Source organism: Phragmites australis, chromosome 7 (assembly GCF_958298935.1).
Source record: "Phragmites australis chromosome 7, lpPhrAust1.1, whole genome shotgun sequence".
Taxonomy (NCBI): Eukaryota; Viridiplantae; Streptophyta; class Magnoliopsida; order Poales; family Poaceae; genus Phragmites; species Phragmites australis.
Window position 1 is genome coordinate 28,541,797 of NC_084927.1, and position 72,089 is coordinate 28,613,885.

Below are 72,089 nucleotides of genomic sequence, written 5' to 3' on the forward strand. Positions count from 1 at the left end.
AGGAGGCTGAGAGCAACGAGCAGCCAAGGGTCCATCTGTCCCGCTGTTTGGAGGTTTTAGGGACCGTCTTAGGCTTATAAAGGGATACTTACCTTCGGAACATGCAGCTCTAGGACTTAGCGTGTCTCGTGGAAAAGCCCGGTAGGAAAGGTGTTTGGAGAGTCTCAGTATGATTCGCTCCAGAGTGTAAATCTATTTGAATAGTCGTGTCAACGGTAATGGACATGCGAAGGCAGAACCTTTTTGACTAGACTTCGGGAGCATGTGTCTTGATGAGTGAGTGTGTGGACTAGATGTCCGTGTGATAAGGTTCCTAACTCGATCCGCCAGAAGCTGTATGATACTAGAGGTACACCGGATGTGATTAGAAGGGACTGCGGAGTGAGGTGTAGCCCCTCCCAGGACCAAGGAACCCCAATTATAGCTCGTCACTGGTTTTTGAACTACTTAAAATGTTTTGAAGTCAATCATAACTCATACAATTGGATATCTGCATAAACTGCTTTACGCTTAAATCTAAACTGTAAAGCTTATCCTTGAATGGACCATTTATGCATCTATCAACACCTTAAAATAGTATAGGGCTTGCTGAGTACCTTTCGTACTCACTCTTGCTGTCATTCAGATGAAGAACCCAATGCCAACTTCGCCGGAGGTGAAGCTGGGGATGAAGAATAGTCTCTGAAGTCACGTTCACACCCTCGCTGCTTGTGGCTTGGGCTTTTGCTTCCGTGGTGTGTTTTGATGGCCGTTAGGACAGGCTTGTAATATTCGGTATGGATTGTAAGCCTTTGGTATCCAGACCCTTACTATTTACATACAAAATTTTACTGTGATACTACAACTGTTATACTGCGCGTATCAGCTACGTAATCTAGGGACTGATACAGGAGGCACAGGAGATCCCGGTAATGGGAGTCTTACAAATAGCAACGTGAAGCCTTTTCGCCCTAAGTACAATCCGAGCATCATATGCCCAAGGAGATAGTTGCAGCTATCTTCACTAAGCTCAGCGAACTCCTTTGTTCGTGATGTCAGCCATCTACATATTTAAATGACGCAAGTATTACTACTAGTAAAGTTGCATCATGTTGTTAACTCATATTACTGCAATTTTTTTGACATTTTCTATGTTGTTATTTGAATTTTACTAAATTTAAATGCATAACAGGTAATTTAAATAGTAACAATAATAATTAATAACATAGAAATAATAATAATAGAATTAAATATTGCATAATTGCTAAAATAGATGTAAAATTCGAATTCTAGATGTCCTTTTATGCAAGAAAAGTGTTTTTTGGGTTTCTATAAAGTCTGAGGGTTTATACGCAAAATTCTACGATTCACATAATTTCCAAAAACCACGGGGTCTAAATTGCAAAATTTCTATATACACCTTTTTTTTCTATTTTGGCCCATTATTATTCTTTCTAGCTGGCTCACCTATCTTCTCCCTTTTTTCTCCCTTCTCTTATTCCGGTTGGTCAGCCCAGCCTAAAACTCCTAGTTGGGCCGATTTGGACTGGCCCGATCCACCATCATCTCATGTCCCCTACTAGGGATTCAAATCTTGCCTGCCTCTATTGACCGAGAGGAGAAGTCGACGGCTCACAAACGCATGCGACCACCAGGGTGATGTCGGCGCGTGACTCCATCGTTGCGATAGGCGGAGCGCTCACCAGTGCTGCGGCTAACAAGGGGGTGACGCGAGGCCATATGGTGGTCCCTGCAGCGGATCAGGACGAGGTGAGATGGATGCGAGCCCGCTCTCATAGTGGTGACGATGGCGTTTGATGCCATGGCTGGCAAGGAAGAAGGACATTATCGCAGCCATGTCGTTCGGTGGCAAGTATGAGAGGATGGGGCTGCACTACTTCCTGCTGGCGTGGTTGTCGGTGCAGTAAACATCGACAGTGGCTCGTGCGGGAGACACGTGTAGAAGACGGAGACGTCCTCGCAGTGTTACAGGCGACCAATGTGGCATGCGGTGGCGCCGCTTCGGGCGATGCAGAGGTGATGGCACCGGTGGCCCCGTGGCGTGTGGAAGCTAGAAGGGTACCGTTTTCCATGCTGGCAGTGCCCCCCCCATCGACTTTTTTTCCTTTTGTTTTTTCTATTATGTGTGGCTGCCGACCATGAACAGGCTACTATTTTTTTTATCTATCCTATGCTATGCAATAGATTTGATGTCGTGGTAGCAACAACATACCGTAGCCTTAATGTTGTGGCGAAATTCATGCCGCATGGGGCATATAGGCTAGGCCATTGACTACCTACTTGACGATGATGTCAACGCAGTGTCGTTCGGTCGCAGACAGATTCTTTCCGTTAGCTTGGTCTCTGGCAAAGCTTCATGCTAATAACGTGTTGAGGAACCACTGATATCGGTGTAGTCCAGAGATCTCTCAAGAAAATAATCATACAAAGGAGACACAGAGTTTTCTCTTCTTTTATCCATCTATATTTTACAAGAGGGGTTTCTAAAAGAAAGAATCAAATCTTTCAAGAGATCAAGACGAGCCTGTATTATGTTGTAACTCTAGGTTTCCTAACAACAATGACTCTAAAAAGAAGAGTTTGGTTGTTTTCATGGGCGGATGCAATAATTCTGCACATGCGGATACAGTGACTATGTGAAGTTATTTGGTTACCTGCATGAGCAGATGCAGTGATCATACACCTAAGATTAATGAGTGATCCCGTTGCAGCACTGTAGTAGATGCAATGTATACACCGGATCAGGCTCCATAGAAAAGCTTGATTCAGACGTATCCACCGAGACATACTCCAACCGTATAATTGCATCCACAGATACAGAAAAGAACAATATATACAAGCAACCAAACGACCTTTTTCGGTAGAAATATACATACGGTAGAGCTAGGACAACCCTAATAGTGGCAACCTGCCCTTTTTCGCTCCCGATTGTTAGCTTCGTGCCGTACTCTTTGCCCGCACAAATTTCGTGCTTTCGCTGTATACCTGCAGTAGTGGGCGGCGGCCTTTCCTGTAGGTTGCCAAGTCTTTGTCAGCCTGTATATGCCTGCTGAATATAAAAAAAAAGGGTTTATGTACGTATGGGTATTCGTATGGCATAGGATATCCATGAGATCCATCGTGCTCGACAGCACCCCTTTGTATCATTATCAATGGACGTCATTAAGCAAGCAAAGCAAAAAGGTTAGGTTGTGTTAAAGCTGCATGTATTATCATTTTTTCAGCAATTCAGACTGTCTAGCATTTGAGTTCTTTTTAGAAACAACAGTACAACTCACAGATATACACTCTCAAACTACCACACTAAAACATCACTTGTTAAAGATTGAAGATACAAAACTTGAAAATTGATAAGTCATTATAGGCACCTTGTTGTCCATAGAAACATTATCTACCACCAAAAAAAACATTATTAAGATATACACAAAGAAAATACAAGATTTAATCCCTGACAGACAGAAAGTCAATCACATCTACTAACCACCTAAGCCTAAGCGTGGTTCGCAGCAGTTCTGTTAAGACCAAGCTAAAAGAAACTGATGCTTAGCTTCAGCGGCAACGAGGCGTGCCACATCGTTCAGCTGGATCTTTAACTATTTCTGAGTTCCAGCTGTAGTCTCCGCTGTAAGCAATATGGACTCGCCGGGTACTACACGTAGGCTGGACCATCCCCGATTTATGAAGAAATCAACGAACCCATTCATGCCATGCTCGTGCCGAGTACAGCTACAGCATAGACCGGAAGAAGGAAAATCCACACACAAGCTGTGTTTACACTCCAAGCTCTGATCGTTGGAATACTTCAACAGTTGCAGCTTGCAAACAACATATAGATGCCATTCAGACCTGACTCCTGATGTTACAGTTGTACACTGCAGATGATACATGTTATCAGGGTATACCGAACGACAAAATTGGAAGAATTGGAGCAAGTAGATTGCAGGGGTGGTTCCACGTTGAAGAAAAATAATGGCCCTCTCCAGAGTCCAGAGTATGCTGCTCTTGCCTGGAATCATGGGCATCCACCACGAGCTGCTCATTTGGTGTATCCTGAAAGCACGAAAGGGAAATGAGTGCAATCATGTTACTTTTCATGACAAAAAGACGCGTTTGCTTCAAAAGACTTTTAGCAAAAGCACGTCTTTCAAGCGCAATGATAGGTGCAGTTCACACCAGTTGCCACTCTAGTGATGATCCCAACTCCACAGCTTGGAAACGCTAACTTCAAGTGCCCTTGAGCCATAACGTGGTTTACACTGAGAGCTACATGGGGTCATGGGGATACAATGTGGGTGTGTCATAATGATGGTCTCAACTAGATTCAGTAATCCAAAATTTAATTTTAGTCGTAAAATACAGGCCATACATGCAAAATTTAACATTTTGTCAAATTTGCGGCAATGAAAATGTGCTGATTCATACAAGTATATCGGAAGGATAAACATCGTAATTTTGTCACGCCAAATCTGTGACCTTGTACATACCAGTGCTGCAGTCAAACAATGGAAAATCTAAGACACATGGCCAAATAGAATTTACTGATGATGTTAGACATCACATGGAAGTACAACAATAAGTAGCTAAAAAAGAGAACAATAAGTTGGACCTAACCCTGAAATTGCACAGACTGCCAAGTTTTCTAGTTGATGATTTGCTTTTCTGTTTGTTGGGTCATTGCAATCAAGTGGCGCTAGTTATTCTTGCCATATTCTTAAGTGGCGCTAGAAAGGTTGATGAACTAGACTTGTCCAATAAAAGTGATAAGATGGCTTTTTAGTCATTCTTGCCACATTCTTAAATTCTGTTATATCATACCTTGTTTCCTGGTACATATACATATGGTACTAACAAGGATGTCTGAAATAAGTCAAGAATCATGTTTAAGTATACAAGTATGTTGCTGTTACAATTAACAAGTGTTGGACAGCCAGGCGCTAGCTCAAGCGTACATGAATTGGTTGAAACTGAATGAATGACATTAGTATACGGGACAAAACCAAACATTTTAATCACCTTACTAAACCAATTGTTTTGTTAAGAGCTAATATGACAGAAGAAAAGAGGCATGTAAGGAAGGAAACATACAGAATTCCCCCCAAAAAAAAGGATTGTAAGAATATGCATTAAGCTGATCAGAAGAGGTAACAGCATACAAGAGATCATGATTCAGCAAAGATAGCTGCAGGGTGCTCACTCGCTCAAATGGTTGCAAGTATAACTGTTGGTGCTACATTCAATACAATGCAATTGAAGTAACCGGTATTGTTCAGTATGAACCATTGTCAAGGTGGACATTAAGGTTTGGATGATTAACTAACTTAAACATACTTGCGCCCATAACCTTCTTTAATTCTTTATACCGGGGGGGGGGGGGGGATTAGGAAACCCTGATACAATGATGAAAACATAATTTACCCATAATTCAGGGAATGGGGCATACCCAAGCTGGAAGGCTAACAGAAGCTACAGAACAACAAAAGGCATCTGAATCAGTAGAAAAACTGCAGTTACAGGGGCAACACATTCAACAAGCTGAATTTTATATGATGGTGAATCAGCCATTGCGCCAGGACACATAATGATGACAAATCAGTTAGTAAGTTTACCTTAATATGTCCAAAGAGTCAAGACATATAGTGATGCTATGGTGTTTTGATGGCTCAAAATTTTCACTCAAATGTGCAATAAATACTATCCTTGTAGCTCCACTCTGTCCAGTTCTTAAAAAGGGACAAACTGAGACAGGCTCACTGTGCAAAGAACCAATTAACCAGGATTAATAAACTACAAACAACCTTCTATTCCGCCTGGTAGTCCACTAAAATTTCAAAAACAATCAAATAGCTCATATCCTTGAAATAGTGGAAAATACTTAAATTGTCAAGGCTCCTTTCCATCAATTGCCCACATCCAATACAGAGCGCATGCAGTAGGAACTCATTTCATGAACATAAGATAGTCCCAAATTGCTATTAAATCACCAAAAGTCCTCACAGGAACAATTTCCATCCTTAAAATGGTGGAAACGGTTTGCGTCACGCACAACAATCTCCCTTTCAGCCATCTTTGAAACAAATTTAGTTACTGTGTGGCAGTCAACACAAACTCGAAGATTCTTCATCACATGAATTGTTGTGCCAGCAGGTGTGCTTATAATACCCAACACTATTGCAAGTTTCTCACTGTGACCACATAACACATATCTCTTCTGCTCTTCTTCAATATCCTGGAAAACATCCTCTGTATTGGGTACATATCCTTGGAGTGCCATCTGCTCTGAGAAAACATTCAGTGCACCAATAATCCTGTCATACCAAGGATGTGACCTATCATGAGCTACAAACACATGCAATTTGTTCTTCACTTCAATCCAACTGCAAGCTAGTTCCTTCTTCACACCCTTATTTCTCATAGATTTCCACAGGTGTGCTGCTTCATTCCATCTCCCAGAAGCTGAGTACATGTTTGACAAAATAACATGAGATCCCATGCTACTAGGTTCAAGCTCCAAACTTTTCTTGGCTACTTCCTCAGCTAACATGGTATGTTTATGGACCCTGCAAGCCCTTAACAAGGTGGACCAGACACTTGCAGTTGACTTTATTTGCATCTTAGATATAAAATTATATGCTTCATCTAACTCCCTTGCACAGCCAAGAATATCTGCAAGTGCTGCACAATGCTCAAGAGAAGGAACAATTCCATAATGATCTGACATATTGTTGAAATACTTCCACCCCTTGTCCACCAATCCAGCATGACTACATGCAGTCAGAGCTGCTAAGAAGGTGATATAATTAGGCTTTGCATTTCTCAACTCCATTCTGTCAAATAGCACAAGAGCCTCTCTTGCTGGACCGTGCAATGCATACCCTATGATCATCACAGTCCATGATACAATGTCCGGTGACTGCATCCCATCAAATATGTGACGAGCGATGCTAATATTCCCACATTTGCAATACATGTCAATAAGCGAGCTAGATATGAAAAATTGAAAATAATATCTTCAAACCCACCACGGATCACATAGGCGTGCAGCTGCTTCCCATGACGCAATGAGGCCAAATTACCACAAACAGGTATGAGGCTCAAGAAAGTCACGGGCACAGGTCTAACTCCAGCCTGCAGCATCCAGCGAAATATTCTAAGAGCCTCATCAACTGACCCATTTTGTGCACACCTTGCAAGCATCGAGTTCCACAGAATTGTGTCTCGTCTCGGGAGGTTATCAAACACCTTGACCAAGTAATCCGTCCAAGTGAAGTTGGAGTACATATCAATCAGGCTGCTGCCAACAAAAACATCATTGTCAGACCCATTCCTGATCGCAAATCCATGCGCTTTCATGCCTCTCTTGACATTGGTGGATTCCGCAAAGATTGGCAGCACACTCGACAAGGTAAACGAGTCAGGCCTGAACCCAACCCTCCACATCTTCCTGACCAAGCCCACAGCTTCCTGGTGTCTCCCGTCCTCCGCGCACCCCAGCACCAATGTGATCCAGGACACCACGTCCCTGTCGGGCATTTCGTCGAACACCTTCCGCAGGCTCGCCAACGAGTTGATCCGACGCCTCCACCGCTGGAAGGCGAGCCTGTCCCTAGGGGGTGATGATACGAATCCGGGAGCTTGCAGTAGAGGTTAAGGAGGGCGTTGGCGGTGAAGCGGTCGGCGAATGCGCCGGAACGGATGGCTAGCGCGTGGAGGGAGGCGCCGAGGGCGCGGAGGCAGAGGGCAGCGCAGGACTTGAGCGCGGCAGGGAGGGAGGCCGGGACGGACGAGCGGGAAGCCGCGGAGGCGCGCATTCGAAGGAAGAGGGAGACGGCATTGAGAAACTGGCCCTGGGAGGCGGCCACGTGAATCTGATAGGCCCATCAGGGTGGTGGCGGCCGCGGCGAGGGGCATGACGGCAACAGCTGCTGTGTCTTAGGACGTACCAGCCGCGTCTGAGAGGCGGGGCGCGGTTCCGCCGGTGGGAGAGTTCACGGTCGCTTGGGAAGCTGGGACTTTTTTTCCGGAAAATTTACTACATCACACAATACAAGTGTGACAGTACACGTTTTTTTTTAATATTTACTGTAGAACTCTACTAAAATATAATTATTTACTGAAACACCCCGAGCCTATTAAAATATAATATTTTGTGAGAAATTTTTTTAAAATGCCTTTAGTACCCTTCCGCATTACCGAGGCGGAGCTTCCTTGTGACCAAAGGTGGCCATGGCCCTACTCTCCGACTATTCTGTCCAGGTATGATGCTTGCCGGCCGGCCGCGCAATCAACATATGCATGCTTGCCCCCCTCCCCTCCCTCCCACAACCTTTTTACTTAGCTTGGCACCCCTGCAATCCTCGTCAAACTCTGCCACTGCGCATTACTAGGCTCATGCATCATCCTATCTCTCTCGTTCCATTTTCCTTTCTTCTTCCGCCACCTTCTGCTCTCTCCTCTTTGTTCCGTCACTACAGCTGGCTAACCGATGAGAACACGCGGCGTCATGGATGAGCTCGCCGTCTTGGTCACCTCCCTGCCTTCTCCACCATTGGGAACCAAAGGAGCAGGTCACGGCGAGCTTGTCCACCACCTCCCCGAACCCCCTCACCGATTGGAGCCAGCTATGCACTGCCTTCTTCTCCAACACTAGCTGCCGAGCTCCCCCTCCATCAATCGCTCTGCTCCGGCTGTCCCTCATACAGGGTGACCCTGCCACAAGGTCACCCGCGAGCCGGTGAGTCTCCAACGCCCCTTTTCTCCCTCCTCCCTTCATCGTAGCTCGCCACCACCAGAGCTCAATGACCGTCATCCTCCATGGCCGCCGTCGGCCATGCTCTCGCCGCCGCATGTCGTCATCTCCACTCCAAACGGACTCCCCCTCGCCCCTGGTGCCGTCCTCCTGGGCAAGACCCTCCATGCCGCAGAGGATGCGTGGGAGGGCAGTGACTTCCACTGCTGCTCAGGAGGGCTGCGACCCACCTCCTCCATTGCCAGATGGGTCCCCCTCGGCCCGCGCCACGTTGCTCGCTCACGCCTTTTTGGCTGGCCACCTCCCCACCCTGGCTCCTCTCTCCTCCATGGTGCGTCCTCACCTCCCTCTCTCTTCCTCCCTCCGGTCTCTCTCTATCTCTCCTTTCTCCATGAGCCACATGAACAGAAGCCGTCATCCTTATCTTTTGGCACCCCCTCCTCACACTGCCATGCGGGATCATAGAACGGCAAAGGAGAGGAAGAAAAACTGATTTGTGGGTCCCACCTTAACCAAGGGCAAAAAAATAGACTTTTCACACCCTTTCTCTCTTCTCACAAGCAAGAAATGGCTATTTTAATGGTTAGAATGTGTTCCGATAAATAACTATATTTTAGTAGTGTACGACAGCATACATTAAAAAAAATCATATCATATAACAAAAACCACACTTCTATTATGTGCGGTAGGAAATTTCCTTTTTTTTAGCCTGGGAAGTTGGGACTTTGGGAGGACTCACGATTACGATTCAAGCGGCTCCGTGAAGGTTGGAGAAGACGCATGAGGGTCACTTGTCAGCGTCCATTTGTGACGTTCGATTTATTAGTTCCACTTGTCAGTGTCATGTTTCAAAATAGTTTATAAGTAGTGGACCCACTTCTCAGCAACTCAGCATTTCAAATCTGTTGCGATGAAGAGTTTGAATCGGTGTCTGATTTGAGTCCTTCCTCTTTGCTTTCGTAAAAGTTATGAGATACATACAAATGTAAGTAGATGTTTAGAAAGGAAAGATATGCATATATGCATGTGAAAATTTTTGTAATTTAATTAACTATCAAAGCTATAGGGTGTGTTTGGTTGAACGGATATTTTTAGATGGATGGCGATCTTCTATTTTTTTAGGTGTTTGGTTGGACGGCAAGTTGGATGGGATGGTCGTCTAGAGGAAATATCCTTCTTAGATGATAGATGAGTTATCCACTACTATAAAAATGATTTAGTGGGATGTCTATGTTCCGACGGTTTATAAAGCTGTCTGTGTAAAGATTATAACAGACGACTCAAAAAACTGTCTATAATGACGACGAGGCGCCATTATGTTGGACCAAACATGGTAAAGAGCAGAATGTGTTACATGAAGATGTTGGTATTGTTGAAAAACTTGAAGTCGACGTAAGAAGAGAAGATGACGAGAAATTTGGTGCAAACGATACTAATTGTGGTGGTGCAGACGATGAGATAGGTTGAATTAGATGTTGTGCGATGCAGATGTGAACTTGAGTACTCAGAGAGACTTTAACAAATTCATATGCTTGATTGAGGACTAGAGAAACCGTTGTTAAAGAAGTAACACATCTTGGTGATTGTGTCTTGGAGATAGATCGGTTGGATATTTTGGATTGCAACAGGAAGCATTTGTGTCATCAACACATGGAAATCATAGGACTTCATGCTAACTAATTTCAAATATTGCATTGAAACAAGTTTCGAGATGTTGGTAGAGTAACCGGACAGAAGTTTCACATCATGCAAGTACCGGCATAGTTTGGTTCTCTCGGTCTTTTTCTGATTATAGCAGGCAGGAGAAAACCTCGTTCTACCTTTTTTGGAAGGCTCAGGTGCTAACTCGGGCCTGATCTTTATATCAACCAAGTCAAGCCTTGCGTTGAGATCGTTCTTCGTCTTGCCAGGAATATTAGGTAAAAGACCAATCAAGCATTCGCACACGATCTTCTCTACATGCATGACGTTAATGCAATGGCAAACTTCAAGGTACTTCCAATATGGTAGCTCTCACAATATCGATCTCTTCTTCCACATACCACTAGTATCCTTAGATTTTTTACTCTCCTTTCCAAACACAACATCAATATCTTTAACCATATTGTGTACTTCTTGACCATTGTAGTGCCTTTGATATAAATCTCTCTCCCTTGTTACATCGAATTGTTCCTTCATATTGCGGTTCGAGACATACCTCTTAAGGAACCTACGGTGGCGCATGAACACTGTTTTGAGCGAGTGAGGTAGCCACATACTCACGGCACCTTCTAAGCAATGAGGGCATGCCGTATTTACTTGTTTACTCTAGCCTAGAAGGTTATATAGTGCAAGCAAATCATTGATCGTGCAGAACAAGAAGGCCCATAGCGTGAAATTCTCTCTTTTGTACGCATCCTATACTTGTGCCCCTCGCTACAATGCCACCATCCCTTTTTCTCCTCAATTTCTTTTCTTTTTCGGCTAAAATGGAGCATGGATGGACTGCTTTGCCCCTGGCTGAATCGGGGAGGGGGATCTCGTCGGGGAGGAACGTCAGAACTGCTATAGTGGAGGAATGGTGCCTACGTGCCAACGGAGAGAAAAGAAATTGAGGAGAAAAAGGAATGGTGGCATTGTAACGGGGTGGGCATCGGTGAGAGTGGTATTTTAACGTAGTCGTGTTAACCGATGGTATTTTAGCGAGGGCCAACGACACGAGTGGCAAAATCCCAAATTCCCGCCCGTTGAATCGCTGGCAGAATTGCGCCAGCGCTGCCTGCTGAGCTCGGCTGTGCCTGAGCCAACGCTGTCAAGCTTGCTGCTGCTGCCGCTGGCTACGCGGTCGCTGCCGTGAGACCGCTGGATCCATTCGCAAGTCGCCCTCGTCCTGATGCATATTCGACATGTTCAAGTTAACGCGCCTGCTTCCTACATCCTATGATTGCATATACAAAAAATTGATGCATCACGTTATCAACCTGCTACAGATTGCGTAGTCTGTCAAACAAATTAACCTCGCGCGTATTGCTGAATGAGGCCCATAGCTTCACTGTCAAAAGTCTATTCTTCTTTGATGTTTCAACAAAGAATCTACTATTCTTCTTTGATGTTTCAACAAAGAATCTACGATCTACGAGTGCAATGGTGCGAAACTTCAAACTCTTATCAATTCAGATGTATCCCACAGTTCGATTAATTGAATCACTGCGGTGGCCAGTCCCTGTTGACTGTCGTCATTGGGGGTGCAGGTTTTATCCACACAGTTTGATGAATTCAGCAAGAATTTGCTAGATAGCATCAAATTTACATCCGTGCATAATTTCGAAAGCACAACAGGGGAACAAAAATTACAAGGACAAACCACGACAACTCACGGTAACTATCGCTCATACAATCCAGACAATTTTCGGATAAAGTTCAGATCAAAGACTGGCTTACTAAATTAGATTTATAAGATTTCAGTGCAATTTATCATTTGAATGCTATTTATTGCTTTCTCCCCTTCGTTGGCAAGGAGCGTTCAAAATTCCATTACGTGAAGGCAGCACATGGAAAGGAGGATGATAACAGCCAACATGCAGCCACAGAAGGGCAAGCCAACAACAGAAATGCAGCAAGAACAATAAAATCGTAGAAACGAAGCATCAGCATATTACTATTTTAGATTCTCAATAGGATTCCGGCAAAATCTCTAAAACAAGGCATGTTTAAAATTAAAATTTTGCAAGCTCCCATAAGCAATACGCACAATACAGGATTTCAGGACATCCGAACATTGCTGATCAAAATCTCAACAGGTCAACCACCAAAGTAATCTAAGCAGCAGCAACCTCCTTCTTAAGCTTAGCGAGCTCTTGCCTGATAGCACCGCCTCTCTGTTTACATGACAATCATAACATTTGATGAGCGCATAAGCATTACACAGTACAGAAATTAACTACTCGAGTGAATGAGTATCAAACCTTGATCTTCGCCAACATGACCTTGAACCTGTCAAAGTCATTGAGTGCTGCTCTCCTCTTCTGGACAATCAGCTTCTTGCCCCAAGAGCTATTCTCCCACTTGCTTTTCACATCTGCAATCCAGATATTATAAATTTAAACAGTTATCCTGAAACAAATATGTATAAATTCGAAGTGATTGAAGGAATGATTAATCACCAGCTTCCTCCATGGCCTTAATCAATGTAGTCTTCTTTGGGACACGCTTAATATCAATCTTGATGTCAGTCAGGGAAAGCCGCTTGAAGTTTATCTGGCAACGGACCATATCAGGGGCATCCACAAGTGCCTAATATCAGACAGAAAAGACAGTTCACACTTCCATCACCAAACAGAAAGCAAATTAATGATGATGATCATAAAGCACGTAGCCAATCATAGTTAATTTACTTAGGTATGTGGTGGGCTGACTGGTAAAAAACAATCCATCAATATGATCATCAGTAAACTAACAAACAAAACATGTCATGACAGTTCTCAAAAGCTCGCATGTTGCAAGTGATAACTTCAACAACATTAATGAGTAGGTACAACATTCAATGCTACTTCAGTCACAACAAGCAGAGCCCTTTTAAAAAAACAACAGGTCCAAACACTAAAAATACCCATCAACATCACATTTTGCAAAGCATGATTTTCTGGCTATACCAAAAGGCAATGTTTGAAATAACCAGGCTAATCAAGTGAGAAAATAAGGCAAGACAGCTAGGTTGTGCATACTGCTGAAATGCATAGACCATCTTTATAATCATTAAAGAACAATAGATACTAGTACAAACAGAATACCGGTTTTTATTATATTTACTAGGAAAAGACTAATCAATATCTAATTATCTATCAACAATGCTATATATCGATATTAGCAGAGGATAAGGCTGGACGTTGGTTTGTTGCTGCTAATGGGACATAAGACATCTTTGCAGAAAGCATATTTCGGTGAACCCATAAAAAAGAACTCCACTAACAGCATGTATCGCTGGATCATACACAAAACACACAAAAAAATACAGCATAAAAAGGAATCTACTGACATTGCGGGAAACAATTTATTTCACTCACAAGAACCAGGCAGATTTACATGTTATATGCAGTGATAAACATGCTCAAGTTTCAAGACCATAACAATCAGTAAAAAAGGTAAGCCACTTCAGAGTAGCCGAGCACATGAAAAAGATACTGCACTTGCCAACTGTACTTTGAAGAGCGTAAATACATTATCAGACAGAATGTCGCGATGAATTCAGTGAAATGGCTGAAAATCAAGTGCAGGTGCTAACTGTCAAATGTAATACAAGTGCAGTTGCTACTAGACTACCAGTGTAGAAACAAAAAAAAAAAAAAAAATACAACATCCCACGAGCCAATTCACCCAGAAAGGCTATATATCTACTGCAACCAAGCAGATGCGTTATGGCCCGATCGCATGAATTGGTAGTAAGCAACAACCTAAGGCGCATGACAAAGAAAAAGGCTACAGTTGTACATGAAACCATCGTACGATCCCAACTCCTACATCTGTAACCACACCGCAGACCAAGCAATTCAACAACGACCTGAGGGGGAGGAGAGAGATCCGACTCACCCTGTTCTGGTCGACGACATCGACGATGACGACGAGGCGGCCGTAGTCCTTGCCGTAGTTCACCAGGGCCACCCGCCCGATCTCCACGAACCTCTTGAACGGCTGCACAACCACCACAACAGCAACAGGGCACGCATCATTAGCCAACACCACCGAGGTGAAACGAACCGCAAAACCGTCGCGGCACGATGGGATCCCGCGGGGTCACCCTACCATTTTTGGCGACGGCGGCGGCGCCGCGAAGCGGGAGCGAGCGAGCTAGACGGCGAGGCGGGGTTCGGCTGGAGAAGAGGGTGGGTTTACACGCGGCAGATCTATATAACCGAGGGGCATGGTGCTGGGTGAGCCGGTGGATACTGGGGTGTTGGCTCCTGGCCGTCCGATCTAGGTTAGAGCGGCTGGAGCTTTTTGGTGTGGTGGTTTGGGCTTTGGAATGAATCGTTCCATACTTGCATGCAGAATGGGCCTCGTTTCGTGGGCCGGGCCATCATATGGCTGAACGTGGATTTATCCTTATAATAGATGGCATATTAGGAATTATTAATCAGTATTTGATAGCATATCGTCAGACGAGACGAAAGCAGTTTCAGAGTTCAGACTTAATCCACACCCAATTTGCAGGTGTGTACTCTCATACTTCAAAAACCAAGCAAATTCTCATAGCCGTGGTGTGCAAAAGTGCAAACCGTGTGCAACAAATTTTTATTTTTACAGATTTACAGCACACGACACCGTTCTCAGTTCCAAGCTAGGCACCTATACAGCAGTGGAATGATTTCTCTCCCCTACAAACGTTGCGTACGATGCAGAACCACAGCTTTGCCATTGCGGCATCCCTTTACGAACCCCTCTTGAATTGGCGAGACAAAAGGGCAGGCCACTAGTGCATTTGTTTTTAACATCGGATCCTCTTCCTCCAGGTTTTTATTAGAGACTTCTTAATGGGGCGTGCGAGACCGGGGTTTAAACCCCCGACTGACTCCTGTCGCCCTTAGAGGTTTGCCGCTAGTGTATCTTGCCGAGGCCTTTACACTCACGGTGCGCTCTCAATCCTCTGGCGTGACGGTGCGGCTAAGTCAGAGGAAATATGACAGTTGATGTCTGAAGATTCTACGTGATTACCATCTTCTTTCCCTGTGCACACCTTCCTTAACAAGCACAACAATCCATGCATTTGCAAAAGGTAAAAAGATTAGACGGCTGCAAACATGCATTAGAAATTTGCGTATTTTTAGCAACTGATCAAGTGCCCAATGTTAATCCCCAGACATTCCAGGTGACTATTAATTGCAATTCTCTGTCATTCTTAATCCACAGGTATTCCAGGTGGCTACTAATTGCATTTCTCTGTCATTCCTCGCGCAACAAGCTGGCCTATATCCCACAACCATTGATACTTCCCCAATTGTTTAATTCCTTGCCAACTTTGTTGCGAGCCGGCGAGTATATAAATCCCCTCCGCCTTTGCTTTCCAAAGCACCAGGCCAGAGGTAGGCAGAGGTAGGCACCTCGATTGGCAAGTGCTGGAGAGATCGCTTTGTTTACGGTTTTCTGGGCGAGGCGAGATGGAGGGCGAGAAGACGGTGGCCGCCATGGAGGAGGGGGAGAAGAAGGAGGTGGTCGGCGTTGATGTGAGCCTCAAGGAGCTGTCCAAGAAGCTCGATGACTTCGCCAAGGAGAGGGACTGGGAGCAGTACCATAGCCCAAGGAACCTTCTGCTTGCCATGGTTTGCATCTTTATCTCTTCCCTTCCTTCTGATCATCTGTTCTTCTTGTTTTTAACCAACATGTACTTCTTCGGGAAAGTTAAGATTGAAAACTTTATTCTCTGTGTTTCTCCTTCGCCTTTTTTTGGGCGAGAGAATTCTGCTTTTCCTTCCTTGATTAGAAGCTCAAGAATTACGCCCGAATCTTATGTCTGAGAAATATCTTGTTTATGCCTGTCGAAGTAGGAAGATGTCAGTGGAGGCTTAGTTTTCATTGCAGCATCAGATGACCATTGGTTTCAAGAATAATCTATGGTTTTTTTTAAAAAAAAAACAATAGGACAGATGGAGAAAGACAGCATTAAAGTGTTTGCATGTAGTAGTACTGCCTGTACATCTGAAGCCTCTTTAACTGTCAGACGTGACCATGCGTCCATGCCCATGATCTTCTTTTGTAAGACTATACATGTATAATTGACAATTGTCAGCATAAGAAGAACGGCACGTCTTCGTTTGTTTTTGCAGGTAACGCCTACAGATTTGCATCGCTTGTTTCGAAAAAAAAATTAATTGCCTTTGTGCATCCTTATTGTTGGTTTTCCTGGTAACTCAAGTAAGCATTATAATAAATTCAGGCCTTAGATAGCACTCACTACTGTTGCAGTTAAATATTTGGTTAGCGCAGCACACCTATCAAGAGAGACCAGTACTTATTATTTAATATTCAGCATCTTCAGGACATCATGTGCACATAAACAATGTCTCCATCAGTTAAAAAGAAGTGAACTAGGTTGTAGTTAACAATAAAGCCACCCGTGAAAGGATATTTTAAAAATTCATCATTCCAACGCTAGTAGCATCTTTCTGTTAATTATGCTGTGTAGACTAAATTACCACAATATGCTGCGTTCTCTTTTGACCAACGGTTCGATAAGATTCTTCTCTTCATTAGTTATTTGTTCATGGTCGTGCGACTAGATTCTTGAGATCTATCCAGTTTATTATTTCCATGATCATGCACTTCTTTTTTCTAAATATTTTCATCCAATAATTAACAACTGCACACTAGCTGCCGAAATCTATGTGTATCCCAAAGCGATGCCAATCCATCTAATACTGAAAATTCTGAAGTTTTATTTCTTAGCAAATAGTACAAATGCTTCATAACCACATTGAAAAGGACATCCGCTATTATCCATCCTGTTCACTTCAAAAGGTTTTGCCCCCTGATATTTTTGGACCCTTTTAGCGTGCTGCACCTGAAAAATCATGCAGTCCAGGTGTTGGTTCATGAGAGCAACACGTGACAAGTAACTAATTTCCTCATTACCGTGGCCTGAACCGACAACTGGAATGCAGCTTTCATGCGTCCCATCTTGGATGCTACGTGCTGCAGCTCGCCCCATGTGCAACAAATATCCCGCGTCACCGTCGAAACTACGCGGGTTGCTGGAGTCCGACGTGTTTATACTGGTTCTTCAGGCTCAGTGCTGAGGGGATCACTGTCAACTTGTGACTGAATTTTCTGAACCTTTAGGGAATGCGATTCACTCACCATTTTCCAATTTGGAAAAAGCATGCACCATTTTATCATTGGCATAAAGAAGATCGAAACATGCATAGAAGATTTTTTTCCTTCTCTTTGTTGACGTGTGAGTCTATTTGTGCTTGACAGATAGCTGAAGTTGGGGAGCTGTCAGAGCTGTTCATGTGGAAAGGGGAGGTGCCGAATGGGCTGCCAGGGTGGGAGCAGGCCGAGAAGGAGCACCTCGGCGAGGAGCTATCCGACGTGCTACTCTACCTGATCCGCCTCTCCGACATGTGCGGCGTCGACCTCGGCGACGCTGCCACCAGGAAGATCGTGAAGAACGCCGTCAAGTACCCAGCACCGTCAAGAGCAGCTTGACGAGCAGTGCCGGCTGGATGCGTTTTCTGTACTTCTTTGCTGTTTCGTGATGACTGGTGCCTGATTGCTAGAACTAGTGAGGTTATCAGAGCATTGAACCTTTGTCATTGGCTGGATGTGCTATGGCTAATACGGTAATACCTACATGATGCTTGAAGCTTTTCGATGGTTCGGTGAAAAAAATAGATGCTATTTTTAAGGTGACTGAAAATTTACATAATTGCAGTCGATCATTCCTAGCCATTGGATTCTTTATTCATCCATCCAATACCAACAGTTATTGTGCATCCTCTTCCTCCCGTCTGTTCTTCTTCATGCCGCCGGCCCGGCTCTGGTGTCACAGAGCCACTTTATTACCTCCCCGTGGCCAGTACTGTCAACCGGATGTCCTCTATAGCTGTGCTATGGTGGAGTCGGAGCTATTGCATTAGGACGTCCGATGAGCTTTGCAACGATAACACATAGTGGTCGTAGATGGGGATATGAGAACATCTTGACAGAGGCTATGGTCTTTTTCAGGAAGTCAGAACGGCTTATATCCGTCGTTGTATGTGATGAGTTTGACAACGATAACCTATTGGCGGACTCTGTGTTTGTTGTTTTTGAAGTATTGTGCTATTTGCCTTTTGTTTATCCTGTCGTCGGGTTTTTTTTGTCGGTTGGCCCTCAATGAACCAGCTAGTTGTTAATGTTTTTAGCCTAATTTTCTTCATAAATATGATTAACTCTTTTGTTTTATAATAATATCAGTATCACTGGTGCCATCTTTTTTAAGAAAAAAAATCTGGCATGAGATATGGTTTGTGGGATCCACCTTTTCAGTCTTTGGATGAAAGGTGGCGAGTGCTATTACTTCTAAGAAAGCTTCCACTCCATTATATAATACTAAATCAGTTGGCTAGAGTCTGAGCGTCGTGCTAATAACACGAAGGTCCCAGGCTTTAACCTGCATGAGCCAATCGCCTCTCTTTTCTTTTTGTAGATTTTTCTTTTGAAATAGAAAATTACCTTCTAGGTCCTACGGCTAACATCTCTGCTGTTTCTCTTGCATGGAGCTGCAACAGGTGTGAGTGTGATGTGTTTTTTAAGATCCAGCCAAAAGCTGGCTTTACCATATAAGTTGAAGAGAAGAATTGAATTATAACACCACAAAAGAGAAAGAGCAGTGGTGGGTCCAAGATTTTTGACTTAGGTATACATACATGTCGTGCTCGTGTTAGCGCCCCATGGTGGCTCGCCTCACTAGTGCCCGTGCCACCGCCGCCTCATGGCTCGCATCTGCACCGTGCCCCATAGCCCCCGCCTCACTCGCGCCTGCGCTACCACCACCCTCCATCTCACGGTCGACGGGTTGAGTTCAGTACAAGGCAGGCCGTCAGGTCATAGGCCGCCACGCATGCGGTCATCACACAATCAAGCACACGTTCTCAGCCTATTAGGAACCGACGCACTCACGCATGCTGTCGTCACTTGTGCCTCAAGGGCACCTGGACCGTTATGTGTGGATCATGGGTCATGAGTTGTGCCCGTGTCAACGCCCATCAAGTCGTGGTAAGATGGGCTTGGGCTGTCGTGGACCATAATCACCAAGCACACCTATAATCATGACATATAGAAAAAAATTGCACACAATTTTGGATGTACATATGTATACCCATGTCTTTTGAGTAGGCCCACCCTGAGAATTTGCCTCGTTGGGACCCATGAAACTAATCTAAGCACCAAAAGAAAATAACACTATCTACCATGATAACATCCAACTATCAACAGAAACCGCCGCATATCATCGTTGCTGCAACACCCTGTGTTTAGTATTTATACGATAGCTAAAATTCACTTCCTTTTTTAATTTTTTTATAAATTAATATCAAACTAAAATCAATGCTTATAAAGGTATATATATACATATGCATACACACGCACCCTGTGTTTCTATTTAACTCCCAGCTCGTGAAATAAGTATTCAACATGACATCCACTTCCGCAACTAGAAAAAGCACCCTCGCAACTGGAAAGATATTAGACTCTAATCCATCTAGCCTTTAAATAGCGGTTGTTCCTTCTCTCCCTTCTAATCCCTAATAAACCATCATAGATCTCTAGATCCGGATTTGTAGCTAGTGCTGGTGGGGGTGATTTGAGAGGATCGTGAATCTCTCTGTCTTACTGCACTCACTCCCTGATATTCACCGATGAGCTGAGACATCGTCCATCGGTGCAAGCGTGGTTTTACACACGAAATTTTCATCGACACCTTTGTCCATTGCTCACACCTCTCAAGTCTCCACCGTCAACCTAATCAACTTATTCAGCGGTGATGGTGTGGTGGCTGCGTGTGCTACTCGGTCATGTTTGCACTCCTGGACCTTGGCGAGCATTGCCGTGGTGGTACCACCCACGGTTCTTGTGGTTCTTGCCGGGCACCGAGGTCCATCATCAGTACAAGCGACAACACGGTGGTCATCATCCCCTCAAATTAGCTAGAGATTATTTTCATTGATTAGTTGAAGATCATTTCCCTAATTATGTGATTAGTTTCCTTGATTAGCTGGAGATTGTTTCCCTGATTACATGATTGACTTCCTTGTTCAGAGAGGAATTCTTGCAAGCTATTATTCTTTTCCTTGATTAGTTGGAGATGATTTGCTTGATCACATCATTAGTTTATTTGTTTATAGAGGAAATATCGTAGATTGTTATTCCTCTATACTTCATATATGATGCTACTATCAAATGAATCAACTAGTGTGTATTTTTGGTTTCCTTCTTTGTATGCATTTTTTTTTGTTTTTGTTTTCATAATCATGGGTGTGGCTCAACAGTTACAGAATGTGGGAGAAAATCACGGACGTCTCCCATAACAAGTCATGAAGACACAACCAATCCGAAAACACATTTTATAGTCACGCCAAGCTATGTTTTTTCGGTCACACAACATACATTTTTCAGTCACGCCGATATATGTTTTCCAGTCACACAAGCTATGTTTCTGGACACGCCAACATGTGCTTTCCGGTCATGCAACAAATATTTTTCGATCAAGGAATAGGGATTTTTCGGTTTTAGAATAGTTGTTTTCTAGCCATTAAATAGGGATTTTCTAGTTGCATGTTTTCCGATAAAGGAATATGAATTTTCTGGTTGTGGACTGATTCGATGAGGTTAGATTTCCCAACGTGTTAAATACTTATTTAAGATGCAACATATGAAATTTGAAGAAGGCAAGTCCTAATTCTTTGACCATGTTGGGCCTAAGTTTCATAAATTAAAACATCGAAATTGAAACATGGTAAACTCAAGCATGCTTTATACTAACTTAAATTCAAATACTTGTATTAGTTATGATCTATCTTGCTATATCATGCCTTGAGTACTTGTCTACCATGTTCCATGATAACCTTAGTCTAGTTCCATCATTAATTATAATAATGTTGGATGATGCCTTCGCAACTAGTATGATTAAGAGGGTTACTTCTCTCTTCGGAGGTGATACACTTAACCAATATATGTATTCTCTCATGAAATTGAAAATGTGTGGAATGAGGTGTGGTTTTCTGATCTAACCAGAGAACCACCTAGAGGGCTGAGAGCAATGTGAGACTAGCTAGAAGAAAACTCAAGTGACCTATGTGGTGCTAAGGTCCAGCTGGAGACTACTATGAGTTGAATAAAAGCCATGAGCCCCTAGGGTGTCCCGTATGTGGGAATCTGGTGAAGAATGTTATGTGTTGAGACTTGTTATGTTCACTTCACCACTCGTAACGGTTGGAGGCTGAGCATATTATATGGTTAATGTTGTACACCTCTGCAGAGTGTGAATCTATTTGAAGAGTCGTGTTCGTGGTCATTTATATGCAAGGCTTGGTCATGCCTTGGTTAGACTTGAGCGTGAATAATCCTTAATGGGTGAGTGTATGAGTTGTGTTCCTGTGCTTCAATAAAATGTGATTGTGAGCCGTGATCTGGTTGGTATTGTGTGTCTTCTAGCATAAAATATGTTATCTGCGAAGAATGGAGTGTCTTCTCCCAAAGCCAAAAACATTTAATTATGATAATACACTTAATCAACTAAGTCAAAATTTGCTTTATGCTCAAAGCTATTCCTTATAGCCTTAATCCTTGTTAATTCGTTAAGCATCTATCAACTCAAGTGGTATTTGAGCTTATTGAGTACATTCTATACTCACTATTTCTTGCTGATCATATGAGGAGTCGGAATATAACTTCGCTATTGTTCGCTTGGCCGATAGGCCATAGATGTAATGAATCATATGGATTAAGACCCTTGTATTGGCAACCTTTTATATTGTAATCTTAATCGAAAAATGACCGTGATAATATTCTGTTGTAACCTATGAGTATCACACTACGTAAAAAACAGACAAATAAGACACAGAATTAGTGACGGGTCGTAATATAACCTGTCACTTCTGTTAAAAGTGACAGGTCGTAGTTATGACCCGTCGTCACTTATGACTCGTCATCTGTGACGAGTCATTCTAAGCTAGTCATAAGTAACAGGTCAAGTTGTAACCCATCACTTATGATTCTTCATCAGTGACAGGTCATCCTAGGCCAGTCATAAATGATGGGTCAAGTTGTGATCCGTCACTAATGACTAACCATCAGTGACGGGTCATCCAAGAGAGTCATTAGTGACGAGTCAAATTTTTGCCCGTCACTAATGACAAGTTTTGATCCGTGGGAACAGATGAAGGAATCTTAATTATTCAATCACTAGATGTATTAGTCAATCAGTTTGATGAAATATTAGATGTATTAGCCCATCAAATTTTTAGTTTTTTTCGTCATTGTGACATGTCTAATATATCCTTCATAATATATAAGTTATAAATCTAGCTATTATCAATTAAAAATAATAAGTATACAATATCATGTATCCAATAGTAAAATTTGCATTGATTTGCAAACTATAAAATGTGTAGTAAAATGGTAAAAGCAAATATTATTTTTCTAAAGCAATTTGATTTATGGTAGTGTATTCACAAATATTTTTTATTTTTATCTTATTTTTCTCACCTCACAAACATTAGAACAAGAACCATTGTATATTTTTGCTCAAGTTTGATGTAAGGGATGTCACCTATGGATACAAACGCATGTTTCAAAAATAGTGCGGAAACTTTCGTTGGCGAGAACTCAATCTTCGAAGCCATTTTTTACCTTAAAAATTTACTGAACCTGACAAAGTGGAGAGAAACGGATGTAATTTTTTCTGAAGATATCTGTAGAATAAAAAAACGTTAAATTCAGAGTCCATATGTAAAAATTATACCTATTTAACCGAAGACACTTCAAATCAACTGATTTATATGTCTATTATATAAAGCTCAAAAGTGACGGGTCACAACTGTGACCCGTAACTTACTACAAGTCAAAAGTGACATGTCATAACTATGACCTTCGGCAAAAAGGTTAAAAAGATAAAAATATCCTGCTCCCTTCTGAACGCAAGCGAGTGTGAAGTGGTAAGGTGGAGACGCGCGCAAGGGTTGGTCGTGAGTTCGATTACCACGGTACGCATATGCTGAAAATAACTTAAAAAATAGTATGAAACACGTGACGAGTGGTGATGACTCTAAGTTGGGTTGGCTCGGTGAAAAATATTTTTTTTGATTTTTTTCGTATAAAAAAACGTAAAAATCGTTCATCAGTTATAAGTGATCGGTGATAACTGTGATCCGTCACTTTATGACTTGTAATAAGTGACGGTAACCCGTCACTTATGAAGGTTATAAGTAATGATTTAAGTTTCGATCCATCACCAATAATTTTATCAGTAACACATTCGAAGTAATAGATATATAACTCGTCATCCATAACAATTATGATCTATCACTTTTAAGCTTTTTTTTATGTAGTGTCAGTTGCTAATCCATGAGTTGATACACATGGCATAGGGGAATTCAAGATAGGACACAACAGTTGTTAAACTTGTTGCACCAGTGATATAAGTAGCTCCAACTTCACCACGGTGGATTTGAGCATTTGCCTTAATATTGCTTCTCCCACGTGCATTGTCCTCACCGAACGAAGCTAGATCTAGATTTTCAAACAAAAAAAAAAACCCCTTTAAGAGTTGGGCAAAATAGGGACACCTCAGCAAAGTCTGTAAGGATGGGAACGACATCCAATAGCATCATCGTTACCGGCGTCGGTGGAAAGCTGAGTAAGATTTTCGCTCGGAGCCTCAGCACTCACCACCAAACATGATGCACCCGTGCTAGACACGGGCATGATCACTGTAAACCTGCATGGACAGAGGGAGAAAACTATGGAATGTCGTCGTCGAACCACCACACCAATGGACGCTCCACCAACAGGACACACACCGCATGCCCTGACCTGGCATGGACCAGCGGACGCGACGCGGGACGACCAGATTCGAAGCACCAACGCTGGCAGACAAACCTGAGGCCGCAGTATCGCAACAGGAGCCGGACAGGCACCACGGAAGGATAGCTAGGACAGATACGCACCACCATGTCGATTCCTAAGCAAGTGAGGGCAGCCACCACTCCGACGCGTGTCTGTCAAACACGACAGCAACGGTGGCGGCGTCGCCAGCCCATGGAGCAGGAGCGTCGAGTAGGCGTTGTCGCGAGTTTTCTTACATTTCCTAATATTAATATTTAAATAAATAGATTTTTAATAAAAAAATGTCTATCATCTTTTGAAAGAGCTAATAAGTTATTTTAAGGACGGTTAATATGTTATGATAGTACGGGTATTTTTTACCATCCTTCTTAGAGGATGTTTAGATTCCACCTTGAGCGTAAAATCCGTGCCGCTCCTACCCGCCTATTTAAAGGGTGGGTAGACCCAGCGTCCCCTTACCACTTTCTAAGAGGGTAGTTTTCTGAGAGGACGGTTAGGGCCCTTGCCGTCTTCTCAGGAGCAACAAACCTGTCGGAGGATGAACTCCTGTCGCAGGGATCCCGAGAGACCCCTTTTTAAAGATTCAATCGGGGGGATGATCCTGAACGAGCTCGTCGGGGAAATAAATGGAAACGGAAAGAAATGCAACGGCCGGTGGTGGGGGATGATCGTCCTAGTGCAAAAAAGAGATAAATGCACCGGGGTTTAGACAGGTTCGGGCCGCACGGAGGCGTAATACCCTACTCCTGTGTGAGTGCAATATCTTTCCTTGAAGGGAATTCTTCAAGGATGTGTCTGGTTACAAGGGTGTATTGTCTACAGAGAGCTTGAGGCTCCCGTGCTCTAGCTCTGCTCGAGCTTGCTTGTGATGTTCTTCGTCTCTTGTGGTCTCTTCTCTTATCTCGTCTTGTCTGGCTTAGTTGTTTCTTGGCTTCGCTGCCTTCATGTGTTCTCCATCCTTTCCTTTTATACACACGCCGACCTCGACTTATCCCGAATGGGAAAGAGGGGGCGCGAGTGCCAAGGCGCTACGGAGAAAGGCGTCATCATTCCGTCTGGGCGAAGTGACAGGGGCGATGGAAAAATGCGGCGCGCATCCGACCACCCGCCACTGTGGTCGTCCTCCGGCGCCGTTGAGAGGGCCCATCGGGCGGCCATAGAGGCGCCCGATGCGCCCACCCTGTCTTGTTCTTCTGTCAGGGCAGGGTGGCAGGCGGAACGCTTTGATCCTGGCAACGTTATCCCGAGGTACCCCGGATGATACGGGACGGGACCCGTGCAATTAATGGACCCACGCCCCCCTGCCAAAGCATGGCAGGGACTGACACCATGGTATGGGCAGTTGAGAATGTCAGGATGTCAGGATGTCAAGCCGCGCGTGCCCATTAAATGCGGCATTGGACCTTTGACTGGCTGACACCCCGCCGGCGGGTTCCTTCGGGTCGTCGGGGCGTCGGGCGATCTTGCGCGAACCTTCGGGGAACCGAGTGCTCGGGGACTACCACGTGCAGCCCCGAGCACTCTCTCCCGAGCATTCCTGTAGGACCCTTTGGGGAACCGAGTCCTCGGGGGCTGCCACGTGCAGCCCCGAGCACTCCTTTAGACCCTTCGGGGAACCGAGTCCTCGGGGACTGCCACGTGCAGCCCCGATCACTCTCTCCTGAGCACTTGTTCGTTCGGCCCATCGAGGGACTGTGGTACTTGGGGGCGAGGGGGAACCCTTCCGAGCACTTTCTTCCCGGTACTTGGACTCTATGGGTCATCGGGGAACTGAGGTGCTCGGGAACCAGAGGCTGTGGCCCCGAGCACCTTCTCCCGGAACTTAGATTTTCCTCATCCTGCAGGGGGGAACCTCGCGGGATGGTGACACGTGGCGGACCGCCGGCCTGGTCTCGGGACTCAGGGGCCCCTGGTTCCCGATACACCGACAAAACCCCTACTACGTATCTCTCCTCACCTAACATACTATAAATAGGTTAAAAATTAGTCAAAATAAGTATTTAAATCCAGAAAAAAGAAAGAGAGTGGAATGAGAGGAGAGGGAGGCAGCGTGACGAAGTTCTACTATTTTTGATATGTGGATTTAGGATCTCGGTTTTCGATAATTTTTCTAGACTTATGTTTTTATTAGTAATTAAAATACCACTAGATCTAGGGTTCAACGATATAATAGTAGTTATATTATATAAGATCTAATGTTTAGTAAGGTAATCAGAAAATAAGGTTTTTTCTGTCTTTGGTGGTATATTATAAAGATCTATGTCATTATGATAGGATAACCATTAGATGTATAGTTGTATTTAGAGTACGGTAGTTTCGATTATCTAGATTTTATAAAATAGTGATGTAAGTAATAATTATAGATAATTAGAAACTGTATTAAGTAGATGGGAGTTTAATTAGTTTAAATTGGTTAGTTTGCTTAGGAGCAATATTGATTATAGCGAACTAAACGTATTGTTGGGTGATCATCGGTTTCGGTAATTTTGTCAGAGTTTCGATAATTAGAAGTATAGTTTTTCGGTATTAACGTTGGACATATTTTCGGATGTTTCCAGGGATGTATGATAAGCTATATTTTCAGATATATTATGGTGAAGATCATATTGGTTATGGTCGTAATAATATAGATCTCTGTGGATTTCAGTATGTCATCAAGTGACTTATTAGAGCTAATGAGAGAATCATAGTGGGCTTGTGCAAGTGGTTGATGCGCTATTTTCAACTGCATCCCTAGCAACATGAGCTTAAGCTGAGAGCTATGCTAAGCCGTGCTGCTCAGGGGTACTTCGGGGAGCTCGTCCAGATTAATGCGATATCTACTTAGAGACAATACATAGATATAGCATTTGAATATTGTCTCCCTCTTGTGCTGCTAGTTGAGGCGTACTAGAAGGATCCAACAGAGAAAAATATTAAGGAAGCAATAGTAGGAACAAGTCAGGCAGTGGTGGATGAAGCATACCTGATAATTATGGGGGAACGAGCAAGATGTTGGGGATGTGTAGGAGATGCAACTGAGGGGTGTAGCCGATGAGAGGGAGCACATCTCTAGCATAACTGAAGAGATGGAGAGGGAGGATTGAGAGCTCGAGGAAGCTATTGCCGATGAGGATTCATCCGATGAGGAGGAAAATACTCCTGTTTCTACAAAGTGGAGAAATCATGAATTTTCAAAGCTAGTGGTCAGTAATAGTCATCGGGCACCATGAGACTATTATGAGAACGAGGTGTCCCAGGGTGCTATGTACCATACTAAGGAGGCAGTTATTGATGCAATGAAATTCTGGTTATTGTCTTTTCGGAGGCAGTTCAAGGTTGTGAGGTCAAGTAAAAGGGAGTACAATATCAAGTGTTTGGTTTGACAATATAAATCTGCTAACAAAGCGATACCACTCATTGAGTCATAACATCCTTCAAGGCATGATGGGTAGGATACCTAGCACACTTGGTCACCTCATTCTGAGTATACTCCCATGTCACCTGATTCCTATCATTCACTACAATGTTGTTAAAGTTGGTATTGTCCCAATCCGTAGGAACAGGAGAGTCATCCTCATAATTCGAGATGTCATACTCAAGGGATTTGTCAACCTAAAGATGATCCCGCTCTATCTGTTCAATTAGAGAAGGAATCTATTCCCCCTCGTCTACCTCACCCCGGTAGGTCTAGTCAGATACTCTGATGAAGGTGCACCATCCAGATCTACATCATCCTCATACTCTTTCTCATCACCCTCCTCCTCCACGTACCCCCACCCTGCATCTCCCTCACTACCTCCTTATTCTTCTATTACACAAGCAACATAGGAGGCTAACCTATATGCACAACATCCTGTAAGTATCTCTTCCACACTGAATCTTCCCAGAGCAAGTACACTTCCTAGTACACACCATCTCTCACTCAATTGCGCACAATACTAATAATTATCTCTTGAACCTCGAGGTCTATTTTGAAACACCACATCAATCAGACGTACAAGTGTCCAACACTTCTACGCATAGGTCTTGAGATACCCTTATCCATTGAGTAAAATATGGACAGTACTACCCCTTCAAAACATAATAATATTCCATTATCCCCATAAAAAATCCTAAACTACCACATATTTGACATACCTGGCAACCATCAACAAAAACACTAACATTATTGCAATAAAGTAGAAATAATTATGTAAAACTATATCTACAATGAAAGATTAATTACAAACTGTCGGAGAGTGAACTCCTGTCGCAGGGATCCCGAGAGACCCCTTTTTAGAGATTTGGCCGGGGGGATGATCCTGGAAAAACTTGTTTGGGAAATAAGCGGGAACGGAAATAAATGCGATGGCTGGCGGGAGACGATCACCCTAATGCAAGAAAAAGTGGGTACGCCGGGTTTTAGACAGGTTCGGGCCGCACGGAGGCGTAACACCCTACTCCTGTATGAACACTATATTTATCATTGAAGGGAATTCTTCAAGGAGGTATCTGATTCTAAGGGGAGAGCTGTTTACAAAGAGCTTGAGGCTCTTATGTTCTAGCTTAACTTGAGCTGGTTCGAGTGTCTGTCGATCTATCTTTGGCCTGGTTCGTCGGAGATTGTTGGTCGTCTGGTGGTCGAAGGCCTTTTTTTTTCTCCTTTTAGTGTTCTCCATCCTTTCCTTTTATAGGCGCGCCGACCTCAACATATCCTGAATGGGAAAGAGGGGACACGAATGCCAAGGTGCCACGGAGAAAGGCGTAATCATTTCATTTTGGCGAAGTGACAGGGGCGGTGGAGAAATGCGGCGCGCATTCGACCACCAGCCGCTGCGGAAGCCTCGGGGCGCCCTAAAAGGGGCCCACCGGTCAGCCTCAGAGGTGCCCAGTGCGCCCACCCTGTCTTGTTCTTCTGCCAGGGCAGGGTGGCAGGCGGAGTGCTTCGATTCTGGCAACGTTATCCCGAGGCACCTGGATGAAACGGGACGGGACCCGTGCATTTAATGGACCCACGGCCCCCTGCTAGTGCATGGCAGGGTCTGACACTGGGGCGTGGGCAGCTGAGAATGTCAGGATGTCAGGATGTCAGACCGCGCGTGCCTATTAAATGCGGCATTGGGCCTTTGACTGGATGACACCCTGACGACGGGACCCTTCGGGTCGTTGAATGATCTTGCGCGAACCTTCGGGGCACCGAGTCCTCGGGGGCTGCCACGTGCAGCCCCGAGCACTCTCTCCCGAGTACTGCGGTGGGACCTTCGGGGCACCGAGTCCTCGGGGGCTGCCACGTGCAGCCCCGAGCACTCTCTCCCGAGTACTTCGGTGGGACCTTCGGGGCACCGAGTCCTCGGGGGCTGCCACGTGCAGCCCCGAGCACTCTCTCCCGAGTACTTCGGTGGGACCTTCGGGGCACCGAATCCTCGGGGGCTGCCACGTGCAGCCCCGAGCACTCTCTCCCGAGTACTTCGGTGGGACCTTCGGGGCACCGAGTCCTCGGGGGCTGCCATGTGCAGCCCCGAGCACTCTCTCCCGAGCACTTCGGTGGGACCTTCGGGGCACCGAGTCCTCGGGGGCTGCCACGTGCAGCCCCGAGCACTCTCTCCCGAGCACTTTGGTGGGACCTTCGGGGCACCGAGTCCTCGGGGGCTGCCATGTGCAGCCCCGAGCACTCTCTCCCGAGCACTTCGGTGGGACCTTCGGGGCACCGAGTCCTCGGGGGCTGCCACGTGCAGCCCCGAGCACTCTCTCCCGAGCACTTTGGTGGGGCCTTCGGGGCACCGAGTCCTCGGGGGCTGCCACGTGCAGCCCCGAGCACTCTCTCCCGAGCACTTTGGTGGGACCTTCGGGGCACCGAGTCCTCGGGGGCTGCCACGTGCAGCCCCGAGCACTCTCTCCCGAGCACTTCGGTCTTAGTATTTGGACCCTGCAGATCATCAGGGAACTAGGGTGCTCGGGAACCAGAGGCGGCGGCCCCGAGCACCTTCTCCCGGGACTTAGCTTTTTCTTACCTCGCAGGGTGGTGACATGTGGTGGATAGCCGGCCTGGCCTCGGGACTTAGGGACCCCTGGTTCTGAATACACCGACACAAACATAGCCCAACATGTAATTTATATTGTAACAAAATATTCCCAAATCGCTATATCAAACACCTTTAAATCATACATTTATTAAACCAGTTGTAACTACACTATATCCAAATCATACATATATTATCTAACATGTCTAAATAATGCAACTAATGGCTAAAAAATACGTATAAAAATAATCGAAAACTATATCTACTTCTAAACTATGTCTAGTGGCTATCTTACCAGGTTTATAAAAAAAAATCTAAATTAAGCATCTAACCTATGTCAAAATCTAGCACTAGTGGCTATCCTAACAGATTTGTAAAATAATCAGAGAAAAAAAGCAAACATCTTTCCTTCGCTAGGGCTTTGTCGCACAATTTCCCCCTCTCTCCACCTCTCCTCTCCTCTCCTCTCGGTTGTGTTGGTATGAAGTGAGCGGCTGATGTTGATAGGGCTGGTGCGGTCAGATTAAATACCCAAAAGATCTCACTTATTCAACAGGTGAGACCTTTTAGATGGGTCCACCTGGTGTCGGTCGAGATAAAGTTCTCGCCCGCTCAACAGACAAGATGAAGTTCTTGCCCGTTTACAAACCATGCATGGATGTGAACACAGGTGACCAACTAACCGTCACATATTAGAATAAGAACATGTTTTTGCTTCACAACTAGAATAACATTGCTCTCAAATTTATACTATCAACACTAACTATAACATTATTGAATATTGACACTACCATGACACTACTGATCAATAACTACTGAATAATTATTGATACTATTAACAACTACTAACCACTGAAGCATAAACCAGCTACTTATAACTAATGAACAAAAACTATCAGCACAACTGATACTATTGACAACTACTGACACTACCGACATAAGCTACTGAATAATTTTACTATTACTTGAAACTACTGACACTACTGAATAGTAACAACTACTGACACTACTGATACAAATTACTAAATAATTTTAATATAACTTGGAACTACTAACACTATTGAGTAGTGATGACTGCTGACACTACTAATACTAATGATATAAACTACTGAATAATTTTACTATAATTTAGAACTATTGACACTACTAAATAGTAACAACTACTGTCGTTATTAAATAATTTTTTTATGACTTGAAACTACTTAACAGTTACTGACATAACTACCGAACAAAACTATCAACAACTATTAATACTACTGAATAATTTTTTCTATAATTTAAAACTACTGAAAAAATACTAACATAACTACGGAAAAATTACTAAAAAATTATTAAACACACTCAGTAACTATAGAGTTGTTGCTGACCTATTAAACCCTACTAGACTGCACTTGAATCACGGCCAAACTCGACGCAACCGAATAATCCGATACTAGCCTGACTCACGTGACCAAGCCCATTATAGCCTGACCGAGCGTATGCATATGAAAATCAGATCGCTCGCATACATGCAAAAAGAGCACAGCAATTTGCAGGGAAAAAACAGCCATGCAAAAAAAAAAAAAAAAATGGAACAACTACAACTATGCATGCAAAGAAGCACACCGACTCCCCGTTAGGGATGAAAACGGACGGAAACGGTCGGGAAAACCCTCTAAATATTTTCGTTTTCACATTTTCTTAGCCGGACGAAAACGAAAACAGGATAGACGGGAACGGAAACGGTCGGGACATAATCGGATGGTCGAAAACGAACTAATCCGATAGGGAAAATGGCGGTATCGGTCGGGATTCGAAAAACACAACGAAAACATCGACTGCAGTAGAGCTGTTGGTCTTAGCATCGACTGTAGGCGGCGGCGGCACCTCTAGGAGCAAGCGACCTAAACCAAGATACTTCTCTGGTGGCCTCGAGCTAGAAGGGGCTTCTCCAGTTGGTAGCATCACGCTGCCGCTCACTTCACAAAGCTCACTTGCTAGTTGCTCTGGATAAAGCACACTGCACACAGCAGCACAAATCACACAGTAGTACAGCACAAAGCTCACTTGCTCGTGCTCTGGACTTCTTGAGGCTGGACAAAGCTCACTTGCTCTGGACAAAGCACACAACATCACAAAGCACACATCAGTACAGCACAATTGCACAAAGCTCACTTGCTCAGTTGCTCTGGACTTCTGGAGCGCGGTCACCACGGACCCGGACGCCACGGAGGCGGAGTGCTGGCGGGGCGGGCCGGTGACTGGCGGTCGGACGCCGCCGAGCTCCTGGCGGGCAGCGGGCCGGCGGCTGGCGCAGAAGCCACAGAGCCGGATGCCACGGAGGCGCAGCGCTGGCGGGGCGGGCCGGCGGCTGGCGGGCGGACGTCGCCGAGCTCCTGGCGTGCGGCGGGCCGGCTGCTGGCGTGGACGCCGCCGAGCGCGGTCGGGCGGAGTGGCGGCGGGTGCTGGCGGGCGCGGGCGTGTGGAGTGGCGGCGGGTGCTGGCTGGCAGCGGGCGCTGGAGTGGAGCCTGGAGCGCGCGGGCTGGGCGCCTTGCTGGCGGCGGGCGCTGGAGCCTGGAGTGCGCGGCCTGGCTGGCGGCGGCGCTGGAGGGCGCAGTAGCGTGGGGGAGTTGCCGAGTTGGGGACTGGCGGTTGGCGGGCGGCGGCTGGTGTGGGGGGCTGGGATTGGGAGCCTGGCCGCCTGGGATGACCGACCGAAATACCAGATGGAAAATGATAGCAGGCCGGCAGATCGTAGATGGGCTTTCGTGGGCTAGGGTTGATGTATTCAGGCCTTATCCCGCGAAAGAAAAACGGGACGAAAATGGGAATATCCCGAATAAAAACGGGAAAATAACAAAACGGACGAAAATATCTCAAACCGTTTCCGGTACCGTTTTCGCAAGAGCTATACCGTTTTCATCCCGTTTCTGAATAAGACCCGAAAATACGAAAACGATCGAAAAAAAACGGGATACGGCACCGGCACGGGACGGGATTTTCCCGTTCCGTTTTCATCCCTACTCCCCGTAACATCCTTAATTCCTTGCATGCATTGCCTGCTGCTGCCGGGGGCCATGCGCGCTGTGCGCACGCTGGGGCAAGCAGGCCGGTTGCTGGGTAGGCACACGCGCTGGGCGCTGGTCAGCAGGCCTGGCTAGGCGGCGGGCGTGCTGTCTGTTGGGCTGTGATGGACGCTAGACGTAGAATATTATATTACACTATAGATGTACAATAACATTTTATATATATATCGTAAGGTGATTAGCACGGCCTGGCTGGTGCCTCGGCCCACTTTTGCCCGCCGCGGTGGGGGGTGGGAAATGCGTCGTATGGTCGTAGCCGAAACTGGCCCAGCCGGCCTCTGGGTCGTCGAACCCCCGTGCTCTCGGTGCGACCCACCACGTTGCGCGCGGCCGCCAAGGCGCAGACCGATACTGCGCCCGCGTTTCGCCAAATCCCTAGCTTGACTAGCGCTCGCGCGAGACGCCTCTCGCCGCTGCTTCCCTGCAGCGCCGGCCGCGCTTGCAAACAGTCCAGAGCTGCCTCCAGTGCACTACTGGATGAAGCGAGAAAACGTCGATGCCCCGATTGACAGCAGGACAGGGCGTGTACTCTTTGGTCAATTTTTTGTATGATACATTCTACTAGGTAGTAAGAAATATCATATTTTTTCTTGTCAGTTAACTATAAGGTAGGAATATTTAGAGTGTCTCTAACGATCCATGTCAATTAACTATAAGTAGGAATATTTAGACACATGCAAACTTTATTACCTTATTATATATTTTATTACATTGAACACGTATCAAATTAGAAGAACCATAATATAGCTAATCTATAAAAGGGGCTACCTATTATGGTACCTATAGATGATATGGACAAATGGACAAATTTTATAGCTAGTAACTGTCTGTATCGTTAGAGATACTCTTAGATATGTTTCTTCTCTTGAAATCCTACAACTGCAGACAAAAAAATAACACTTTGAAGAGCTAAAACTGAGAAAAAAAAAACCCGGAGAGAGTAATATTGATTCCGAGCGTTGTTACTGAAATTTTGTAGTCCAGAGGTAACCAGGCTAGTGCTTACTTGTGTAATCCATTTTTTCATCAGGAAAGGGAAACGCAGGTCCGACAAGCCCATCCCTTACTTTCCCAGCAACAGCCTCATCGTTTAGCAGGAGTTAAAATTTCGGCGGAGCAAGCAGCCAAGCCAAGGGCATATACAGGGCAAGCGAATGGCTCGCATCCCTATCCCTCCTGGAGAATGTCCTCAGCAACGGATTGGCTTCTTACTTCCTTTGTTTTGTAATATTTGTTCACGATCATCATTACGTACAAATCAAATAATATTAAAATCAAGTGAAAAATACAATAAGATGATCATACTATCCTAATCAATACAAGAATGAGAGTAAGTAATTCACCAAGTTGAAGTAAATGTTGTATGCTCTCAACGGCATAGTAGAAAAATAGATCATAAAATATCCTTAGTTACTATAATAAATAAATAATTTGAGATAGATATTCTCGAGATCATAAATAAATAAATATTATGAAACGGAGATAGTAGTCCATTTGGCAGGGCCCGGCGTCGGACAACGACGGAGAGGCCAGGGCCCACCTAAGCTGCTGCCGCGTCTCTCAGCAAGCTAAGCTAAGCCGAAAAGCTTCGCCCGAGCGCGCTTGTGCATGCACAGGCACATCCGCTTCGATCAGGAGCAGAAGGGCGAGGAGCACGCACGAACACGCATTAATTATTGGCACGCGGGGAGCGCGCCAAACATGCTCCAGAAGGCTCCATGATTGCAGGGGTCTCGCGGCGCGCCGCCATCTGGATCTTGCGGGCGCCTGATCTGAGGCCCCCGGGCTGCCATGTAGGCGTGCGCGGAGCAGCCGTTTGGCCCTTTGCCCATGGAGTGACGGCTCCGTGCTCTCTTCCTTGCGGCAACAGGTTTTCGCGGTGCATCGATCTCTAGTCCAAGCCAGCCCGATCGCCTTCCCATCAGAACCAGAAGGCAACCGCGCGCGTCACCTGCGGGGCCTCGCCGTGCCCCGGTGTCCGACTGCGATTTGGTACCTTGTCCAGATCCAGACACTAGCAAGCTATAGCTAGTGATGGATGGATGGATGGATGGATGGATGGATATCGATTGATATACCCAGAACCCTGCTGGAGTTTCCGATTGGTTATTGGTGGAGTTGCCTGAGCCCATACGTACAATTATTTACAAACTCATGATATCCACAACGACATATCTTGGATCTGTACAAAATCAGGAAAGTGTGGAAAAACGAAAAAGCAAAACTTTTGCTGGTCCAGATATTGTTCGAAGTACAAGGACGGCATGGACGAAATTGTAAATTTATATGAATGAATTAGATAGAGAATTGAGAAGAAATGGCAATCGGTGAAACAAGCCATAGCATGAAGGGCAGAAGATTCTTTTTCAAAGGAGAACTATCGATCGCTAGCCATCAATAAAGCAGTTAAAGCTTTTATTAAAAATAATATGCATGTGAAAGAAGTATGACATTTGCATAAGAATTTCCTCTGTTTGATCTTGTTTGATGCTTTAAATCCATCCAATAAAACATTACATACTTTGAACATCGATATGTTTAAAATAAGTTGGATGCAAGAAAATAAATAGGTTTTCATAATAATACATTTATGAGTCATGTAAAGTAAAAGAAAGTAACAACCAAAGTCGCCCTACAAGTCTAAAAATAGACAATTAAGGCCACTCTTAATGTTTTGTTTCTTTTGTGATGCTTAATAGAAGAGAGAATAAAAAAAAATATTAAGAAATAAGCTTTCAATGGATATATGTATCTTGCTAGTTTCTTAAGGTTTTTTTTAAAGTAGTTTAATATCTAAGAAATTAGCATTAGGAGTGACTTAAAAAAGAACAAAAAGAGTAGTAACATGAATATTGCACTCGGCATAGTTAGGTGGAAACAGATAAAATTAAATATAAAGGCAAAATCTGCTAGAGGAAATCATAAGTTGTGGCGTTTGTCAAAAACACTTCAGTATTTGGATAGATCTCGAAGTATTGAATTATGAACTCTACTATTACTTATTTAAATTTTGTATGCTAACCATCTCAATAGAACTGAAAAATCAGGTTATTAATGAAGGAGCTGACATTTCTATCTATGTGCCAGCAATAAGAAGTAGATTTCTAATTGTAAGAAACCTAGCGGAAAAATGCAGACATACTTTTCATAAGTATGGAACCAATACGATCATCGACTTCTTAATTAATCTCTCGCATCTTATGCAATATTCTTTAATTTCGACCTGATTCCGATGGGCTTCGATCTCATTAGGTTGAGATCGCGTCTCTTTTTTATCTTGAACATGAAAACACATTGGTAGTTTCTTCATATGTACAATCACTCCATCAATTGACATGCAAGAAGATATAGAATCTAGATCCCCTACTCAAATACTGCTATGTGCAATCTGCTTGTTGTGTAGACTCTACTACTACAAAATAAGTCATAAGTAGCGGCTCGTCAGTACCGGTTGTGCAAAAACCGTCACTGAAAATGTATCACTGCCGGTTCTAAACCTTCCACTCCTGAATAGTGATGAAGCCCCATAAACCTTCTGGTCACAACCAGCAGTGATAATTCATCCGGACCCAAAATTTTAATCTATTCTAATTTTGGCTCGACCAAATGTCCAGCTCCAACTATCAGTGCCGGTTCAAATCACAACCGGCATTGATAGTCCATCTGAATCCGAAATTTGGATTCAATACAATTTTGGCACACGTCCACGTCCGGCGCAAAGCTTATCTCTTTCCTCCGTCTGGCTCAATCCTCATGCCCTTATCTCTTTCCTTGCTAGAGTTCTCCTATTGCTTCACGCCCTTCAACGAAACGACGACCATGAGCCCCTTCTTCCTAGGCTTGCTGGCAAGCCTCTCATTCCTTAGCCAAGTCCGCACCGTTCGTGCCGAACCCCACCGGCGCGCGGAGGAGCTCCTACTACTACCTCACCCTGGAAGGGATCACCGTCGGCGACACCCTACTGTTCATCGACCCGACCATGTTCCAGCTGACCGTGTCGGACCGCGGCGGGCTCATCATCAACTCCAGCATGACGTTCACAACGCTGGAGGAGCGCGCGTTCGTGGTGCTAGCCCGCACTGTTGCGGCACGCATGACATTGCCACTCGCCAGCGGTGGCCAATTGGGCCTTAGCCTCTGCCCGTGGCTGTGGCGGCTATAGCAGGAGCAACGATGGGAGCTCGTCACTAGGGGCTCCGACGGTGGGAGATCGGCGAGGTGGCCTCCCGGCTCGGAGGCACTCCATCAGGCGAGAAGAGCGGCGACAGCACGCGTGGCTGTGGAGGCGTCGTTCATGCTGTGTGCTGTGGCGGCGGCCTTCGTGCCGTCGCATTTGTGCTGGGCGGAGCAAGGCGAGCTGTGGCACGACAGCGACTGCTGAGCGTGCTAGCGGTGGCGGCAGCCGAGCCGGCTCGACTTTTCTCTTTTTTTATTCTCTAAAATAGCAATAGTGTCAGGTGGATAACTGACACTGATAGTAGTCCACTATCAGTGCCGAGTAAAGAGTGCCGGCTGAAAACCGACAGTGACTGTTTCTCAACCGGCACTGATATGTTGTTCTCTAGTAGTGTTCGCATGTCAGACCCTTGTATATACCTCTTGACACGTTAAAGAGATAAAGTGGTAATTCCGTTCGGAGTATTTGGGAATATATGATCAGATTCTTTAACTCTAAATTAGGTACTTCACAACTTTCTAAAAATAATAAGTTGATATTTGTGGTTGAAGAAAAGTTTAAAGTCCTTGTCTAGATAATATGGATGCTAGCTTCTAATCGGCTCAAATTAACAATATAAACCTAAATCAATTTATATCTAAATGCAATCTAGATTTGTCTAGTGTGAATACTTATCACAATAAACTTGTGTACCCTAGGTTCCAATCATAACAACTATACATGCAATTTTTAGAAAGGTAAATACGAAAGATAAAGCGGTGCAATATAAAGGTATAGAGTGTAAATGAGATAGAGAGCGCAAACTCGGTATAATGACTTTTCATGTGGTGTTGGTGAGTTGCTTCTCAACACTAGTTCATGTTGAAGCCCTGTTGAAGCCCTCTCGTAGGGGGCAAGCTGACTGATTGAATAACTCTGTGGCTCATGCCATTAAATCTTCCCACACACCGGTGGGTCTCATACTAGGCACACCCATATGCTCACCACCATCTTCACTAAGATAGCGCTTCGCCGCTCCAACTCGGGCCATTCCTTCTACTCACAATGCTTATGGCCGCTCCACAAACTCGGTTAAAGGGTCTCGTAAGATTCACTACCCCCAAGCTGTCTAGATGTAGGCAAACATCAAAAGTAACAAGTGTAGATTACTCACTTAATCCAACTCTAGGCTAATCAACTGGTTAGATATACACTAGGTTTAAATTAGCACTAACCAAGTTCTTAATATTGTGCTAATTATCTTTGTCTTCAACTTTAACTCCAAGGTGACTTAGATCATCTCCAATATGTGTATATGTCTTGTAGTGAGAGTGAGAAATCTCAAATGGCTGGTGGGTAGGGTATATATAGAGCCAACCCAAAAAACTAGTAGTTAGGAAGGAAATGTGGTGACCTCCTTTCCAACGATATGAAATTTCACTACCTCAGAACGGGTTATTATAGACGGATTTTAAGCTCTATCACAGACGATTATAGGTTCCGTCTTGGTAAAAGTATCTGTGATATCGATATTGTTATAGACAGTTTTAGAACTATCTACAATAGAGTTACACACATATGTGTTTTCTATAAAATCGTCTGTTCGTAATAAGGATCATAGACGGGTTTTTATTGAAAACCATTTGTGTTAATGACTCTTTCCCCCATTTACTTCCTAGCTGCCCTCATGACATGACATACACACTTCATGATTCATAAATTAAATAACATATTGACACATTATTCAAAACATCGATTAAACATTGTTCATAACATCCATCACACAATGTTCAGAACACAAAACATAGACATTTACATATCACAAGGGTTATGAATATCACACGGATGTGTTCAGAATACATAAACCTAGCTAGCTAAACACAATCCCGAACTATATATCATTGCCGATGATGTCTTTCAAAACAACTACTCCCTCCGATTGTAAATGTAAGTCGTTTTAGACTTGTGCACAGGGATTAAGAAAGTAGAACAAATGACCTTGTTGCCCTTTATTTATTCTGCATTGGAAAAGATAACTCATTCATTTGTGAGAGTAGTAGCATTTATTAAACAAGGGTAAGACGGGAACAAGAGAGAGAAAATGCATAGAAGTTCGAGAATGACCTATATTTAGAGAATAGTTGAGGAGGCTAAAACGACCTACATTTGCAACCAGAGGGAGTAGATGATAGACATTATGGCGACACCGTCTTCTAGAAAGATAAAAAGTGATCGACAAACTTCGGTCGATCGAAGTCCTCTTTCAAAAAGACGAGATGATAGACATCATCTCAATCTCATGTGTTTCAACATAATGTCAACCCAAACATCATCTTCAATGAGCAGTTCACATTCATCCGAATCAGGCTCCACCTTGACTAGCTCACACATGAGCTAGAACCAGACTGTGTTGCTACCAAACCGTCAGCTATGGTTAAGCAAGAAATGTGTGTTCCATCCTATATTGCAGTCGATGAAAAATTTCCAATGAGATGAATAACAATAGAGAATTTTCCACATGGAAGAACATAATGGAGAATACGATTCAAAGTATACAAAAGGGTCCATGGAGGGGGCCTTCACAGCAGCGAAGAAGACAAAAGTCCACCTAGCCGAAGTCAACGCCAAGCATCCACACCGTTGAAGCAGCCATAGGGACAACCACATCTCGCCACCGCCTAATTGACATGAACTGTGCCATTGTAGATCTACAATGGAAATAAGACTTTACCATCAGTTACACAAATCAAAGCAATTAAAACCTAACAAACCCTAACTAAACCACAATGGGAACCATATGATACTCGTCTTGGTGTAGTGAAAGGAATTCAACCCCGAGACCTTGCTTCTCCGACGTTGATGGTTAGTGAGGATGACACTTTTCGGTGCAGTGAAAGATATGAACACAAGGATGGCGAGTGAGGAAGAACAACACTACTCATCGCTTTATATTGAGAGGAGATGAGCGAGTTATATGTGTGGAAAGCCAAAAGAGGATGGGGGAGATGAGCGATCAAATTTGAAAATATTCGCGAGTCTTTAAATACAGGCTGGTTTTCATAAATTTTGTCTGTGCCTATGGACAGATCTTATAAAAAACCTATCTGTGACAATATTACATACGGGTTTTTCTAAATGTAGTCTGTGACTGTATGATAGAAACGAACGGATTTATAAAAATTGGTTGTGAATTCAGTCACACCTAGACGGCTGTCTTATTACAGACACACCTGTCTTAGCAACCTTATAAGGATATTTTATTAGTAACGGGGTCTAAAAAATCATCTGTAACACATCATCTGCTTTCACTGATTCTGTGATAGTGTTCAATTGTTGGAGCCTTATCAGAATCCACCGCATCATGCGGTGCCTCACCACATCATGCCTTGACCTTCTTCTCCGAAGCCTGAAATCTTATGGAAATAAAGTATACTGCATTGTCCTATGGTTACCATATCATGCGATGTCTTAATCTTGGATCTTCTCGATGTCTTAATCTTGGATCTTCTCAACTTGCAATCTCTCTACAACAAACATACGATGCACTATTCTATGGCCCATCGTATTATACTATGCCATCACATCATGTGGTGACTTCATCTCTGAAGCCTAGCAACCTTTCTGCTTTAGTTTCCCACAATCACTGCGTATTATATGGTGCATGGCCATATCATGCGGTGACCTCACCGCATCATATGGTGACTAGGATTTCAGGATGACTTGTCCAATTAAAACTTTCCTAAGTCCCGGTCTTCATAACTTCTCTTCCTTAATATTTTGTATCTTCATTTTGATCTATTAGATGTAGTCAAACCTAGTATACATCACCTACTAGGTAACAACCTAAAGATACTAGTTCAAGCAACTAAACTCAAACTCCTCTTACTACTACAGAAACTCTTATATATGCTGCTCCATCACTATTGTTTCTTACGAGCCGTAGTAATGGAGTATCACTGTCGGTTCGTATCAAGGACTGATATTAAAAATCTTTAAAAAAAACTGATAATGATAATTGACTATCACTGCTGGTTCTAGCGATGAACCGGTAGTAATACTATCACTATTGGGTCTTCTTATGAGCCGACAGTAAAACTTGACTATCACTACTGATTTTAGCTATGAGCTGATAGTGATAGTTTATCAAGTATCATTGTCGGTTCATGTTACGAATCGGTAGTGATAATATATGATTATTTATTAAAATAAATTATAATTTTTTCATACGAAATCGGATGAGAACAAACTTTATATAAAAATTATAGTCCTCGACGAGATCTACAACTTTGTAGTTATTTTTTTAATTTAAGGTTATTTAAATCAGTTGAATTGACAAGCTGAGAAAATATTATGTTAACGCAATGAAAAAGAGCCATGATACCATGAGAGAAATCAAATCTCAGCTTCTCTGGGAGAACGATTGAACCTTTCTGGTCCACATGGTCACCAAGTACTTCCTGCACATACACTGGTAGAAGCATCAAGAGTGCAAAATAGCATATGTATATATTTTGGGCAAGGCTAAAAACATGCCCTTAGAGCAAAGTTCAGCATATGGGTACACGTTTGATTTGGAGCAATTAGAGTACGCCGGTAGTAATCGACCTACCAATGGTACCATCAATTAGAGTACGCCGGTAGTAATCCAGAATATATATATATATATATACACACACAGAGAGTTCAGACTTTTGTGGGTCACATCGCTCTCTTAGACCTGAAGGCCAATTATATTGTTGCTGGTAAATGGGGGCTTATCTGACAGCAACATGGCCACCAAACCAAACCGACGAAAAAATTCGCTATGCAGGCGCTCGGGCTGCCAGCGTAGTTAACCAACAACACAGGCAGGCCACGCTATCATCTCCTGCTGCCAAATGTTCCCACACTAGTGGCCGGCATCAGCTCTGATGTCACTTACTCTCCAGCTGTAAACGACGTGTTCTTCGACACCGCTGGAGCAGCCGTTATTAGTCAGCAGCTGCTAGCATCTCACTCAAACTTTTGCATTGCCAGGTGCTCTGTTTTGGCTCATGCATACACTGTTTTCTTCTGCTACCTCGTTAATATCGACTTATGTAAAACATAAGTTGATTTTTTATTACATCTTTCACTACTTTCCTCTTACCTAATCAAAATCTATAAACTTTAAATAATTTATCTAGTTTTTCTATTCATCATCGTCCTCCAGTCTCCTCATCTTATTACTGACTACAAATATGGTACCAATTTTATTAATAAAAATAAATAAAAAAATTATGAGAAAAATTAATGAATAATTTCATACTTTTTTTCGGATCATATCTAAAATCAAACTAAAATATCATTTTAGACGTATTCGTTCGACAGCATTTTCATAATTTATTTATATTTTTATACTTAAATTTGTACTTAATATTACTATATCCAATATTTAATTTAATGAAACGTACATGTACTTAGCTAGCTATAGTAAATCTTAAGCAGCAGTTAGTAGCAATGCATGTGAGCAAGAGACAACGCGGACACGCACAGCATGCATGGTGTATATGCGTCTTGATTAAGCTACTCGATCGAGGCAGAGTTTGGCTAAGGAATGACAACTTGACAAGCGGTGTGTCTGCAGATTGCGGTGTGACTGCAGCGGGTAACTGCAGTCATTCCACTCGGCGCCGGAGATCGTGTCGCGAGGAGCTTCTCGGCGCAGTCGATCAGGACGTGAATTATATTTAACTCCAACTGCCATGGCCAACATGATGGACGCATGATTGGAATAGCAAAACCCATGAGAGAGATGAGAAGTGAGGGATGAGCCACTGATCAACGCGGGAGGTAGCAGAGGTTACGCGACACGGAAGGCAGACCTACTGATCCTACTCGCTAGTTCGTTCTAAAAGCCAACGCCGATCCAATCGATGGAGGGTGCTAGAGATGTATACTCAAGCGCGTATCGAACTCCAACAGTGATAAAGAAACATATGGATTGAAGTACCAAGCGACCACATAATGTTTAGGCAAGTAGGGTTCAATTTAACGAAACATTTCATTTTCACGCACTCCGGCCGGAACCAAGTTGGCAACATGTATCCTGGCTTCGTGGGCTAGCTCAACGTATTGGAGCAGGCTGATTCACGGGTGAGATTCTTCGATCTATCTGGCTGCCCCACTGAGAAATTGGAGATTTCGATCTCATCTCCCAGATGATCTAAGGAAGATATATGCATAAAACAAAGACTAATGCAACTGGCTAATGCATGCATGAGACAGGGAACAGTTAGCAAACAAGAAATCGGGTTCGTGTGTTGAGAATGGCGGCACGTGTAGAGGCGACAACGTCACTGGCAACTGCAGGGTGAGTTTTGTGAACAAGCTAGCTGCTAGCGTCCCGAAAGGAGCACGTTTGGATCGATGCTTGCTAGTTGCTACTGTTCATCCACACGGATATATGGATGGCTCTAGCTAGCTTGCTCACGCGTAGTCTTGATTAAAATTAGCTCTTCTCTGATGCATGCATGGAGCCAGCGGATCAATGGAAGGTGGTGCCCACGTAGCTAGTTTTGTCGATCACGGTGTAAGGCCGACTACAGGCGGAGATCTGTTTGCTAGTGCTACAGTGTAAATGCCGATTCACTCGCCCTGCGCTCAGCGGAGTCTGTTTTCTGTAGCTACAGTGATGCAGAATTGTCTCGGCCCGGAGAGACGAATGGCAAATTTGAGGTATTTTCTCTCATCCTCTCAATACTGTTTATAAGCATGACTATAGATTTGAAGGAAGAAAAAAAATAATAGAAGGTAAAAAATAGAGTAGCAGTTGAAGATAGGGAAAATAAAAAATATTATAATAATATTATAAGATGCTATAATAATATTATAAAAATGAATTTTTCCTAATACTTTGATTTAGACTTTGCAAAATAAACCTTTGAATCAAAATTCAAAACTGACTTTCTATCAAAACCTAAAGACCTATAGCATCATCTTTGTTTTACCCCTTATGTATCTATTTATCTGTTGAAGTAGTACTTATTAAGTACCTTATGTTCTTACCTTTGAATTGTTGAATTCAAATAAAGATCTAAAGAACAACTACGCCAATGTTAACGATGAAGAATAGAAGATTAAGATCCGCATCCAAGTTGTAGGTAGGAATTGGGCTTACCCGCTAGATTCTGCGGTCGCATAGACTCTTCTATAAAGGCTATAGGTCTTTCTTATACTGAACTCTATGTTGTATGTTAAGACTGTTATGATATTATAATGTAATCAAAGTATGTCTGTAATATCAATTTGTCGGAAATTAGCTACTGATGAAGGACTCATCCGAGTGTATAGTGGAAACAAAGGATGGGTCTGACATTATGTAACGGTAGGGCCGTTTGCCGTGCTGTTTCCTGCCTGAATGACTAGCTGTATGATGCGGCCGGGACCCTGAAAGTTTCAGATCAGCATGTCTTTTCTGATTGCACCGTCATAATTGGCATGACCCTCCATCATTTTGCGTATACTTATGCTTCGAGCTACATCAGTTCCCCAACTCTCAGGATTACTCTGTTGACCGCGATCGTGATGTTTAGGGGTTTTGCCTGATTATTAAGTACACAAATCTCACTTTCTCATTTCATATCGTTGGTTTAGTGAACTCATCCATGCCCCAGTAGTAGATTAATTATTCAAACCGCTGATTGATCTCCACGTAATTAAGGTACATTGACCACACACACACACACACACACATATATATATATATATATATATATATATATATATATATATATATATATATATATATATATATATATATATATATATATATATATGCATGCATACGTGCATGAGGCGGCAGGTTCAATAATTAGTCTTCTTCAGCCACGTCAATTTTTCAATTTTTCAAGAAGCTCCAAAGATAAATTATATACTACCTCCGCGGTCTGATTGTGTTATTCTAATCAGCTTATGAATGTAGAACAAGACCCGAGTTAATCTTTTTTTTCTTTTTAACTAGTTTATTTGCACCAATTGATTATTTAGACATCTGTTACCCACGAAAGTCTAAAATGGCAACCACATGCGCAAGCCACAACCAGCTTTCTAAAATGGCATCTATATTCACATGCTGTAGGAGAGAACTGTGGGGCCCTCGAGTCGTCTCCCGGAGGCTACTCGGGGGAGATTTTTCACCCGCTGCCCACTTGTCAGCCTGCTCGGTAGAGCCGCCTGCCACCGCCGTCCGGCGGTGGCCGCAGCGACTGTCGCGGGTCCCCTTCCTCCTTTCTCCTCCCCTCTACTTTCACTCTGCTTCGGATATGCGCGCTCGACTGGATCCGGTGCCGACGTGCCCAGCGTGTCTGCCCATTCGTCAAAAATATGCATGCTGCTCTTGCATTGTTCTGCTCGGTGGCATGACGGCGCATCAGCACGGGGCTCGACATTCGGATCTGCGCACCATCACTGGGTTCTTCAAGCTGCCGCCGGGATCTACGCGTCTGACCAGGATCTGCGTGATGGCAAGCTTGGGTGGTCATTTTCTACTCGCCACCGATGGGATCGCACACGGCTGGTCCACTCCCGCTTCTTCCTCTCCAGATCGCGTGTGCAATTCTCAGCGTGAAGGCCGTGCTGAGCCGGCGAGGTGTTTCGCTTTGGCTAGGGCCGTCGTCTCCTTGCGAGTGGGCGGCCGACTTCTTCTCGGTGGCCTGATCTTCACGTGAGGCTGAGTTCTGCATCAGCAGCTTGTGTCACCTTCTCCCCGTGCAGGGGCGGCCGGCTTCAGTTTGGCGGTGGCCTGGACCCATGCCCAGATCTGTTTGTCTCCGGTTGCTCGCCCTGGGTGCTCACTATGGGTGTCGTTTGCGCGATGCCTTCAGCTAGTGGTGGTTCACCATCTTCACCTATCGGCCGCCACCTCGATGGTCCTCCACGTGGTATGCATGTGCCGCCGCCACACCCTTCTTGGGGTGCCCCACGGCCTCCTCTTTGCACTATGCGGCATGATAAGTTCGGCTGGGGTTTTGGGGGCCGTGAGGTGCGCAGTGTCCATCGCGCACTACTTCGGCCGATGGTAGTGGCTGCTCAATTTCCCATCATGCAGATGGTGTTGAGGTGGGCGTCTTAGGTGCGGTGTGCAAGTGCCGTGAGATGGCAGCCGTTTCTTCTTGCCACCACCGGGTTCCGCGTGATGGCGCATGTGAGTGACCTTCTTCTTTGAGTTACAATCGGCGGCAACCTGTCATGGTCATCACTTTTAAGCTGAGGGGCTGCCTCTCGTCTTTGTCATTTTGATGCTGTTGGTTGGAGGCCCTAGCAATGTGTGCTCACCGTAGGCTTTTCCACCATGGTGTAGCTTGTAGTTTATTGTGCCATTGCTCTTATTCTTCTCTCTTAATCTTGTGCATTGGTGAACATCCGTAGTGTCTAGCATGTTTCCATGCTTGTTGTGTCAATGGTCTTTGGCTCGGGGTTGGAATTTGTCTATTTGGTGGCAAGGGTACACCGGTCCTTCTAAGCGGTGTTGCGTTGCTAGTAGCCTCGCTACTACAAAACAGCACATCAGTATCGGTTGAAAAACAGTTTCAATGTTAGTTTTTCAACCGGCACTCTTTACTCAACACTGATAGTTAGCGATTATCAGTGTCGGATCTGGAACCGATACTGACTGTTTTTTCAGTGTTGAGTCGTGCCTCCAACCGGCACTGAAAAGATTCCTGAGCCAAAAAAATAAACGAGCTAGCTCGAAAGAGCCGACTCAGCTGTCGCTCATGCCACCGCTGTCGTGCTCCTGCCGCCGCCACCGCTGTCGTCGTGCTCAAATCGACTCATCTCAATCCAAACAGCAGGCTAATAATCAATTCAACATCACACAAAAAATCGTTCGACATCACACAAAAAATTGATTCAACATCACACACAAAATCACTTGACATCACAAAAAAAATCAATCTATCAGTGCCGGTTTCATTATCCATCCAGCACAAATCACAGCACATAGAGAAGGGTCGTCCGATTAGGGCCGCTGCACTTGAATGCCATCAACACACCGGCTGGGTCCCCTTCCTACGAAGTCACGACGGGAGGAGGCGCGGAAGGAGACCCCGTCATGGCTCGGGACCATTAGGCACAGCGCGGTTGGGTGCGCGGCTGGACGAGCGGCGCGGCGGGACCAGTCCCACGACGTCTTGACTGACATCGAGCTCCAAGCCATGGCTAGGCGCGTCGCTCTGCAGAGCCGCTGACACCAGGCGCCATAGCCGCCCGGCCAAGCGCAGCGCTTCCTGAAGGAACCCGCTACCCTGTAGCGTTGTGCCCAACGCCTCCATCCATGCCTTGAGGAACGCCGAGGCGATGGCCTGCGCGGACGACAGTCGGTTGCTCCGGCGACCTTGTGGTTTGTTCGACGAACCGAGATCGAAAAACTCCATGCTAGACGCAAAAAAACTAGATCTATACTACTGCTATAGAAGAGGTAGGTCCCTCCACCTGCACATCACCGGCAGCGATCCAGAGACGGATGGGAGGGTCGGATCTGGCTAGAATAGAGAGAGAGGTTACCGAGAGGCGTGTCTGCTAGAGTAGAAAGAGAGGATATCTTTTGTGGTGGAGGACGCATGAGGAAGAGATAAGGCCAGAGCCGAACGGACGCGATGGGAGAGCTGAAACGCGATTCAAGTACAAATTTAGGTCTTGTACCTTCAGCGTCGATTGTGATTGAAACCAGCACTGATAACCGACTATCAGTGTCGGTTCATGTTATAAACCAACACTGATGTATCAATGTCAGTTTATAACACGAATCGACACTAATAGTCGGTATCAGTGCCTGTTATTAACGCTTCAGTCAATTTTGGTGTGCGAGAGATTAAGAACCTGCACTGATACATTTTCAGTGGTGGTTTTTGTACGACTGGTAGTGATAAGGTGATACTTATGATATGTTCTATAGTAGTGCCTTTAGCAGTTAACGCACAGTTCTGATGGGGTGGCCTGCCTATTGGGCTTGTGTGGTGCTCGTTGTCATTCTGAACTCCATGGGTCATTTTAGCTCCCTTTGCCAGATTGGTCTCTTTCCCCCAATTCGACCTGTGAGGAGCTTGACGGCTTGGTAATGGCTCCACATGTGGCGTGGTGTGGCGTTTGGTTAGATTGGTGGCACTAGCACTCTGGTTCTCTCTCACAAGACTCGTCCTCCTTTTGACCTCTTTAGCGTTTTGTGGGTTTCTCCTCTTGCCAAATATGTCTTTCCCCCATTTCTGACCCATGGGGAGCTCTGCGGCTTGATGAAGGTTCCTTGGTCTATGCTTTCTCGAAGGGTAGACATCTATATCATTGGTAGTGCATCATTGGCGGCTCGATGTGCTAGTGGCTTGACCACGCTTTGGCCCCCTTCAACTTTGGTAGGTGCAGAAGCACCGAGTGCAAGCCTTGTTCAGCTTCCTGATGATGCCGACGCTGACGATAACCTCAGGCGTTGTTCCCTCTCTGGAAACGGTGATGTGGTGTTCCCGCCAACTTCAGGAGGTTTCTTGATCAAGGTGAAAATCCAATGCTCTGCTTGGAGGCTTCGTCATAGAGTTACCTTTCCTACGTTTTAGGGGGCTGGCGAATTTGGTCCAGCTTTCTTGTGCTCGGTAGTTTTTTGGACCATCTCTAGCCTAATTTACCTGGGATTGATTGGCTGTTAGGGTATTCTCTGCGGAGCTCTAGATCTAGTTTACCTAGGTAGTTTTCCCTTTATATTTATGGTTTTTGCTCAGTTTCCTTTAATTAATTGAGCAACCTAGCTCATCGGGTATTTCCTCTTATCAATACAATAGACACCTCTCGTACCAATTTGGTTAAAAAAATGGCATCTATGGACCGGAGAGATTATAGTTGAAACATACCTTATTTTTTCAATAACATTAAAACGATATGTCGGAATTTAGATTTTTATATCTTCGAGCTATGGAGCTGATGTATTACAGTACAAATTGATATCAACTTTGAGGTAGTAGGAAAAATTGAGAAAAAGTGCTTAGTTTATTAACATACTTTTAATTAGGGGATCATGGATCAAATCAAGGAAACTCCAATGAACTAGTTTTTTTATGAAATTATGCTAGGAGCTCTGACATTTATGATGTTATGAAGGAGGTGGGCACCCATATTCAAGCCCGGGCGGCTGTGGTGCTTGATGGCACCCTCTATCGGTAACAAATCTTGCCAACGATTCAAGAGGGGGCCAACTATGGAGATATAATATTGCTTTGAAAAACTAAGTTTTGAGCTTGCAAAATCATGGATTTGAGAGGCCAAGATTAATAGCTCTTAGTCTTCTACATAGTATAAACTACTACGTGAAAAAAATACTATAAGTGACGAGTGATAACTATCATGGATGACAGGTCTCGTACATGTCACCCCAAACGTGACACTGATGACTAGTTATAAGTGACGGGTCATCACTAATAAGCTTATACGTGACGGGTCGTAACTCTAACTCATAACTTATTACAAGTCATAAGTGATAGATCATAGTTATGACATATCACTTATAACTGATGAATGGTTTTCGTATTTTTTGAATAAAAAAAGTAAAAAAAAAATTTCAACCGGCCAACCCAACTCAGTGCCATCACCACTTGCCCCGTGTCCCTTGCAATTTTTCACATTGTTTTCATAATTTTTGTTCCGTGCGAATCGAACTCACAACCTACCCTCATGCGCGTAGCAACCTTACCACCTCACCCTCACGTGCGATCTAAAGGGTGCCAGATAAATATCCTTTTAACCTTTTTGCAGAAGGTCATAAGTAATAGGGTAATAACTGTGACCCGTCACTTATCAAGTCATAAGTGATGGATCATAGTTACGAGCCATTACTAATGTTCCTTATACAATAGACAGACAAACGAGTTGACCGGGAGTGACTATGGTAAAACGGGTATAACTTTTGTATACAGATTCTGAATTTGATATTTTTTTTACTCTACAGATATCTACAGAAAAAATTTCATTTATTTCTCTCCAACTTTGTCAAATTCAATAAATTTTCATGGCCAAAAACGGCCTAGAAGATTGAGTTCTCGCCCCCCCCCCCCCTCCCTCGAAAGTTTTTGCATCATTTTCGGAACAACCATTTGTGTCCATAGCCACCACCCCTTACATTAAACTTAAACAGAAATATATAATAGTTTATATTCTAGTATTTCTAAAGTGATAAAATTAAAATTAAAATTAAAATATTTCACTTTGAATTAAAGATATTTCACTTCAAGCAAAATATGAAAAGAAAATCCAATGGAGAATTAAGATTTTTAACTTGAGATTTATTTCTTCTAGAGGAATTTGAAGCACTTTCAAATCTACCTATTAATCATTTTTTAATTTGAAACTGAACACACGTTAAATTGAAGGTCAAACACTTTTAACTTGCTTTTTCTTAATGCACTTTCAATTTAAAATATGGATCTTCTGACTTGATAATACTTAGAGTTTGTGGCTCTTATGTTATTCTGACACTAGTACGGTAGTATACTAGTGTTGTATCAAGTTATATCATATAATATTGTAGAGTATATAAGTGACGAGTCACAACTATTCTACTACTGAAACTGAGCCAGTATTTGTGAATACTGCCATTAGTGATGGGTCATAACTTAATCCGTCACTAATGACTAGCCTAGGAGACTCGTCACCAGTGATTGGTCTCGAATGACCTGTTACTGATGAGTCGTCATTGGTGACGGGTTAAGTTTTCACCCGTCACCAATTACTCACCAAGGATGACTCGTCGCTGATGAGTCATCATTAATGACGGATCATAACTATGATATATTATTTTTACATAAGTGACAGATCATATTACAACTCGTCACTTATGTAATATATCATTTATCTGTTTTTTCACGTAGTGAGCCATTAGCATCTAAACTATGCATATAGATATGCAAAAACAGAGAGGGGGTGGAAGGAGGCACGACCCAAGTTAGACTGCATGAAGCTCTCTATTCCTGCCCTATACCAATTGAGCAAGTGCTTTGCTTCCCTAATTAACTTGTTTAAAAATTGATCCGTATTGTTAGGATATATGGACTTGGCCCAACAAGTGAAAGGAAGGTGTTGTTTTAGTCTACCTTATTAGTGGATGTGGAAAGAGACCAACTTAAAATGAGTTGTGTCCTGCGTCCCCTTAGCATATGTGGATGAGAGGACTAGAAGAACACACGTGTACTCACTCACCTCGTTGGGGCTGGGGTGTAGGCTCACGGGAGTGGGTGCAATCTTCTTTGTGTCGGTTACAAGTCCGATCATGGCATATCTCAACCACGCAATTTTCTCTATATATTTCTACCGGTCGACACCACAAAAGATATACACGACTTAGGGTTTTGTTTCTTCCTCTCTATTGCATCATCATAGGTAGATTACTCCATCTCGCTGCGCATCGTGCACTGATGATTAGGATGGGATGTCTCTGGAACCCATTGCCCTTGGAATCCAACACTGGAAGATGATGAATAAGATTTTTAGGAAACGTTCGGCGTGACTGCTCATGATCTACTTCGTCATCGACTGCTCACGATCTACTTCCTCTGCGTCCTCTTCATCGTTGTCTTCTGCATCATCATCAAGGGGCCTGTACATCTCTCATTGCCGATCAGTACGTTCACAGTGATCGATCTCTTATTTCCTTATGTCTGTCATGCTTAGTAGTGCTTTGTTGTTTCTATTATCGAGTATATTAAAGAGCTACATGTGTAATTGTGTTATATACATGTCTAGAATAAACTCTTGCTATATCATAATGTTAGCTTAACCGTTTGTGTTCATGATTTATCTAGAAATTAAACTAAATCTAAAAGTACGCTTTTATTCATCAAGTATTACTCTAACTATGTTCATTAGATACATAGCACGGATGCCATATTTAATTTGCTGAATCAGCCACTAACTGGCAAATGTGAAAGATTTGGATGCTCATATTTTAGTGCATTTCCTTTGTCTATGTACTGGATAGCATTTTTTTAGACGAACACATGCACGTATGCATATCATTAGAACACGCTTTCAATACGCATGGGGCCTATGTGTAAGCGTGCAGCTTCGCTTCATCCAAATTCCATGCATTTCCAGGTACACGCTATACTTAGTATATGATACTATATTGAGGTGGTGGCCATCTACATCTGTGTGCACGCAAGATTTGAGCTTATAAAAAACAAGTTATATTCCAATGCATTTTCTTTCTTGCCCGTGTTGTTTTAGTTTGTATCTATTGACTAATCGAAGATTTGATCCTTGTTCTTGCAAATAACTAGAGATCATCTTCTTGATGTGTTGATTATAATAAAAATCTTATCCAAATGTAAATGTGGTTATCAAAATTGGAATTATGTGCTTCTACATGTTTTTTTTCTTTCTTTAGGAGGCTATAGCTTGTCGGTGGGTATGTGGGAGAAGCCCCTTCCATTAGGAGACCTAGGCTTTTATGACTACCGAGGCCTAGGCTTATATCACAAACTTGAAATGGCTTTTACATTTTTAATTTATCTGGCTTAAACAACCTTTATAACTAAATATAGATCAACTTTAATTCTTTAGCTTCCTCCAAAATATCTATTTGATAATTACACATTTTATTGTTAACAGAAGGCAATTTTTAAATTTGAGAGATATCTGAATTAAACATCGGTCTAATCCCATATATCAGTGAGTATATGGCCAACTCAAACAGATTAATTTGCAAAGCATAAGTTAGTTAGTACACATTAATCTCTCGTCCCACCATAAAACCACCCAGCTCCTAGTTACACACCGAACGTTACCGACTGATACATGTGCCGTAATTCCTATTACAAGATTGCACGTGAGCAGCCCAACTCGATTGCAACCGAGCGAGTGGCTCACAGAGCCTATTAATGGTCTAATATAAATTTTTCTTGTTAACTTTTTTTTGAAAACTTTTTCTCGTATGTTTTTTTAAAGTTTTGTGTTAAACTTTTTCTAAAGCATTTGAGTAAAAAATCTTCTGTAAAAAGTTTTAACGAAAAAGTATTTTAGAAAACTTTTCAAAAAAGAAAAGATATGTGAGGAAAAAAATTTCAAAAAAAAGATGAGGGTCATCGGGATGGTTCGATGGGTGCTCTCGCGCTGATTAGCATTGTCCTACATGTGCTCCCTACGAACGACGTCAGGTTGGTGTGCACATCAAACCGATGCATGATTCGCAGTTGCCGCGGCCCCGCCGTGGTACACAGCAGGCGTATTATTTGTGCCTTGACAGAAGCTTGTACGCCCTCTCACTCAAACATACCCGATCGGACGGCGCCATCACGTCGCCGTCGGCGTCCCTAATCATACGTGAACTAACAAACTTGAAAGGACCCCCCTCCTCTCCCTTTTTCTTCCCTTTTTCCATTCAGTTTCTTCCCCTTTTAATTTCTTTTTCGCGTGAGCATGCAACGGAGAAAGAAAATAAAAGGACGAGAAAAAAATTGAAAGCTCTATCGCGTTCCACGTAGGAATGTACGTCGGACCAGGCAACGAGGGAACTAGTGTTTCACGCACCGTACGTTGGCCTCCTCTTTCCATCGGTGCCATGACTTCCCGGGGATGGATAACTTGCGAGGCTGGGCCTCCTCGTCGATCAGGCGATCCGGATCGCCGGAGCAGTTCTTGTGGCACAAGCATGGCAAACATGTCGTCGATCAGTGGCGTACTGGCGTTGGAATCTTCCATTGCACCAAAGCTTGGCTCTCGAATTGACGGCCCTCCACGCCTCAGGAGATTGAGGGTAAGACTACCCCTAACCATATTTCTTTCATTTCATTCCCTTCCCGATTCTCTTCTCTGTTTTTATTCCTTTTATTTTCTCTCGTCTCCAACAGCTTCCCTTCGAGTGTACGTGAAAGAAAAGGAGAGAGAATTCCGTTCTGAATGGAATGACCCTAAGAATCTCATCGTGAAGGAAACCGTGAAAAAAAACTGTTAGAAACGCTGAAGGCAACGAGAATCCCTTCACGACGGAAATCTCCTTGTAAAGTGAAGCCGTTGGGTTCGGTCTAACAACGTATGGAGCGGGCCGCTGCTCGCCTGCCCCCAATTTAACTAGCTACTAGAGCTCGGCTGGCTGGCTAGGGCAGCGCGCGGCGCCTTGTGCACTCCTCGTCTGTTCCGTGACAGGACGTGCGAGGATTCCGCTGCTGTCAACAGCGGTTCCCTCTTGCTAGCTAGGCTCTCCATCTCCCCCTTTGTCCTGCTATAAAAGGAGCCGCAAATCCAACCGAACCGAAGAGTGAAGACATATAGTTGCTCCTTGCTCTGGTTAGTTAAAAAGCTAGCTAGCCAGAAGGTTGCAAGAAATTAGTTGAGTTGCTTGTCCAGCTCGACCGTGTGCGTAGATAGATCAGATAGGTATAGGGAGGGTGGTTAGTCGGTTGCATAAAGAATCATTGGCAGAGAGGGATGGGGCTGCGGGAGATAGAGTCCACATTGCCGCCGGGGTTCAGGTTCTACCCCAGCGACGAGGAGCTGGTGTGCCACTACCTCTACAAGAAGGTGGCCAACGAGCGTGCCGCGCAGGGGACTTTAGTGGAGGTCGACCTCCACGCGCGCGAACCATGGGAGCTTCCAGGTGAGCCCCCGCTACTAGCTCCCTGCTGTTCATCTCTTTCTCTCGCTCTCTCATGACTGTTGTTCCAAGCTTCCAATGGATTTTGGATTGGTTCCTCTTGAGATGTCCGGCCGTTAGTTCTACTGTTCGTGTTGATAATTAGTATACGCCGCTTGACGAGTTTGATGATGAGACGTTGGTATGCAAGCTGAGGTTAACTACTAACCTGATTGAGGAGAGGTGCCTGTGGAGAAGAAAACCAAGCGATTACCTTTTAAGTTAAGGCCATGCTAACCTATCCAGGCATCATCAACAGATGCTTAATGGTGCCCATGGTGGTAGCAGCAAGCAATACGGTGTTTTTTGAAATTCTTTTTGTCGGTGCTTAATGATTTTTAAAAAAACTTATGTGTTCCTTGTGTTTTAATTAGATAATAATAGAAATATAACTTTGGATCTATGCATCAACAAGACATATCTTGTTATTTAATAGTATTTATATTAGATAACTAACAAGCTAAGAGACCACAGCTCAAATAAAAAATATATGTATACTCATATGATATTTCTTCCAAATAAATCGTCTATCATGTAGAGCCATGTTTTTTAACCTTACAAAGTGGGCGCAATACCGATACCCATTGGACTAGTCACCGGTCGGTGTTCCCTTGTTCAGTTAATGTCGAATCAATATATATTCCGTAAGCATCCGGTGTAATTTCTTTCGACAGTTAACGAGTCAATTAACTGATCCGAACGCAAGTGTCATACTCGTCGCCATCTTGATGGCGCCCTCAAATCCTGTCCATTTCCAAGCTACGTCACATGAGTAACAGTTACGATTTTTCTTTCAGTTCCTTCAAAATTAAAGCAATTCCACTTTCCGGTAATCAATAATCTCAAACATGAGTGAAAAACGGTTACGACTTTCTTTGCAGTTACAATCTGAAACATGTATTAGATCGTTAACTTTGCTATGGTTTCTCTCGGTCGGCGCATGCAGACGAGGCCAAGCTGACGGCGAGCGAGTGGTACTTCTTCAGCTTCAGAGACCGCAAGTATGCCACAGGGTCGCGCACGAACCGCGCCACCAAGACCGGCTACTGGAAGGCTACGGGCAAGGACCGCGAGGTGCGCAACCTGACCACACGCGCCGTCGTCGGCATGAGGAAGACGCTGGTGTTCTACCAGGGACGCGCCCCCAACGGCGTCAAGTCCTGCTGGGTCATGCACGAATTCCGTCTCGACTCGCCGCATACGCCACCAAAGGTACCACCGTAGTTCCATCTTCCTTCTCGTTTCAGTATTGCTTTGATAGTAGTTGCTAACGTGTATGAAAGCACTGCGTGGCACTTGTGCAGGAGGACTGGGTGCTCTGCAGGGTGTTCCAGAAACGGAAAGACAACGAGCAGGACAACGCCGACCCCTCCTCGCCGACCTTCGCCGGCTCGTCCCAGGCAGTGGTTCTGACGGACCTGCCCATGATGGACGCGTACAATGACCAGACAGGCTCGTCCGTTGGCTTCGCACAGCAGCAGGAGAACGTGGGCGGCACGAACCCATTGCTGAATGCAGCGATCTGGCAATACAGCTCGGTCCTTGATCACTTCCCCCTGCAGGAAGTGAGCAGCTCGCCGATGATGGGACTAGGCTCCAGGGGAGTAGGAGATGGGTGCGGCTTCTTCAGCAACACCGGCTTCGAGGACATGGCGAACACTGGGGCCATAGGATTCCCGCAGGGGTGGATGGGCTGATGCATGCATGGATGTCAAACGTACGTGCAGTAATGGGATTGTGCGTTGTGAAGAAAATGATTGAATTAATTATTTAATTCCATTGGTACTAGCTAGCTACTGTATATAGGTAGCGTGGATTTAGATTTGAAATTAATAGAGTGCACTCCGCAAAAAAAGTAGTTTGTATGTGCATGATATAGATGGTTTGGTTCACCTGAATGATGCAAATTGTGAAGGAAAAATATTTATCGCTCCACTGCTGTGTATGTAAATTAATATGACTCAGTTCAAGTACATGCACGGAATACATCTGTGTGGAATATAGTGTACGTTACCGAATGTATCTCCTTTTTCTTCCTATAATTGGTTCTAAGTCTACATCCATTTTTTTAATATGGGGATACCCTATCTCCATTACCACATAACAGAACCACTATTTAAGTATCTTACATCCAAATAGAAAAGGTAGAATTAGAAAACTAAAAGGTTCAGTAGGAATCAGACTTGTTCAAAGACAAAGCCCCCATAGATCTAAAGATATATCCAAAAGCGCTAAGAGTTACAGAACAAGCACAAAAAAAACAACACTCTCAAGGGCAAAAAGTTTTGAAGATATCAAGGAGCTTCCTTAGCATCTTCTTCAGTATTCTGAACACCCTCACCGGTCTGATCCTCTAAGATAATCACTTAGTTGCTTGGAAGAGCTCTGGAAGAGGATTGCTACTGACTGACAAGAGCATTCATCACCGTGTGAAGCAGGTCCTGAGCCCCCTGCATCAACTCATTCTTGCTTAGCCCCTTCAACAGATCTGCCCAAATATTCAGAAAAGAACTAGTATGAAAGATAATTTCACTAGGATCATGTATCCACTTCTTTTCAAAACAAACAAGATTCCTTGCTTTCCAAATGACCCAACACACTGCAGCAAAACCAACCACATGAAACTCTTTTTTCTGAGACAAAAAGTATTAATCCAGCTATAGAATTGATTGACAGAATTAGGAATAGAGTCAGCTCGAACGAACATAGCAATAAAGTCTCAAGCTACTTTAGCCATTGGACACAAGAAGAAAAAATGCACACAAGACTCTTATTGAGTGCAAAAATAGCAAGTTCCATCTTCAACCTAATTTCTTTTTAACATATTATCCTTAGTAAGCAGTATATTTTACTCTAAAAGTCACAGAAAAACTTTGATCTTCAAAGAAAGCTTGGCATTCCAAATATAATTAAAAGAGATGTTAGAGAGCCTCTCACTAACCAATTGTACATTGACTTAACCAAAAATTTACCATTCCTTTCAAAAGCCCAATATTTCACATCATCAGCATCACTTAACTCTATTGGAGCTAATAAACTTTGAATAAAATTCCACGAGCGCTGAAGATCATCAGAAAGTCATCTCTTGAAAGGGAGATCCTAATTCTTATGATAAGCCATCGCTTAGAAGAGATGTTAGGAGAGCCTCTCACTAAGTCTACATCCATAAATACAAGATGTGATGTATGTTGAAGTTTGAGTATATTACCCACATTTTTATCAACTTAACCTTTGAGCCGAACTGGTTGATACGTGGAACTGATCCTAAGTTGAAGACATGCTGATGCAATTTTAAAGAAAAATGATTGCAGCCCATGTTCATTTATGTATTAGTCCGAGAGAAGTGTACACGTTAGAGTGATTGTTGCATGCAACTTAATATTATGCTAGTACAAGTTCTTGCTAATTTCCAGGCCAGATTGTATAATACATTCTACTTCATCCAATTTCAGAAGCCTCACGACTAGACTCATTCATATCTAAAGGAGGTGTTTTTCGGCTGGTGTTGATTTCAGCATAAAAAAAAAAACAAAGTTCGGCCGAGTAAACACGAACACTTGTTGTTTTATGGTCATAGCTGCAGAATATATACATACTATCAGTCACACATGTGAAATCAATAATATTGTAATAGAATCAAGAATTTTTACAAGAAAAATAATAAAAACAAAAAGCTAATGATATATTCTAAAACATCTTAACTTAAGATAATGAAAAGATATTCATCTTTGCATAGGAAAAGAAATGATACAGTAAGAAAAAAAAGGTAGGAGGTCGAACTAACCTCTGACACGTAACTTAATGAAGCAGGCTCGGAGTTGGATACGACTATGCGAGGCATGTGAGGTAATTAGTTGTTGCCTGGGACAGGGAATCAAGGAATTTGATTACGTTCCATAATTAGTGAGGTCTAAGTGCGAATTTCAACCGTGTGATTAAGTCTCATAGACAGTAGATATAAAAAAATATCAAAAGCTACTGTATAACTCTTGCATTCTATACCTAACTATTATAGAAGACATAGTGATTCTAGTTATTATACATATAAGGAAATAATTATGTATTAATATATTTTAATACAGATAACGTCTATTAGTTGCATGTTTTTAAATTGATTGTGGGTTTTCAAACAACTGAGATGAGAGGTGATGGGGGATCAACTTTAATTTAATTATGGATCATATGATCATGTTAGATGTATGATTGAAATTGTTTGAAGTTATTATAACTCGTCTATTTTATAGAGTATATAATATATATATATATATAGAGAGAGAGCATTGCAAAGAATAGATGTTGAAGCTTTTTGAGAAAATTATCCAAAATATTTTAGAAAGGTTGGATTTTCAACGACAAACATGGCTGTCAAGAGAGAATCAATCTGGCCAGCTGCTGCCATCGATCTCTGCATCTTCTGGCCAAACTGCCAGGCTATCATGCACAGGAATCTTGAATTCTTGGCGCATGGTATGGAGACAACATGTCTTTTTACATGTCATAGCTAGCTAGACATATCTATATATACACACACACGGAAAAAAAGGGGGAATGCTATACAGGTACTCACGTGAATTTTGGCGCTGCATCTCCAAACGTTGGATGCATGGCCTGCTAGGCCAAGTTGGCATGCGTACGTACGTTTGGATGTGTGCAGGCCGCCGACAGAAAATACTGCCGACAAACTGCTACTGTGGAATGTAGTTCAGCTATTTCTAACAATTGTAAAGAGAGATACAGTTTAAGAGAAATATTATCTATTTTTTATTTATCTATATTTATAATGATAGGTGTTACTTCGTATATATAGTACACAAAACTACTCAGAGATATAGACTTATTTTAAGAAGGTCAAATCTTTAAAGTATGAGACGGATCTAAATTTTATTGTAAAACTTCAGGTTTACTAACACTCTCTTGTGCACTTCTCCTGAAATACATATGTTTTATCAAAACTCCCAAAAATCTAGTGAGAAAAATTAGGAGAAAAAATATATAGCTTGCGACATGGTCACACGAATTACCTTATTAAAAACCTTAATATGACAAACTTCAGGAAAACTCATCTAAAGAAAAAAGAGTATAATTCACCCAAAATACTTCAAATAATCTTTATAATTAACTTTGGACAGTTAATATTCTTGATTAAGATTTAATTCTTTATATTAGTATTTTGTAAAAATTCTTTCCTGAAATGTGCAACTCTCTAAATCTCATCATCCCAATGCAACGAACACGTCTTTCAAAAGTAGATAGGGGGAGAAACTTAGAAAATAAATCTGCAAGATTTTCATATGACTTGTTATGCATTACCTTTATTTCATACATCTTATGCAATTCATTAGCATAAAAGAACTTGGGGTTGATATGCTTCGTTAAGTTGCTTTTCACATATCCTGATTGTACTTGTGTAACACATCAACATTATCTTCGTAGATAATGGTATGAGTATTTGTAGTGTTCAAAATATATGACTGTTGGATATGATTGATCACTTTTCTAAGCTATGCGTATTCCCGTGCAGTTTCATATAAAATTATTATTTTTAAGTGGTTCTTCAAAATAGATACAAAACTTTGTTTAGATGATTTCTAAGATATTATAGTTCCACCACGTAGAAAAACATAGTCAGTTTGTGATTTCGCTGTATGCGGGTCTGACAGGTACCCAGCATTTGCGTATCCAAACAGACTTAGGTCCTGATTCTTTCTGTAGAATAAATCCAGATCTTTGCTACTTTGCAAGTAACGCATAATATCATTCACGCCCCTCCAATGCCTTCTAGAGGGCTCTACGCTGTATTGGAAATTCTGGTCCCAATACTTTCTCTCCCTCTTCTTTAGGTCTATATGGATCTTGATCTGTTTGCAATGATCTTTCGACCATAGGGGTTTTAGTGGAAAATGATTTTTCAAAAACCAAAGTGCTCTAACACCTTCTAAGTATAGTTTTACTGATGTACTAAAATTCCATCTGTCACATACTCTAGCTGCAGGCCTAAGTAAAACCTGGTTTTACCCAAATATTTCATTTCAAATTCATACTTCAAGTACAAGCTTGCTTCTTCTATATCTTCTTCTGTACCGATGATATTCAGATCATCTTCATATACACAAATCCATCCCAGGATCTGACTGTTTTAACCCATATAGCGACTTCTTCAGTTATACGCTATAAAGATGTCTATTTCTTCTATCCTGATTTGACAATTGTATTCCTTCAGGTACCTTCATATAAATGTCTGAATCAAGGCTTCTATAAAGATATATGGTCACAACGTCCATCAATTTTATTTTTAACTGCAGGTTAACTGCCATTAAGATTAAATATCTAAAGGTAATGTCACCTATCACCGGGGAATATGTTTCTTCATAATCAACGTCTGGTCATTGAGTGAAACCTTATGCCACCAGTCGTGCTTTGTACCTCACAATTTCATTCCTTTCATTCCTCTTACGAACAAAAACCCACTGGTATCATACTGGTTTGATGTGAGAAGGTGTGCGGCATACTGGTCCCAAAACCTCTCTTTTCTTTAGGGATAACAGTTCAGCTGTTATTGCCTTCTATCAGTTTTCTCAATGTGACCTCATTCAGTCATTCTACATTCAATGAGCAATGCAAGTTCAGGGTCATGATCTATGATTGTGGTAATTTTATTTGCAAATTATGTGTTGACTATTTTTGTTACGCTATTCCAGTATTCCTCTGAATTCACATAGTTTATTGCTATTTTATCATGGGTTTCACTTTCAGGTGCTTGCTCTTCATAATTTCTTTCAGGTGCACTTTCAGGTGTTTCTTCATTATTTCTTACTATTGGAGCAAGGCCTTATAGTTTACCAGTATTAATTTCTATTTCAGCGCACACATTTTCGCTGGTTTCTTCCTGCCTAGGAAGATTCAAATCCAGTATGCCTACTTCCTGCGATTCCATACCATTGTCAGGTCTCAAGTGTCTCCCATTTATTTTCGTTTGGTGTATTGTTATGATTAGCTATGGTAAGCTCTCATTTTCCACTTTCGCTAGACATCTCTGGCTATTTGAGACTTGAAAATCCGAACTTTTTGTCATTTTATTATTTTTTGAAATTCCTAGGACAAGATGAGGGTACCTTATTTTGGTACTTTCATCCTCTCCGATGCATTGCGTACATGAACATGTGACTTAGTCACGCTCTTCAAATCACAAAGATGATTAGATAGACCGCGTTAATTTCTACAAATCGATAATTTTATGTACTTCATCATTTGCTTCACTAGTGCGAGGATCATGTGCTATAATTCCTTTCAGCTTGCCATATAATTTCCCGATATTTTTTTATCCAAGGGTATATTTCCTCCCCTAATGATGAAAAATTATTTTCATAAAAAATGCAATCAGCGAATCGGGTCGTATGTAGATTTTTAGTTATTGGTTCTAAATATCGGATTATGGATGCAGTCTCATAACCGACATATATTTCAACTTTCAGCAAAGGTCCCATAGCGGTTCGCTGTGGCGGCGGTATCAGTACATAAACCATTCATCCAAGTTTGCATAAATGGAAAAGTTTTGGAACTATCCCTTACACTAGTTGTATATGTGAATGGATGTTGGAGTAGGATGGTCTATAATTAATGAGGGCTATCGCATGTAAGACTCTATGTCCATAACATGTAGCAAGCAAATTACAGTGCTACAACAAAAGTCTACCAATGAACTTTATCCTCTTTATCAGCACTTTGGCTAGTCCATTCCGAGTTTAGACATGCGGCACAGAATGTTCAACTTTAATTCCTCTACCAGTGCAATAATCATCAAACGCTTTAGAAGCAAATTCTCCAGCATTATCCATTCTGATGGATTTCGCGCGATGATCTAAAAATTATTTCTGATTTGTATGATCCGTGAGATTAACTTTGCAAATGCCTGATTGCGGGTAGATAATAGACATACATGCGACCACTTTGAGGATGCGTCTATTAATACCATAAAGTACCGAAATGGGTCAGAAAATGGTTGAATAGGATCACAAATATCCCCCTGAATTCAGTCCAAGAATGAAAGGATTTCATCTTATGCCTTCAAGGTAGACAGTCTTATTATTAATTTTTCGATAGCACATGCAGGGCATAAAAAATCTCCGTGATTCGGAAAATTCTTCACACTTATGCCATGACCTTGTGAGTTAGTAATTATATTTCTCATCATTCTAAAACTAGGGTGACCTAATCTCATGCCATAGGAAAAATAATTCTCCACTACGAGTGAACTCTTTAGGTGCTTTAATACGAGTGTAGTACAAGTCACTACTCATGGAGGAAAATTTTTATAATATTCTCACTTAACTATCACGCTTAGTGCTGAGTAGGCACTACCTACTATCTTCTTCACTAGTTTTTACCTAGAAACTGGTTGCACAAATATATAAAAAACTTAAGAGGTTTCTTGTAGATTCAGAGTACAACAATACTTCTTCGATGTGCATAGTAGTTTCCATATGTAGTATGACTATGATTCTTCCAGAACCTACTATGTATTTATCACTACTAGTGACAGTCATCACTTTTTTAGAGCTATTTCTAATAGACTAAAAATACACATTTTCTCTTAAGATGGTGTTTGTGGTTCCACTATCCACGAAACACACTTCCTCCATGCGGGCGCCACACATATTCTATACCGTAAAATATTGTGTGCAGGTAAGCTTGCTCTTTTGGGGCTTTCATTCAATCATTCTAAATTCAGAAACTAGATAAATGGCTAATTACTCTAATTCTAGATACAGTCTACGAAATATTCGGCCACTTCTTCTTTAATGGCTTTCTTTTTCGCTTCATCCTTCATGACATCTTCTATAGTAGTAGAGGAGAGCAAAGTAGGAGGCCTCTGCATCATTCATTATGAGGTCTTTTATTGCTAGTGTGGGAGCATCATCAACTTCTATATGAGATGCTTCCCTTTCTACTGCGTCTACTTTGTCTACTTCCATCCCCACTGCAATGGTGAGGTGTGCTTTTGGCTGCTTCCACAACATGCTTTGGTGCATTGCAGATTCTGGTTCTACTCTCTATATAGCTTGACTTCTTTCTTTATCTTGTCATTATCATCACCATGCTTGATCTTATCTGCCACCACTTTCCTACCTCCCTTTTCTCGCTTCTTATTACGGTTCTTGCGTGCTTTGAAAGAGGTGTGATTCACTTCCGGGCCACTGCTCTTTCCATGCGGCTGAGATAAGAAATTCTTGTTTATGACTTTGTCATGAACTTCAAGAAGCTGCAACACGTCAGTCAGTTCTGAATACTTCTTGTATTTTGATTGACGGTGACTGTGTGTGGATTCTGCTGCATTCGGGTGGTAAGTGGAGAGTCTTCTCAACTTTGTCCTCTTGTGATCTCTTTACCACATAGGCACAGAATTGTGCAAATACGATGCAGGACACAGTTGTACTCTCTAACATGCTTGTAGTCACATAAACCGAGACGGACCCATCCTTGCTCTGCAAGAGACTTGATGGTGTACTTATGGTATTCAAAACGCTCCTGCAGTGTGTCCCACAGTGCTGCTCATTGCCATATACTCATCCTTCAAAGTAAGAGAGTGATGGTGACGGAGAAAATGAAGTGTATAATCATTCTCATCCTCCGTAGGAACCATTACACTACTTGTTCCTAGGCAAATAGCATCGCGGAGCTTTTTCGCTCCAAGTATAATTCGGACATTTGACGCTCAAGTGAGATAGTTGCAACCATCTATACTCAGCTCAGTGAACTCCTTGTTCGTGATGCCAGCCATCTTCATTTTCAAATGATGCAAGTATTACTACTAGTAAAGTTTCATTGTGTTGCTAAATTGGATTGTTGTAAATTTTTCGATATTTTCTATGCTATTATATGAATATTACTGAATTTAAATGCATAATAGGCAATTTAAACATTAACAATAACATATAAATAAATATTGCACAATTGCATAAACAGATACAAAATTCAAATTCAAGAGGTACTTCTCTACAAGAAAAAGTATTCTCAAGGTTTTCTGTAAAGTCTATGGGTTTATACGTAACATTCCAGGATTTGCGTAATATTCAGAAACCACGAGGTCTAATTTGCAAAAATAGGATCTTTGGATAATTTTTAGAATAACTAAGGGCCTAAACACAAATTTTCATAGATTGTGCTTAAATACTTGAAAACCTGAGGGCTAAATGCAAAAATCGGATTTTCTTTTCTTTTTCTTATTTTTTCTCCGGTTTTTACCCTCTATCGAGTCGGCTTGCTTACTATTTGGGTCGGCCCGATCTAACTTGGCCCGCCCACATCTTCTAAACGTGGGTGGCTAGGGTTTCTAAACCCTAGCCGCCTCTCGGTCCTGCAGCGGCTGGCGCTCGGCAGTGCGTCGCAAGGCATGGCCGGCGATGGCGCTCGTGCGCGAGCGCCGAGCTGCAGTGCTCGTGTTGGAGCGGCACGTCGCAGGGCCAGCGAGACGACGGTGGGCAGCGTCGCTCATGCGGGACGGCTTCGAACGATCGTGGCGGTGCGCTGCGGTGCCGGCGGCGGCTTTGAGCCGAGCGGCTGCTTCGCGAGGCGTGTGCTTCAGGCGGTGCGTATGGCAAGCGGGAGCGCTCATGTGGTGCGTGATGGGCCGCCGGCTTCAAGCGACGACAATTCGGCAACATGTTGCTTCGGGGGGTCACGCGTGCGCGCGAGCGGCAGAGCTACAAAGCCATCGACGTACTCCCCCTTCTCTTTTTTTTTCTTTCCTTTGATCTTGTGTCGGTGGCCTTTGAGCTACTGTGTACGGGGACGTTTCCGTAAGTGGCAGTGCAGCGAGACCACCAGCTTCATGCCGATAATGTGCCATGCACCTTCCCCTTCTTTTTCCCTTTTTTATCTGTGCAGGGAGGGTGGTCGCCAGTTTGCCGGCCGATGGCGTGTTCATTCGTTTTCCGATTTGTGCAGAGACGACGGTCGTTGTTGGCGGCCGCCGACAAGGTGGTGGCTACGGGCCCCACTAGACGTGTTCGTTGCGGTTGGGCGCTCGAAATCGATCGTATCTTTCAATCCTTGCGAGCGATTTGTGCCGCATAAGGCATATAGGCTAGGTCATGATCTGCTCGCTTGACAATGATGTCGATTCAATGCAGATCGATCACAGCAGATTCGTTCCGCCAGCTTGGTCTCTGGCAGAGCTTCGTGCTAATAACGTGTTGAGAAATTGCTGTTATCGAGTGTAGTCCAATGATTCCTCGAAGAACGATTGCAAAGAGATACACGATGTAGAGGAAATACTGTCTATTTTTTATTCATTTGTATTTACAGTGAAAGTTGTTATTCCGTATATATAATATAAAAATCTACACACGATTGATCTAATCTTCAAAAGATAGAGAAATATTTTAAAAAGGTTAAACCTTTAGAGATCAAGATAGATCTAAGTTCTATTAGAGAAAAAATAATCTATGCACTTTGCATTAGTTGTAGTGTTCATGTATCTGCGGGGAGTTGTTAAATAGCGCGCGCCATCATACTTTGGCACGCCTGAATGCTCCACATGCGAGCAGTGCGAGCTATATATACTGCATGATTCTCTTTAGGATAGCTGCAATGTACTTGTCAAATGTACTTCAATTGAATAGATCCTAGCTTTTTTTTTATTGTATTTCACCCCTTGGCGGGAGAAGGATTGTGGAAGTTTTTTTTGGTCGATTCAATTGGCAGTTCGGTCCAGTGTATCTTTTGATACGTTCACTGTATCACAGGCCTGTTAAAGCCGTCTGTGCACTTTCCCAGCCCAGCTCTACTCCTCGGCCCAATTTTCGATTTGCTACGTGTGATCTGTGACTATCTTGAGGTCTTGAGGGCGTCACATGCCTACGTCTTCGCAGGCTGGCGTCAGGTGGCACTGGGCTGCGGTACGTACGTGTCGCTAGGAGGAGGAGACGGAAACGAAGACGGAGCGGGCGCACGTGGGGACGGAGCGCGCGGGTTTGGCCCCGTCGGGATCGGCACGTACGACGTGTAGATATAGCATGATAATATTTTAAATAATAACATTTTTAGATTTAATTTTATTTTTAATTTAATTTTTTATATAATATAATTATAAATAGATGTAGATAATTAATTATCGACTAACTTGAATAAACCCTATAAGATTCGAGTAGAATCAACTAGAATTCGATTAACAAAAACTACCTCGACTAGATATTTAAGAAGTATCTTGCTATCTCACTCAAGAAAAGTATAGAATAAAATACTCGAGTAATATATGAACTAGTTCATTCAATTAAACACTCAAGTATAATTATAGTGTACGTATCCGATGGTAACGTGAGATGCAGAAGCCCGTAATATCAATGTAGTAGATAACGACGAAGAGGAAGTAGTCAAAGTTGATCTCGATCTAGAGACAACGGTGATAATATAGATGAAGTAGCACACGATGACACAGAGAAAGCATATCGTGAGCAGTCGCAACGAGCATTTTCTAAAAACCTTATTCGTCTTCTCTCGATGCAGGATTCTAAAAACGATGGATTTAAAAGACCTACTTTTTCGTCATCTATGCACGTCGACAAGTGAGATGGAGTAGTCTACATTCAATAGCACTGACAGATATATATAAAGGGAGAGTCGTGTGGTTGAGACACACCACGATCGAAGAAGATTACGTCGACACAATTTTCATAAATTTATCTGTTTGCTCACACAGCAAAAAGAATAAAACGGCAAAATGATGTCGTACTTGTGCAAGCAATTAAACCTGATTTTGACAGACCATTCACTTAGGTGCCGCGTGCCCGTACCCTCCACCCTAGCTACGGTCCAACGAGATGAGCAAGCACGCGTGTATTCTTCTAATCCTCTTATCTATAAATGCTAAATAGATTGAGGAGAAAAATTCTTTTAAATTAATTTCCATCCATCTTAACAAGTAAGTTGGAACTAAGGAAATACACATTCCTTATATTATTAGGTTTTTAAAATTTATTTAGAATTATATAAATATAGTGGACTAAATTCATATATTTTAACCGATATTGTCAGTGTCAAGTGAGCAATGTTTATTGAGCTCCATACATCAACAACGACATCACACATACAGTTGCGTCCGCTTGACGCCTTGACCAGGGCAACTAGGGCGTGTGCAGCCAAGGATCGAGGAACCAGCAGCTAGCGTGCCGCGCCGCGCCGCGCTGCGTGCGTCCCTCCGTCCGGCCATTGGTACGCGACGGTGCTGCACTGCACGTGGGGCCCCGGTAATACGCCACCCCGGGGCGCTGGCTGGGTCGCCCACGATCGCCGACACAGAGTACCTCGACCCACGCGCGATGGTGACCCCCGCGGGACCCGCCCGGCCGATCGAGTCAAACACGCAACACCCCGTCAAGCCAGAGGCCTGCTGCCCCGCGAGCGGGTGGGGACAGGGCATTGGACGGAGGCGCGGCGGAGCCGCGCCTAGCCCGGCATGGCTCCAGGTGCCGGCACAGTGGCTGCCCGCCCGCCCACGCATGCGTACAGAAGTCGGCAGCTCGGACATGAGAACAGGGCGCCGCACAGGTAATCGATCGTCGTGCGATCCTGTCAATTTGCCCGGCCGGTCCGTCAGAGCAGGGGATTAATTACTCCAATTGATCGGAAGATGTAGCTTCGATTGGGCGCTACGGGCTCTGAGGGATTTCAGAGCAAGGATTAGCATCTTTGTTAACAGATGCTTATTATATTTTGTCGCATCCATGCACATATGCACCAGAGATTTCGTTATTTTTTTTTGACTCTTCACTACTGAATACAGCTGTAGTATTAGATTTCGTTATTGCCAGCAGAATCTAAGGGCCCTTTGGCAGCCACGCTCCTGCATTCTCAAGAAAACGTTTCAGGTTTGGTTTCTCTTTGAAACGTGTTTATGTAAATCAGAATTAATTTTAAAATTGTTTAGCTAGCTAACTGCATTCAGATCTTTTAAAAAGTGGTAGTGGTGCAATTGACCAATATACCCCTTTTTTACAATAATAATATTTGAAATGAGTGCTAATAAAATACATGCTTCTAAGACACATTACAGGAAGCATGCTGCCTATAACCAGGTAATAATATAAATATCATCCAACTGTTCGGATGTCCAAAATATTAGTGCTACCAAAATACATGATTGCAAAATGACATTCCAAAATTATATGAATGCCCCCAAAAGACATCCAAAATGTGAAAGCCATGATAATTGAGCTGTCATCTGGATCATAATATTGCTCTTACAAGATTATTACGGAACCTATATGTCGGAGTATAGAGTATCGGAGTATTGAGTAAAGGGACGTTCTAACACGGCTCCCACAAGGGATATGCCGATCAACTGGAGATATTTTTAGAACCCTAGCCCATCGCGTGACCAGATTCAAGCTCGAACGACCAGCGTAAGACTTGCGCGACCAGCATCATTGCGATATTATGAGATCCTATGACTAACCTTTGCTGATCGCGGGGCCGATCCTTACCTAACCCATCTAGTCTCATTTATTGCTATCTACTCAATTATTTTTTCCCAAGTCAACCCATCTAGTGAGCCCCTTTTCGTAGACCAAACCAGATATTATTTTCTCAGGCCATCACCTTGTGAAGCACACGCGCTACACCTTGCATCGGTGGTACTACAGGGCCATCCCTTCCTTATGGACGTCTCCACTTTTATTTTACCTTGGTAGCTCCACCTGTCCCCCACACCGTGGGCCACAAGCTTATTTGCCAAGCCGTTATGTCCTAGCCTTTCGTGAGCCCACCTACGAATTCGTCCACTTGCCTAGTCATTCTGTAGACCCTATCCCATCTGTCATGCGGTACCAAGTCGGTCCACAAAACTCCACTCAGTAGCATTAAATGCTACGGGACAGGGCAATATCCATCTGCGCCGGCCACGACTTTGTTCGCTGAAGGGAGGTGCCTCGGGAAAGAAAACATTAGAGTAGAAATCAATAAATGCGATTTAGAGAGGTTAGGTACGGACGTCCCGTGATCTGAAAGGGCTGGTTGCGGGATCACAATATATCGTAAGGAGACTGGTCGCACAAGCCTCGCGCTGATCGAGCGGGCTTTGACTTGATCGCTTGATGGGCCAGGTTTAAGTAAATATCCCTCGCCAGTCGTCATACCTCTCGCGGGCACCGTTGACCAAGACACCCCCTTACTCAATACTCTGATAACCTTTTATTCATATTGAACATCCTATGGCTTTCTCCTGGTGTGTTCAATGTTTCCATAATCCATCCATATCCAGTGAGATGTGAAGTTCGCGCATTCTTGTCATGGTAGATCATGTAATACTTGTGCATAATAGTAATAGTAGAAAACAAGTTGGCATAGAGCTCTTGATGCCGACACATAACTTTTAAAGCAAAAATATCATCATCATCATCATCATCATCAAAGTCACTACCATCCCTTCCTCTTTCGCTAGAGGATATCTGTAGAATAACAAGCATATTACAAGTTAAAGTCTGCAACAACATGCAAGGTAATTAACATAACACAGGCTCACAAGTTCTTGCACAAATCACCACACAGGTTCAACATGGTACAAGACATTACAAGTTCATGCGTATATGGAAAGATACACTGCACACGTTGTAGTAGCATGTATCACAATCTAGTAGCCATTCTTGACAAAATGTTCTATAGTGAGCCACTCAAAGCATTCTTGTGGATTGTCCATAGTTATAAACATCTCTCTTTTAGCTCTCTTGATGAACAATTCAGAAGCAATAAGGAACTACTTTGTATCAGGAGCAACTCTATACCCCTTCACAATCTACATTACTTCCTTAATGGAAAGCCCTGAGTTATCATCCCTTCTTGCCATTGATTTAATAGTGTCGTGGACCTCTATTTAAAGACACAATTTTTCTAATCTGATCTTGCATCCACTATCCTCTGCTTGTCTTATTTCCTTTTCTCTTCTATATTTTAGCACCATTACCTATCTTCCCATTGTTGGCAGGAGGTGTTACTTCTTCTAGGTCACTATCAACATTGCCATCACCATCCTCACCACCACCAAGATTAATAGCATTTGGTCCATCAAGAGGACTTTGGGGTATGACACATGAAGCATACTAATGGTCATCACCTATGTTTCTAAGGTCTTCAAACATAATCTACAAATCGGACTCATTTTGAAGTCCCTTGTCTTTAAACTTGTTACATGTGGAATATCCTATCAACATACATGCAAATATTAGACATTTGCTTGCTGCTCAATGTATGTTAAAAACAAAGAAATTACAACTTGGAAACTTACTTTTCTGGCCTTCTTCCACCAATAAATATCACTCATGTCAACTTTCTCCTCCTTGTAGTCCCAATCTAAACCTGTTTGTTTCATCAATATCTTTTAACAAGTATATTCTCCCTTCAATTTAGCCCATTTATTCCTAAATTGGAATCTTTTGTACAAAAGACTAGTCCTCTCTTGAACTTTCTCAACAATGGTTTTGTATCCCACATTGTTCAAATGGGTATTTGAACGATTTTCACACTTCACTTGTTTAGCAAACAACTAAAAAACAATCGTAGTATTCTCATCAGACCATTCGTCCATTTGCACAATCATGTTCATGTTAACATACATATACTACTGGAACTATCAAGCAGGTCCAACTAGCATCACACGTTAACAAATCGTTGCACAAATCATAGCACATGTTACTAAAAAAATTAGGCCCATAGTACACAATTATCACAATACACATAGATAGGCAAAAAATGGACATGAATATGTCGGCCAAATCATCTACAAATAATAGCACAAATCATCCAATCCATCCATCGCCCACATCTAAGAGGAGCACAAGGAAAAAATGAACAAGGATCCGAGCTACCTTTGCTAAGCATCAATGGAGACAAACCACGTCATCCTTTGATGATTGCTCAACTGTGAACAGAGAGAGGAGGCCAAATCTGGTG

General features: G+C 43.2%; 3 protein-coding genes and 1 pseudogene across 3 annotated transcripts; 2 read left to right on the top strand and 2 right to left on the bottom strand.

Annotated features, from left to right (window-relative positions):
• Positions 1–3,362: 3,362 nt before the first annotated feature.
• On the bottom strand, positions 3,363–7,877 carry LOC133924579 (putative pentatricopeptide repeat-containing protein At3g23330; annotated as a pseudogene).
• Positions 7,878–12,359: 4,482 nt separating this feature from the next.
• Positions 12,360–14,667, bottom strand: LOC133924580 (large ribosomal subunit protein eL14z). The gene is made up of 5 exons (XM_062370177.1): positions 14,525–14,667; positions 14,312–14,413; positions 12,889–13,018; positions 12,691–12,803; positions 12,360–12,603 (listed from the first exon to the last, which is right to left on the bottom strand). The coding sequence occupies exons 1-5, from the start codon at positions 14,525–14,527 to the stop codon at positions 12,544–12,546; spliced, it is 408 nt and encodes a 135-aa protein (XP_062226161.1). The 5' UTR covers positions 14,528–14,667; the 3' UTR covers positions 12,360–12,543.
• A 537-nt stretch (positions 14,668–15,204) lies between these two features.
• Positions 15,205–18,089, top strand: LOC133924582 (uncharacterized). The gene is made up of 3 exons (XM_062370178.1): positions 15,205–15,494; positions 15,629–16,038; positions 17,693–18,089. Exons 2-3 carry the CDS (start codon positions 15,877–15,879, stop codon positions 17,921–17,923), a joined length of 393 nt encoding a protein of 130 aa, XP_062226162.1. The 5' UTR covers positions 15,205–15,494; positions 15,629–15,876; the 3' UTR covers positions 17,924–18,089.
• Positions 18,090–54,649: 36,560 nt separating this feature from the next.
• Positions 54,650–57,083, top strand: LOC133924583 (protein CUP-SHAPED COTYLEDON 1-like). The gene is made up of 3 exons (XM_062370179.1): positions 54,650–55,112; positions 56,095–56,360; positions 56,453–57,083. The coding sequence occupies exons 1-3, from the start codon at positions 54,944–54,946 to the stop codon at positions 56,843–56,845; spliced, it is 828 nt and encodes a 275-aa protein (XP_062226163.1). The 5' UTR covers positions 54,650–54,943; the 3' UTR covers positions 56,846–57,083.
• The last annotated feature ends 15,006 nt before the right edge of the window (positions 57,084–72,089 follow it).

Bases quoted from the DNA above. Each gene is read 5' to 3' on its own strand.
- LOC133924580 (XM_062370177.1), bottom strand. The intron at 12,804-12,888 runs GTGATTAATCAT...TCTGGATTGCAG, and splicing joins TAAGGCCATGGAGGAAGCTG to ATGTGAAAAGCAAGTGGGAG. The intron at 12,604-12,690 runs GTTTGATACTCA...TCATGTAAACAG, and splicing joins TCATGTTGGCGAAGATCAAG to AGAGGCGGTGCTATCAGGCA.
- LOC133924583 (XM_062370179.1), top strand. From the start codon at position 54,944: ATGGGGCTGCGGGAGATAGAGTCCACATTGCCGCCGGGGTTCAGGTTC. The intron at 55,113-56,094 runs GTGAGCCCCCGC...CGGCGCATGCAG, and splicing joins CGAACCATGGGAGCTTCCAG to ACGAGGCCAAGCTGACGGCG. The intron at 56,361-56,452 runs GTACCACCGTAG...GCACTTGTGCAG, and splicing joins CGCCGCATACGCCACCAAAG to GAGGACTGGGTGCTCTGCAG.
- LOC133924582 (XM_062370178.1), top strand. From the start codon at position 15,877: ATGGAGGGCGAGAAGACGGTGGCCGCCATGGAGGAGGGGGAGAAGAAG. The intron at 16,039-17,692 runs GTTTGCATCTTT...TGTGCTTGACAG, and splicing joins GGAACCTTCTGCTTGCCATG to ATAGCTGAAGTTGGGGAGCT.